Raw genomic sequence first — 71,807 nt, 5'->3', positions numbered from 1 at the left:
CACTCCTGTTCTGTTATCGTGTAGTTCCTTTCCGCAGGTGTCAAAGAGCGACTTGCGCAGGCAATTACTTGCTCTACGTTGGGAGGTCTTCGCTGTAATAACACAGCCCCAATTCCGTGTCCGCTGGCGTCGGTGTGAAGGATGGTCGGTGCTTCCTCGTCGAAGTGTCCGAGAACAGGGTCGGAAGTAAGTGCGTGCTTCAATTTTTTAAAGGCTGTTTCACAGTCCTCGGACCACACAAATGGGGTACCAGATGCCAGGAGTTTGTGTAGGGGCGTAGCAATTGAAGCGAAGTTGCGGATGAAACGACGAAAGTAGGATGCCAATCCTAAGAAGCTGCGGAGTTCTTTTTGGCGGTCTGGGCGCGAGAAATTCAGCACAGCATTCACTTTATCGGGGTCGGGCCGGATTCCTTCCTTGCTAACTAGATGGCCCAATACTTTAATAGATGTACTTGCGAAGCGGCATTTCTTCGTATTGAGTGTCAGTCCGGCATTGGCAAGGCAAGTTAAAACGTCGTTGAGGAGCTGAAGGTGTTCTTCTAAAGTGGTAGAAAATATAACTATGTCATCAAGATAACATAAGCACGTCTTCCATTTCAAACCACGCAGAACCGTGTCGATCATTCTTTCGAATGTCGCCGGGGCATTGCACAACCCTAACGGCATTACGTTAAACTCGTAAAGACCGTCAGGCGTGGCAAATGCTGTTTTTTCTTTGTCTTGTTCGGGCATAGGTATTTGCCAATACCCAGATCTCAGGTCTAGACTTGAAAAGTATTCTGCACCTTGCAAAGTGTCTAGAGCATCATCGATGCGAGGCATCGGGTATACATCCTTGCGGGTGATGTTATTTAGCGCCCGGTAATCGACACAAAACCACACGGAACCATCCTTCTTCTGGACTAAAACAACAGGTGACGACCATGAACTCGTTGAAGGACGGACTATCCTGTTTTTGAGCATATCGTCGACTTGTTCCTGAATGATTTTTCGCTCCTTTGGTGAGACGCGGTATGGGCGGCGGCGAATGATGCAAGAACCATCTGTTTCTATTCGGTGGGTGGCTGCGGATGTTTGCCGCAAAACGGAGGATGAGGGGGAGTCAAATAGTGTTTCGTGCTTGGCTAGAAGATCCAATAGTGTTTTCTTTTGCTCCGGTGTGAGATCAGGACTGATAGTATCATCAATGGCGAGCGATGGTGATTTATGACCGGCCGAGCACTCTGCAGATGAAATAGACTCAAAGGAAATGACGCTCACTGCTTCGTCGCGCGGAACAGAAGCAATGGTCGCGCCTTGAGGTAATAAAATAGCCTCGGTCGAAGTACTCTGTGCGACCAGAAGAGCAGTTCCACGAGAAAACCGTATTAGGCAGGGGGGTACAAGAAGACCTCGAAGAGAGAACTTTCCGGTAGGAATAATAAACACATCGCCATCGAGAATTTCGGCACAGTGAACGGAGAGCATAGCTTCTTTTCCACCAATCGTAGTTCTGGGGAATCAGAAACACTGGCCAGGTCAGTGTCGGTCATACGAAGCAAGGGTTCTTTGCACGAGATCACAGTAGACGCCGATTTGAGAAAGTTCCAACCCAATATCATCTGATGAACACATGAAGGTAGTACTGCGAGCTGAATGTGATGTCGAATGCGGGCAATGGTAACACGGGCTGTACAGAGTCCGGAAGGTTGGATCATGGCGTTGTTAGCACCACGTAGAGAGGGACCAGGGTAGGGGGTTCATACTTTACGCAATTTGGAACACACGTCTTCACGAATTATAGAAATACTAGCACCAGTGTCGACAAGAGCTTCCACATCAATTCCTTCAACGAAAACAGATAATGTGTTTAATGGCCGATCAGGGGGACTTCTAGAAATCCATCGCAACGCAGTTTCGCCCCCAGAAACTGCAATTTCTAGTTTTCCGTGTGGTAGTTGGCGCCCTGGGAGGCCGGACGAAGCGGCGAGACAGAGCGGCGGCGGGAGGCGGACGGCGAACTTCTCGGGAGCCGGGGGCTGCGTTGCTGATCCGGGGTGTCGTTAGGCGAGGGAAAACGTCTGGCGTCGTGGAACCGTTGGGAGTAATATTGGTAGGATGGCTGACGGCTGCCTTGTGGGATGGTGGAGTAGGCGAGTCTTTCGTCTTGTTGGCGCCGTCTACAGAAGCGGGAGACATGCCCCCGGATGCTGCAATAGAAGATGCCGCGGAATAGGTCGCGGAAGATGCCAAGCCGGGTAGCCGTACGCAACTGCGGAGGAACAGCAGGTGGCACTGGGTAAGGATGGACATGGCCTGGATGCGAAGGGACAGGCGGTCGACTGACAGGAGCAGAGACAGTTGCCAGAGGGGAACATGCAGGTTCAGGGAGAGGTGCCGTCAGGACTGGAGCACTGGGAGCAAAAGGCAGTGGAGCCACCAAGGCGGGGTCAGAGACTGGGTGAACGTCCGTTCTAGGTTCTGAGGGAGGCACAAGGGAAGCCAGTTCCTGCTTGATTAGTTCACGCAGACCCGGTATGGAGGCCTCGCGGCGCGGTTCGGACAAACCGTGCGATGTCTGCACTGCCAGTTCCTCGCGGGTGATCGAACGTATCAAATAGCGCAAATCGGCTTCGTCCGTCGAGGCGCGGCTATCCCACTGGATTGGCTGCCGACGTAGTGACTGAAGGTCGTCGAGGCGCTGGCACGTCGTGACAATCTGGTTAATGGTGGGGGGGTTTGTGCGGCCAGCGCGTTAAATGCCAAGGGGGAAATTCCTTTGAGGACATGACGCACTCGGCTTTCCTCTGTCATGTCTGTATCCGCACGGCGGCATAAGGCGATGACGTCGTCAATGTACGACGTGTAGGACTCACCAGGTCGTTGCACGCGCTCGTCCAATTTCTTCTTGGCGGCTTCGGTACGCATAGATGACGCGCCGAAGGCTCGGCGCAGCTCCGATGTGAAGCGCTGCCAGTCAGGCAAGTCGCGCTCATTGTTGTGGTACCATGTCTCTGCTATTAGGTCAAGGTAAAAGCCGACGTGCCTCCGCTTGAGGCAATCGTCCCATCGATTGAAGGAGCTGACTCGCTCGTAATGATCCAGCCAGTCCTCCACGTCTTCATGGGGAAGCCCAGTAAAAGACCGGGGTTCGCGCTGCCGGCAGGTTATTGTCCAGGCTGGCGCCGATAAACTCGCCGAGGGAGCACCCATGGCGGCGTTCACATCGGTAGGGCCACCTTGCGTCATAGTGATTGCTTGCGCCTTGCGCCGACCTGAGCGGAGCTCCAGGGGTAGGCCGGGGGTCGAGGTACACGGGATCGAAGCAGCTTACCTCCACCACTTGTAAGGCGCGCACCAGTAGTCTTGGGGAACGTCTTTATTAGGCGAGCCTTGTCCTACGTGACAGGGAGCGAGTCCCAGAGAACAACCAAGACGGGCGTTGATGATGATAGACAACTGATGACGATGATGAAGCATAACTGCATGTGGAAGACAGGCCTCCGGAGTACGAGTCCACTAGCGCATACCCTTCTGCTAGTACGTCGCACATACCGTTTCTGTACAACTACCGGGGGATTGTCCGGACGCACATTCCTCTGGTGTCGGGGCACTAACCAGCGCTTACAATACATACATACACATACACACATACATACATAGATACACACATACATACTACATTCACACGTACATGCATACAAATCATACATACATTCTTACATACATACATACATACATACATACATACATACATACATACATACACAAATACATACGTACATACATACACACATACATGCATACAAATCATACATACATACATACATACATACATACACACATACATACACACACATACATACATACATACATACATACATACATACATACATACATACATACATACATACATACATACATACATACATACATACATACATACATTCACACATGCATACATACCTACATACATATATACATGCATGCAATACATACATTCACACATACATACATACATACATACATACATACATACATACATACATACATACATACATACATACATACATACATACATACATACATACATACATAGTCTGAGGTGTAAAAGAAATTCGAATGTCGAAGACGTTCAGCCACTCCCCCTCCAACCTCGCGACCACGTACAACAAGCTCAAAAAATTGGCCGCGTATCTGCACCTTTCGTTGCAAATGTCGACAAAAGACGATAGCCTTTGTCTACATTTGCCAAGCAAATGCCCCCCTTCGCTTTCCCGCTCACCCCTCATCTTGTTCCGCATGCGTCGCGCTCCTCCCAAGGTAAACACGCTAAAGGTTTGCTCAAGTCAATTTAAATTTACCGCGTTCCACAGCTCCAGGACGGGTGCCTCGATGCCAGCGCTGCCGTACGGCGGAGAGGCGCGTCAATCGAGGCGCCTTACTTCAGCGTTTATAGTACCGCGGTGCCCTAGTCCACGTGCATGCGTTCCAAGCAGAACGTGGAACCTATCTAGTGGAACCTTTCGTAACTGTTGCCGCTTGATTTCATAATATGCCGCCAGAAGCTATAGTGGTGCGGGCAACAGCAGGCGGCAGTGTGAATTTTTTTTTCTTCCGTGGATGTAGCATTTCATTTCGCAAAAATCAAGCATCCATGATGTTTTTATAAAGGAACCCTAATATTTCTTGTGTATTAATTTTCTCTCTTATATGAGCGTAATGTCATGTTCTTGTACTACAATGTTGACAAGTATGAACATATAAACCGGACTTAGACGTTTATATTTGGCTGTGAGTATATAAAACTATTGCGCAGCTTCGTTTCACCTTAGCCGGGGAGGGGGGGGGGCGATTCGAGTCACAGACAGACAGACAGACAGACAGACAGACAGACAGACAGACAGACAGACCAAGGAAGACTATCCTCTTTAAAAATGAAACTGAGACGCGACCCCAGTTTCTAACGCACTCATTAAATCTTGTCTCTACAGACAGCCCCCGACCAAGCAGCCCCCGAGTTGACGCTGAAATATCAAGTGATACTCAAATGAACGGCCATTCTAAAAGGCGCAGGGCTGTGTCGTGCGCTGCGGAAACTAGCTTTCTCTTCAGTCCAGCTCTCTCCACCTCTGTCGTTTTATCTCTTCGTCTCTCCGGTGTTGAAGTCCTTGCCGTTCGTGCGTGGTTGTTTGGAGAGGCAGCAGCATGTCGTCGACGCCTAATTAGGCCCCGCTCCGAAGTCTACTAATAGGACCCACGTTCCCTCGCACACAGAACCCCGGCTCCCCATGCCGCGGTGGAGCGCCCATGGCTCGAACGAGAGTAGCCGAGTGGCGGCAGCGTGGTTGCTGCCGGGCGACGACGCAAGCTGAAATCCTGATTAGGCGAGGTCTTAATTAGCCCCGGCCGCGACAAGTGTTCTCAGCCAGGAGGGCAGCGCTTTGTCTTGCCTCCCTGCCAATGTGTGATTCTCTTCAGAGAAATGAGCTAGCAACCGAGCTTATTGGCGCCTCGTGTCCCGCCCACTACCCGTCTTTCCTTTTTTTTATTTGGAAGTTGGGATTCCGGCTGAGACTGATTTAGGTGGTCAAAGGAAGAAAACAAGGCGCATTGAAAACGGCAGGGGCGCTGCCTGCCAACTTCCATGCAAGGCATGCTTCGTACTGGCTCTTGAATTTATATCTCAGAGCTTCGGCAATTACATAAACAGAACATCAGCGAAAAACTCACGACCCCACTAGTAAGGACACCTGGAACGTATCAATACAACTCTGTACAATACAATTGTAAAATTCAATACAATACAATCACTACATTTCTTTAGGCATCTGCAAGTTGCGCAGCGGCGCTTATCCGCAAAGCTTAATTCCTGCGAGGTAAGGCCTAGCGATGAATAAGGCCACCAGCCAACTAGGATGGCATCACGGGCAGCACATGCTTCCCGCGATACAGGCGTCCCCAAGAGCGACGCCTTTACGGCGAAGACGAAATTGTACGCAGCTCGTACGACGAAACGCACGGCTAACTGCTAACGTTGTGCTGCTGAGTACGAGGACGCGGGTTCGATTCCCGGCCGCGGCGGCCGCTTTTCTGATGGAGGCGAACAGCAAAAACGCCCGTGTGTTCGAGATTTCGGCGCACGTTAAAGATCCCTAGGCGGTCAAAATTAATCCGAAGCCCTCCACTACGGCACGCCTCATCGCCTGCGTTGCGCGGCGCGTTAAACCCTACAATCAATCGAAACGCACGGCTATACGAGGAGGGCGAGGACGGAGTATAGGTAGAAATTACCAGCCGCGCCAAAGAGACAAGCAGCTGAACGCTGGACAACAGAACACGAGTTAATAATCGTTTGTTCATAACACGTGCGTACTCGCTAGCTGCAGCGATGTGGGTCATGCAGCCTGGGCCATGATAGCAACGCCGCTCATGCACATGTACGACGTAGCAGGAGCAGTGATCGGGCGCTGCTTCAGCTGACTGGGACAAATCCCACATATGATCCAACGCATTACCCGCTCAAATCAGTGCCTAAAGGAATATGAACTCCGCAAAAGTAGTGTAAGTAACAAAATTTACGCGGGTAACGTACGCGTACCCCTACCTCCGTCTCACGAAATCCCGGATATCTAAGATTAGAGCCGCCATCCGTTAGTCCGTTCCTATCGATCTCGTCGTCCCTTAGTATACCCCGAACTGGTAATCGAAAGAGCCGCATTACACAATATTCTTGAGGAGAAAACTGGCGCCCATCCGGCAGGGTCGGCTATTCTGGAGACACAGTCTGGGATACCCCGCCCCACACCTCCCACCCATGCCGGACACCGCTCCGCCCTGGGGCCATCTACCTCGCATGAAAGTTCTCCCGACACCCCACAACATGGAACCCCGGACACATTCAGTGCGGGAGCAAGCCAGCTCGGACCACCTCGAGACAATTGCTCACTACACCTGTTACACTCGCACAGCCATCTTTAACGCTTTCATAAAAATGGCGAGCCAGTCTATAATAATTTGGTCCGCTGGTGGGAACTTTTAAATGTGCTCCTGGTTTCACCACTAAATGCTAACTCTTTGCATTGCACTTTGCACGTTAGGTGAGCGGACTCGCCTCAACAATCCTGGTTTGAATTTCTCCCTTTTCTCAAAACTGGTTTTCAAACAAAACTTTTTTTTTTTTGCAGCGAATGTCGTTGGGATTTTCGTCGCAATTACTCATACTGAGCGAAATTTTGTGGTTGTTCTTTAATGGAATGATAACTGCAGATGAAGTATTTAAAATTTGACAGAAAAAATTACAAAATATTTTACGATTAATCTGAAAACACGCAAACTCCGCTGCGAAGCTTAACGGAGAAGAGTGCGCGAAAACAATTGTCATCGTGGATAATCGTGCTTTTTTCATCATTTATATACCGCGCGTTAACTAAAACCCCCGAAGTTTCATCCTCTGGCTACAGCATTTCGGTCATGATAGGGCTTTCATATTTGTCTTCGCCCAGTAGCATTTCTTGGCTCACAGCTACAATTCCTATCAGCGGAAAATACTCGGGCGTCAACTTCTGACCTTTTTTCCGTTTCTTTCATTCCTCTCATGCCTAATAACTGCAGCCAGTTCGCTTTTTTTTCTCAGACAATGAGGCGAATAAAATTTCATGTTGCTACTAACTCACTTCGTAGTTTGAAAGAAATACTTGGAAATCTGAAGGTAACACATTCATTTCGCTGCAACTCTGAAATGTTGATCTATGCGTATCCCATTTTAGTAATGAACATCAAGAGCATCTGAGAGCAACATCCTACTGGGATGCGTAAGACACCATCGTCGCGCATTCTTCGAAGCCCTCCCTTGTAAGCGGTAGCGCATCGAAGTTACCCTAAGCTAGCTTGCTGCGGCGAGCTTCTTTGGCAACGATGTAAACGAGGCTATATAATCTACGGAGGGGGAGTTTTCGGCAGCCAGCTCGTGATGCGGTGCCAGCATGCGGAGGGTGTCAGGTTACGCCACTATTAACTTGCATGAACGTGTGCACGGTCCCCTACATGTATCGCGACGCTAGCATCTTGTGCATTCTTTGTCGAAGGTTTCTAGGCCTTGCTAAGAGTTTCTTAGCCCCACGAAATTCAAGGCAGAGCCTTATTGTTCAAGTGTGACCGCATATTTTAATTGCAGTGAGCAGGAGGAGGAGGAGGAGGAGGGGTACCTTTATTATCAGAGGAGAAAAAAGGGCTTTCGCAGGTTTCTCATATAAAACATTTCAGTTTCATTGGAGAGGTAATTTTGTATACCGAATTTCTTGTGGCCTCTAAGCTTTTGGCATGGCCAAGAAACTTTTTTCCAAGACTGTACATTTGTTCCCTCACCATGCTGCATTCAATCAAGTGATGCTCTGTGCATAAATTTTTCAAGAGCCCAATTGTTGGGTCGACTACCATAACGGGCGAGTCGTGGGCAGCTCCCAGTTTTAAATGCGTTCTATCGCGTAAAGCAGGGAGAATGACACTGTTCGGTCAACTCGAGTTTTTAAATAGTCTGACAATTTTAAATTTAGTGTCGACTAACGTCAATATGCCATCCCTGCCCAAAATTCTTAGCTTAGAACAACAGCACTGCTTTATCTTTTTTGTTATTATCCATACTTTTGTGTAGGAGGAGAACCATGAAGCAACTTCAGTTTAATAAGTTGAGGGGACAAGGTGATCGACTGCTCAATACTTCTGCATTCAGTGTAGCTTGAAATGAAGTAACAGCCTATGTGGATAAGAGCGATATGCGAAAGGAAACCAAAACGGGGTTACTGTGCAGCGTGGCTTGAGCTAGATTGTTCAATACGACTAGACTGCACGACACGCGATAAATACAGCGCTCAGTGTCTCGTAAATATCTCGGAACCATAATTAGGAGGGAAAAGAGTGCAGACATGGAACACTAAGGAGGAGAACCGAACTTGTAGCGTTAGCGAATGGCGTCCGTCGCTACCTGGAGGAGGATTCTTCGTTTTACTGCAAACAGACACGCAAAGCGAGCTTCGGTGGCCCAAAGTCGTTACGCACTCGCCTTTCCGTCGGCGGCGGCTGCGTCTCGTCATACAGGACGCCCTCCTTAATTCTTTACGCCAAACGAGATTCTGAGCTCGCATTAGTTATTAAATGGCGGGGATCCTGCTTCCAACAAGCTCTCGGCTACCGTGTACAAAGAGACGCTCCCGGCCCGGGTAAGGTCGCCGTTCTGAACGCGCATAACCATGCCGTTATCCTGTCCCACCTAGAATTTTTTTTTATTTTATTTTCCCGGCGTTGCGTTTCGCTTCCACCTGAGTGCCGCGACCATGAGCCGACGAATGCGTACACGAAACTAACACCAGCCCGGTAAGTGCTTTGAAGAAGACAAATGGAAGAAGGGCCGGGGAAAAAAGGAGAGTCCACCGATCGCATTACCTATAGATTCTTCCGAAAGGGCACGCGATGAATAGAGCGAACGGGAACGCCAACAAGGAAGGGAGGGGGTGCCTGGCAGGGGACAAAAAGGGAACCGTTAAATTACGCCCTTACATCGAGACGCTCAGATAACGCGCAGAGGCAAGAAAGTGAAGCAATGCCGGAGATTCAATGACCGCCGCACAGTGTAAACAGGCTCTGGCAGCAGCAGCAGCAGCAGCAGCAGCAGCCACGGTCGCTCGAGGGCTCCTCGACGAGCTGCCCCGAGCGGAAGCAGCGGCCGAGCGACCGCTCCCTTTCAGCAAACGCGAGGGGTCAACGAGGTTCCTGAAATACTGTAGCGCTCAGAGCATAAACGCCGCGCTCCTCCCCCGCTGGCTTCCGCTTTCAGCCATCTCTATCGCGAGCGCGGACGCATTCCATAATTCATGCGAAAAACGCGACGTGTCCGGCATTCCGCAGCAGCTGCGCGCCGCCGCTCCGCGCGGCTGAACGGGGCTTAGGTTCGCTTTCCCCGCTAGACGCACGTGCGTGTGTGCGTGCCAACTTTAGGAGCAAGAAGCCGGTGCTAGCTAGATAGCGCGGCCTGCGCCCTGCATCATATTTACAGGTTCCATAGCCTGGATATGCCTTTCTGGGTAGACAGTATAAAAAGAAACGTCACCGACAGAGCCGGCCACCCGGCTGCCGGCCGTTCGAGGAAAATAAAATAAGCGAGGGGTGAGGGGAATACCAGTAGCCTTTAGTTGTCAAGGTGGCGTCACTGTCCGCGGAACGCAGTTTCTTCGAGCGACGACCAAAGTTGCATGGTTTCAGCGGTTTCCCGGCGATGTGCGGCAGTTACATGCGAGGTATGAGCGCCCGGTGCGAGACTAAGAAAAAAGGGTGGCCGCAGAAACTTTGAATCAGGTTACGATGCCACCTAGTGTTGTACGGGCAGCGCCGGGGGGGAAATGCGGGCATGCGTGGTAATTGCCTTTGCGTAACTTTTTGAGCTCCTTTCGAAAAACATGTTAGGCGCCTGTAATTGTAAAGCAACCAAAAACCGAAACTCGTGGCAGTATCTGGTGTGCACATCTAATTGCTAAGGACGGTCGCGTTTGTGCTCTCTCTCGTCATTTATACCGTGAATGCGTCGCTAAGGGGTCAAAGCAACTTTAGTTGTCACGGTGTGTGGAGAGTTCTTGATGGCGTCTTCGTTATTTTCTCAGACAGGCTTAGCGGAATCATCGTGTCAATCTCTCGTGAGAGCAACGTGGGATACGACTGCAGGACGTTGCATGGTAGATCACCCAGGAATGAACTGTATTCGGATCATACGCCTCATCAGGTGTCACGGAAAACAGTGGACGCGGACAGACTACGCAAACACGAACTATAGCGAATACTTCAGTAAAGTACCGATTGTCAGGCTTCGGACCTCTTGACAGGCATACGTGACGTATTCAGTATACCTCCCGAAACTTCAGTGAGGAAGACAATGTAAAAAATTTCCACATCTTCCCGCGAGGGGAACCATGGAGTAGATGCGACGCATCGGGGGTTTCCGTTGCGTTTCCGTTATGTTAGCGTGTCCATTGTTGTTGTGTGTCCATATTTTACGCAGCATGTTCACCCCCGATGCGTCGCATCTACCCCATGGTTCCCCTCACGGGAAGATGGTGTAAATTCTAATCGGGGTGGCCGGTGCGTGTCACGGTTGCGCCGACCATCGCGATAGCAGGCCTGTTAGTCTCGATTCAAATCATCGGTGGTCATCGGATGTCATCGGAGCGGCAGAACGACTGAGCGGAGCGGCGCAGTTATGCAGCGGAATGAGAAAGAGCAGCGCATAGCAGCGCATGCGCATGTGTTAACCGAGCGGAAGCTGCGCGCTAACCCGCACCCACGCACAGCTGGCACGGCGACGGAGCGAGCGCCGGCGACCGCTAACACGTAGATGGCGCTGCGGTGAGAGCGGCGCTAGCCCGCAGCTGGCGCGGCGAGGAGAATGGGGGAGGGATGCGGACTACGCCGGACGACGCCAGAGGGACAAGGCGACATCTAATAAACTCTATCCGTGCACGAAGTGGGGGCTGCGGCGCTGGGGAGCTGACGCACATTTAGTAGAAGTTAAAGGCCCAACCACATACAGCGTACTTTCGGCGTTTTCTCGCGTGGCATCGCGAGCTGACGCGCGAGCAACGCCGAATGTCTACGCTCGCCAGATATCGGCGTCGACGCAGCGCGAGAAAGCAGCGGAAAGCGGGACATCTGGCGCCATCTGGCGTACACGAATGCAACCGGTGCAACTTCTCGATGGCGATTGAAACGTGCTGTGTAGCAGCGGGAGCATACTCTATGAGCGGGAGCTCGTCGAGCGCGTTCGAAAACTCGATCGCGATTCACTTCAATCGCGATTGCAAGGGCCCGTGTCTGCGTGTTGCCGCCGAACGACGCTCACGCGACGCGTGATTTCGCGTCCATGTGGTTAGGACTTTAACCTTTTCGTACCTATACGTTCCGGAAAGCACTCTCATTAAAATGTGTTTTGGTCTTTTGTGGTCGCGCTGCTTCGCGGCGGTCAATGGTTTCGCTCCGTGCGCGAGCATGACGTGCGCGCTGCGAAGCTTCAAGCACGAAGTATACCTTTGCATACCTGTTCTCGCTTCTCACTCTCCGCACTCTCTTGCGAGCCTGCAGACGCTCGTCTTCCATCCTGTTCCTAGTTAAGCTAGCGCTGGGCGCGTTGCTCTAAGTGCGCGCGCAGGCAGACGCTTTTTCCCGTACATGTGGTCATTGTTTACGTTCCTGAAAGCGAACACTCTCGATCATTACAGTGAAGAGGAAAATGTTTTTTTGATCTTGGGCGGTCTTTTGGATTCCGTACCGAAGCGCAGAACGTTTGCTCCCAATCGGTCGAAAGCACACGCGTACGTCGGTCGCTCATCTGCTGTTAACATCAGCGAACGTGTTGATCCGTTTTTATAATTGTGTCATTACCGTCAAATCTGAACAAAGTAAGATAGGATGATGAACGCAGACGCACTTAGCACAACTTTACTTGCTACTTGATTTAACCTTGATGTTATGTACCGACTGCAGCTTCATGGGTATTCAAAGTGTGAGCAAAGCAAATTTAGTGGCTGCCGTGATACTGATGGTACCGTCGAACGTCGCTTGTAGGTTAAACGGCAAGGCACTCTGGCCCCCTTTGTTTAGCTTGAAAAAGAAAAGAAAAGCCGGTGAAACCCTTATTGCAAAAAAAAAAAAACGAGGTTTCGCCAAGATTCGAACCACGGACTTTCAAAACAAAATGCTAGCACACAAGCGCGCGCAACCGCTCGACCATGCCAGGACAACACGCAGGCCTCAAGAATTTGGTACCCTAACAGAGGCTGCCAACGAATACTGTCGAGTGATTTGCTTTGGTCATGTTTGAGAGATTTGAGCCGTGATAACGCTTGTTTCTTACGCCCCCGTCTTGGATCCGAGGGCAGTTATGGTATTACTACAAGCGATGCAACCACAGCCCCCTTATTTGAGTCAAGATAAGCTATCGCAAAACCTCGGTCTTCCCTACGCAAGCCACGGTTGCAACGAATGGAATGGCATGCGCCGCTAGCATTCTGGCGGTGATAAGGCTTGGTCGTCACGCACCAATCTTGCAGCCAAGCCCCATCATGCTAATACTACAAGCGACGTAGCCAGAGCTCCGTTATTTAACTCAAAAAAAGCTATCGCAAATACCCGATCTCCCCGACGAAAACCCTAACAAGGCTCAAATGAATGAGCGCTTTCGAACAGAAATAGCTTGCAATTTGTCTCAATGCAGCCGATAACCGCAAGTTTGAAAAAATTGGTTCTCTTCTGCTGAAAGGAATGCCCCTAAAGCACTAGAAGGACGTGAAACCCGACCGCCGCTGCCAGCTTTCCGCTGCTTTCTCGCGCTGCGTCGACTGATATCTGGCGAGCATACACATCAGCGTTGCTCGCGCGTCAGCTCGCGTCGCCACGCGAGAAAACGCCGAAAGTACGCTGCATATGGTTGGGCCTTTAACTTCTACTAAATGTGCGTCAGCTCCCCAGCTCCTCAGCCCCAGCCTCGCGCACGGAGCGAAACCATCGGCCGCCGCCCAAAACGAGAGAAAAAAAAATCCACGTCGCATGAAGTAGCGCACGAAGAGAAAGTGACGTCATGCTGTGACGTTGCCGTTTGAAGGGGGTGTGGTCGGCCTGGGCCCCTACGGGATATGATTTGGGAATACGCACCCGGGTGAGGACAGCCCGTATCCCGTACTGGATTAAAGCCCGACAGGAGCCTTTGCGAGATACTAAGTGTTTTCGTCAGTCTATTTGGTTGCATCAGTAAGCGGCGACCACTTAAATTTCTGCAGGAATTTGCTTGAAAATGCTGTTCTGGTAGCAGGCAGGTCTTGGCTCAGAGTTAGTATACGTAGGATCTACTAGCATTCCTTCGTTGTACGTTAGATGACCAGTCGCCCGGTCGTCATTTTGGCTCCCGGACGAGGGAACCCTTCATGCTCATTAAAGTTCCGTACTACTACTATTTAGTTGTGTCCTATAAAAAGTCAGACAGTTTCATCTTCTACTAAGAGCTCCGAGTAGAGGCTTTTGTAGTATGATTTGTGTTTTGTTAGCGTTACTTAAGGAGGAGGAGGAAGAGGACTTTTACTGGAGGGGAAGGCTCTATGCCCTTTTCGAAAGGGAGGTGGTGTGGCGGGAGTGGGATGCTGGGGGGGTTTGAGGACAACTAGCTGGATATGTGTCCCCGAAGATGTAGGCATGAGCACCCACGTCGCATGCTTTAATGTTTTAGCCGACTTCAGTCTAAGCTGTACGCTGTTCTGTGCGCTGTACGTTGCTCTGGACTGTAGGCTGTGTCAGTAGCGTCGCGCGCCTATGTTGTTTGTTAAGCGCCAGATTCTGCTTTTCGGGGTGCACCAGGGTCGATGCTAGTATAAAGTGTGTTGGAATGATCTGCCTCTGCTTTGATTGCATGCCCACCCTGTGGACGAACAGTAAAGGATTTGTTTGTTTAATTGAGCCTGACTCCGCCCGTAATCTTTCTTTTTCTCACAGCCTCGACAAAGGCCCGCCGACCTAACAAACACATAACACTTGCTGCGCATCACGACTGCATAAGTGAGTGCGGGGTGTGACAGCGGCCCACAGTCTAACCCGCAACCTCCTGCCCTATGAAAACAAAATATCTGCCTTGAAACACATACGGTTTAACTTCAATTTGGGATGCTAGTCTTCCCGGCACTATTGCCATTAGCATCAGAAACAACTGCTGGGTGAAGAAAAAATGAATTTGTTGACTGCAGCTCGCGCCGCTCCTTACTGCTACTGCAGATTTGAATCGGCCGTTGTGCGAACCAGCAAGGGAACGCGCGTTCCCCCCGCACTGCACTCCGCACAGCGACGGCCGCGCTCCCCTGACCCTCCTTCGTGAGCTCTGACGTCGTGTCACCCGTGAACTTCTCGGCCGCCCCAGGATGACACCCGCCGGAGACGGCATTAAATACCGGAATGCCTACGAGGACAACAACACGGCAACGATTTCTGCCGGGCAGCTTTTTGGTGATCACGGCCGCCAACACAACTTCAAACCTGAGTTCATGGCCCGTTCCATGCCCGCGCTCAGAGTGCTGAGGAGAGACCGCGAATACTGCTATGTCGTTTTCCGGACCACCGATGAGGCCGAGTTCTCGGCGCATCGCATCGTGCTCGCCCCCAGATACGCGGGCTGTGGGTCGTTTTTCTCCGGCTCTAAAGAGAGAACGGGCTTTCTCTTCCAATGGGTGCAAGAGCCTGAAGGCATTGTGTGGACACCCTTCAGCAAAGCAGTCGTCAGTGACCTGAGCTCAGAAATGCTAGAGCCCCTCATCGACCTCGCCTACCAGGTTCCGGTTCGCGAGGGCGTAGGCCTTCACAACGTACGCGAGGTGCTCGACTCAGCCGAAACGCTGGACATCGCAACGTTACGGGACCACTGTCTTCAGCTGCTGGGGAAGAATTTGGAGCCAGAAAACTGCGTCGTCACCTACCAACTGGCTTTGAACAAAGGGTACGGGATGCTCTCCAGCGATGCCTTCGCTACATAGTGCGAAACTTTGACAAGGTCTGGACCACAAACTCCGAGTTTCAATCCCTGTCGCCCGACGAACTTATGAGCGTGCTGCACGATGACGAGCTTCACGCTCCGAATGAGGTTGAGTGCGCCTGTGGGGCCATTCTCAAGTGGATCGCCGGGAAGGTCGAGGACAGGCGAGGCCACTTCCCTCGACTCCTGCCGCTGATAAGGTTCGCCTTCTGCAGCCGCGCAGACATGGAGAAAGTCGAGAGCGATCCCCTGGTGCGCGCAAGCGAGCAGTCCCTTGAAGTGCTCTTGGTTGTCAAGCGGACGCTGAGCCAGGAGCCAGTGAGCCACGTTTATTGGAGGGCCAGACCGGACCTTTCCGAGCAGCGCTGGCTCAAGCCGCGCGTTCCCAAGGACGTACTCTTCGTTTTCGGGGGCTGGACCGACAGCGCGACCAACCACCTCCTCACGTACAACTGCCGTTCCAGTCGCTGGCTCCTCCAGCCTCCTCAGAACACGCGTCCGAGGGCGTACCACGGCGTGGTGATGCATAATGGCCTCATCTACTTCGTGGGCGGCTTCAACGGCCGTGAGTGTTACCACACAGTCGTAACCCTAAACGTGTCGCAGTTAAAGTGGGCCCCGCCCCCCCCCCCCCCCCCCCCAAGGTCGAACATGCAAGTAGCCCGTTGCTGCGTCGGCGTAGCAGTCCTCCAGGGCTACATGTACGCCATGGGCGGCTTCGATAGCGCGAACCGCACATAATCCTGCGAACGGTATGACGCCAAGCGCAGCCAATGGCAGCTTGTCGCGTCCATGTACTCAGTCCGGAGCAGCGCCTGCGCCGCGGCAGCCGCCGGACGTATCTACACCATGGGCGGCTACACGGGCCGCGAAGTACTCGTCAGCGTCAAGTGCTTCGACGCTGTCGGTTGATGCGTGTTCATACGTGAGGAACATGTCGAGGCCCCGCTACGGCCTGAAAGGGTTGTGCAAGAGGACATGATCTGGAGGCTGGAGATGGCCGAGAGGCTGGACGCGCGCAGGGGCCATTGATCCGAGCTGCCCAACATGACCTTTCCACGAAGCAACTTCGTGGCCGTGCTACTGGAAGAAAACATCTACGTGGCCGGTGGGTTTAACGGCGGTACGACGGTGTCGCTCGTCGAGCGATACGATATCAAAACCCGTCAATGGCACAATGCCCCGGACTTGAGCATTGAATGCAGCGCTGCAGCTGGTTGCGTTTACCAGGATCCCTAACGCGATGCGCTGGCTGTGGCTCTAAGGCGCGTCTTCTGAACTCAGCAGAGAAAACGGATAAAACTGTCGTAAACCGCTTTGTACTGCCTTCCGCGCCTTGACTTTTCTCCATCTCACCTTTTTATCATCGCTCACGGGTGCCAGGTACCACTGCTACAATAAGGACAGTAAATTCGCCCAGAGATATTCATCTGACTTTCATTTCCACCCCTTTGTGTATCGTCAATTCTCGCAGACAAACTTTCGTTAATAACGCTCCCTCTCAAAAACGCTAAAGGGGAAATTGTAGGGGTTAATTTCTTTATTGTTAGCGCGAATAAATCCCTAAAAGGAAAAAAAATGACGTTTCGGTTCGTGAACGCAGGTCACGCGCAAGCGCATCGAATAACTCACTAGTGCTTTGATTAACTGTGCATATAGCTGCGCTAGCTGCAGGATGTCATGTGAAAGCAGCACGCATTCGTGTCTACTGCATCTGTGCATCACTTTGATAGGGTTCAGAGTACTTATACAGGATTCATAGCAAAAAGAGCAATTCCTTGCGGTCGACTCTCCTGGAGTGCTTGCGCTGCAAGAGATTGATTAGTCGGTCGTTTTGTGCATGCAATAACAGCGTCTGTATAACCCGTGCCGCCGCAGCGTGCGGTCCTGCTTTTAAAGCGTTCTCTAACACACGCTGCAGGTACGTGCAACTGTGAGTACGTAAAGGAGCAGACAGAATACTGCCAAGGTCACAGTCAAACATGTACTCCAAGTCCCGAAAGGTTGCAGGCAATATTCCCAAATACCTATAAGCCTCAATGCGTACACTGCGGCATAGATTCTGACTTCCGCCATATGGTATAAGCCTGCAAAACAATGCGGAAATACCTACCCAGGCAGCACAGGACCGTTCGGCCTAACGCAAGCCGATGTACTTTGGCCACGAATTTTCCATCCGGCCTTTTTCCGGCAGACGTGTACTGCCCGTGTCCAAATGTGGGCCCTTTGGCCGTACACGGCCGTATTCCCAAGGCTATCCAATGGCCAGTCTCCATGGGCTGGTCGACCGGCCTACGTTAATACGGCCAGATTCCCGCCGTACAGCTCCGGCCAGTCGAAAGCCACCCGTGTGCGGCAGAAGTACGGCCAGCAGAGGTCAGCCGAGATGCGGTCGTCGGACTCCAGCCGGACTAAATCTGCCGGAAGGTCGGCCATGCTACGGGCATTGGAGTTCAGCCACAGCACGTTAACTGTACTGAGGCCGGTAGACGACCACTGCATGCAGCGCAAGCAGATGACTCAGTAGTACTGTTAACAGCACAAACCCGCCATTTTGGAAGAGCTTGTTTTTGGGCGAGTTGGCTCATCTTGGTGAATACACATGGACTTAGCGCGAAAAAACAACTCATGCAGAAAGGACGGGACAAGCGCGAACTCTCAACTAACTTTTATTGGACAGAGCACACACATATAAGTACACTTGTCTTCTGGTCGCTCATGTTCACTTTCTACAACCATAGCAATCTGTATCCAAAGTGTAGCTGAGCTCAGCATCACACACGGCAACTAATTTAAAATCCACGTTTCGTCATTGACAAGGCTATGTTGTTATCGCGAATGCAAGATAACTCTTGTTGTTAAATAGACAGTCATAAAATCAGATAAAAAACAGCTCAGGGCACGAAGTTGAGTCTACAAATGCACAAGCTTAGCCTCTGATATATTTAGTGCAAAAAACGTAACGCAACATTGTTTTTTGCCGCATTATTACCAGAAGAATTGGCGGTAACGTGCGCTTTTGCGCCTCTTGCATTTCTTTGGTAGCGAGTGCCTGATATGGCGCCGGTTGAGCTCCTGCGTGGTGGCCGCTTGCTCGACGCTCTCATAGGCCAGTTAATTTCGGCGAACCAGGGCCATCTCGAGTCGGACAACTATGCCACGTCGATGTCTCCAATGCTCTCCATTTCTCAAGGGAGTGAATACCGTCGAGCTGATGCGTCGACGGGGCCGCGGACGAGGCGTGGTAGCGCTGCGACTGGCGAGGCTTAGCTGACCCGTCAGTGCGGCAGAGTCTTCTTTTGGCAATAAATGGTATTCCGATGGCCTAAAAATTTTACTGGTAGTCCCCAGTGACTCCATGCAACTTGCCGGTTCACCTAGTACCACATATTACTGCTTGACAAACGAAGTTCGTTCATTCAACGCCGCCTGTATAAACATTGCCTAACGCGTCGCGCGCTTTTCAATGGGAAGGGTAGGGACGCTTAGTTACCCGCCGCGGTGGCTTCGTGGCTAAGGCGTTGCGCTGCTGAGCACGAGGTCGCGGGTTCGATTCCCGGCTGCGGCGGCCGCTTTTCTGATGGAGGCGAAAAGCAAAAACGCCCGTGTGTACGAGATTTCGGCGCACGTTAAAGATCCCCAGGTGGTCAAAATTAATCCGGAGCCCTCCACTACGGCGCGCCTCATCGCCTGCGTTGCGTCGGCGCGTTAAACCCTACAATCAATCAATCAGGGACGCTTAGTTCAGGCACTCATCCGCTATGTGGCGCACGCCGGCGGACATCTCGCCTTACGTCACTGCTCGCGAGTCGCGAACGCTGCACCCACTTCTACGACGTGTGTCTGTCAGCTTGCCTGTAGGGTTTCAAGAGCCGTTTCGCTCACATCTTAGCCGCGACGGGGCGATAGTTCTGGGGCGCACCGGAGATCTCGTTCAATGCGTCGCTCGCTTCATACTTGTCGCTCGCTCAAGATAACTGACGGAGGGGAAACTGAAATAGTGGAAGAACATTAATTGTCGTGTTGACAAATTCGAACAGAAAAGAGATATTTTCGGATGGTGCAGCCATTATTTTACTGGTGTTTTTCGCTCTGGACGATTTAGGGAAGAAATAATTGCGTGCACATTTTTTGTTCAGGCTCTCACTTCTAGCATTATTTTACAAATATATCACGTGCTTGTAAATTTCAGAAGGTTATAGAAAACAAAAGGATAAGCTGCTGGGATCCCGCCACGCGGTCCGGGCGCTTCTACAGTATAGTTCTCAATTTTAAAAGTGCGTACCGATGCGGAGTGCGAACAGCGGGGACAAAACAAGACCGAAATGCGGAAGGGACAGAGGGGGGATGCCCCACCCAGAAAATTTCGGGGCCCGTGATCCAAGTAGATAAGCGCGCAAAGCCGGCATTAGCCTGCGGCAGCACACCTGATTTTGCTCCGAGGCGAAAGCGGTTTTATCAGCGAAAGACAAAGACAGACAGGCATGGTGAAGAAGAAGAAGGCGTAGGAGCGCCGCCTTGGTAACGCTAAACAAACTTTCAACTATTTTGCATAGCTTCCCAGAAGCGGCGCTGCCCGGCGGACATGAAAGCACGCAGGAAGGCTATGGAGCGGGGATGGGTAGGAGAGAGCAACAGGAGAGTGGCTGTTTGGCCATTTTTCGCTCACGCGTTAGGCAATGATTATACAGGCGGCATTGGTTCATTTAAAGCGTAGAAACACCGGGCCGATGAAAAACGCGTCTGCATCGCTCGGCTCCCTAACGGCTTTTTCAAAATGCCAGTTTCCAGAAGTGCATCGGTTGTCGGCGCGCAGACGCGTGCCGTTGTTCGGCTGAACGCCGCTTACCGAATTAACGACGGATAACCTGAGACTTTACGTCGGCTGATCTCCAGCTGAGCACTGGTCGCCAATTATTCTGCGGCCGTTCGGTTCCCGTAATCCGGCTGAAGACCACTAACCGAATGAAAAACGTACATTCTGGGGTCGTACGTAGGCCGGGCTCTTTTATTACACCGGTTGCCGGAAGAAAACGAATATTCTGCCGCCGGACGCTCGGTTCGCCGTAAGAGCGAATGCACGGCAACCGCACTCAGGCCGGTTTTCTTCCGAACACCAACTGCCACACGAATACGAATATTCTGTGGCGGGTCGCTGCGCTTGGCTGACCACGGTTTCCCGAAGGAAAAACGGATGCCCTACGGCCGTCCTTCGGCCGTTCTTCTTCTGAACGTCGGCCACCGAAAGTAAACTGGATATCTGGCAGCCAAGTACCTGCTGCTGTGTGTCTGAAGACGGGCGACCGGAGAAATACCGAAGTGCTGGTAGCTAAAAGTTGGCTGTTTAACGGTTGAACAGTGGCTGCCAGAATCTGGATGCTGGCCGGACATACCAGAAAGTGGCCATAGACGGGCCGGTCGTGGGACAGGCTTTCTGTGCTGCCTGGGTGTCGGGCGCTTCGACGCACGAACTGGCGCGGGCCCTGGGGTGAGCAGCGCCGAAATGGAAAGCACGTGTTGCGCGGCGCTTTCGAACGCCGCGCATTCCGACAAAGGCCGCGCCTGCTTGCACCGGATGTCCTAACCGCCACCACATGGGATGGCCACCGACGAAGACGACGGGCTTTTCCTTCTTCCCCGGCCTTCAGCGGCAGGAGGAAAGGAAGATGAGACAGAAGAGACGCGGTCCGGGCGCAGGAGAGCTCGGGCCGCCGTCTTTGGGCTCCGCCCGAGCACTGTTTTTTAGCCGCCCGCTGGGCTGTAAATAAATGTGCAGTTTTGCATAGGAAGCTGAGTTTGTCGGTTGAGGATACCCGGGGGGAGATCCTCAGCCCCACAGCGGTCAGTGGAGGAGAAGCCCCGGGGAAAAGAACATCGCGAAGATAACTGGCGCAGTCGACAGGATCTTCAACAGCGACGACTCAGCCAGCCGGCGGGCGAGACGGGCCCTCGACGGACGTAGCAGGCGGAGAAATCGCTGTCTGCTGAACGAGATCGGCGGGAGAAGCGAGCTCGCCAGCCAGGTGGAGAAGCGGCTCGACCGGCGCTCAGCGGACTCAACGCTCAACGGAGAGCGGGCAATCTCTGCGGCCTGCTGAGCGGCAGAAACGAAGATTGACCAGTGGTCAGCGGATGCAGCAGCAGCCTGCTGAACGGGAACGGCTGGAGCAGTGAGCGAGCTGGCCACGCCAGAAGGCGGTGACTTCTACTGCCACGTGTGGACGCCTCTGCGGAAGGAGCCGGATCACCCCTCTAGCCCCGAGAACGAGAACGCGGCTGGCGCCGCGTGGATACGGATCGCCACCTTGACGAATCCAGCCCATCACCACAAGCACCGAACTATGCAGGTCAGTGCCTCTCTTGATCCTGGGTGCGTGGCTCACCATGACATTAGGGGGTGCTTCATGAGCAGCCCTGAGATAATGGGGGCCAGTTAGCTAGGCATGGTGAGTTGGAGCTGAGTGTGAGTGAGGGCTGACGAGGCAGCAAGCGTCAGGATTAGGTCTGCAATGTCGTTCGCTGAGCAGAAGGCGCTATTGCAGGCCAAATTGAGAATCGCTGAGGCAGAGTTAGCAGCGGAACGTTCCAAGAGTGAACGCTTTAAAGGAGCCATTAAGAGAAAACAAAAGTTTGTTTTATTCGACAGATTAGGTGTTTCATAGTACCCCAAGCGCTTTCCCGGAAGCAAATGATGCTTTATTCAGGGAGAAATAAGGCAATTTAAGCCAAAATTTTAAATCTCCCGCTAAATTGCACATTTCGTGACGTGAACAATCGCGTCATACGAGCCGGTCCATGAATCAGATACTTAGTATGTCGACTCCATATAGCACCCACACGCGGGAATCAAACCGAGACGGCGGCCATTTTAAAAATACTAGTTAAACCTAGTGCACCCGCAGCCCTAGTCATGGAATCGCCTGATGCGGAGAACAAAACTCTCGCCGAGAAGCTCGGGCTTGCATTTAACAACCTCACATCACATGAACGCTCAGTGCTTCTAAGTGCACGAGCGGCAGGAGTTGTGGGATACGCGCATGGACCGGAAAGCGACCATTCCGCGATAGCCACAACAGACGAACGCCCAGCCGTCGGCACCGCTGCCTCGTCAGCCCCGTCGCGACGGACGAATACAGACTGGTACGTATGTGCCTTATTGCCTTATTTTTATTACTGTTAATAATAGTTCAATTTCAGTAGCAGTATCGCTTATGCCAGTTTGCCGGTGTTGTGTATGGAAAGCCGTTCGCGCGAGCTCTCTGCTTCGACCAGAAAGATACGAGCGTCAATGCACGGTGTGTACGGCATTTTTCCCCCAAGGTCAGAGCGCTTTGACGGCGATTTGACGAAGTCGGCGACGAGCGCCAGCATGTTCCAGGAGTGAGCTAACGTAAGGGTCCCTGCCGTAATCACTTCCTCGGAAATGAAGCGAGCACACTCGTACTTCCTTTAGCTCTCTTTCTCCTCCGTTTGCAAAGTTCACAAAACGTAGCCACTTGCTTCGCCGAGGTTCGTCGTTGGGCTGCACATGAAAGGAGATCTCCTCACCGGCGGGGATGTCGCACTCCCTCGACGATTTGCCCGTACTACATGGCCATTTCAAAACGTAGCAACGAAATTTCATTGTAAAGTACTCGAACAAACTGAAGTTTTCAGTGGTTCTAAACTGGAAACGAGCTCCTAACAATAGCAGCAAGCCAACACCATTCCGAAACTGCGACGACTGTCACTATCTCGTCGCTGCTTGCTGTTCCTTACTCCCCTCGTTTCTATTTTTACCTTTGCTGGTTGGCGATATGACGGCCAACCTCCTGTGAAGGGATTACGATACCAAGCAAGGTCGCGGCTGTGCGTGCTGGGACGGTTCGTTGGCCCCGAAGAGCCTCGACCCCGAAAATTCGTCTGCGTGACGGTGGCGACGGCGAGATGTCGAGTTCGGCTGGCGGTAGTTTCGTACGCATTGGCGTACCGCTTGCGTGTTTATTCGGAACTTCAACCGTTTACTCCACCGTTCTTAGTGTCATAAAAGGAATGTGCAGTATGTTTAACGGGCATATAGCTCACTATGCAAACTGGTAAGCCCTGCCTAACTTGCGTTTGCTTTTGCCGGCCTCCGCCAATCGCAGAGCATTCTCGTGTGACATCATAGGTTCTGTTGCGGGAAATGAGCTGGTGGGTCGCATGGTGATTCCCTTTTTTCCTAATTATGTAGCGTATTTGAGCGAAGTTTGTGTTAAAAGTGGTGTCAGTATGGTTCTAACGAGGCAATCTTTCGAATGAACCAAACTTGTGTTTTCTCTTCATGGCGCCTTTAACGCTGTCCACCGGAACCCGCAGCTCGACTTACGTTGAGTGTAATGTTGCTTGGCATGTCGCAACACTACACTTGAGTGTTACCAAACGTTAAGCCTAAACTTGGGACCTCAAGCTTCGTGACGTTTTGAAATGTATGGTTAGGTTTTTTTCAGGGTGTCGAACCGGAACCGAACCGAACCGAAAACCGGAACTGCACCGGTATTTTTGCCGGAGCTGAACCCGAACCCGAACCGTTATTTTTTGGGCACGCTGAACCCGAACCGGAACTGAACCGAGAATAGAAATAACGGTTACCGGGCCGTACCGAAACGGTTCGACCCTCCGTTGTTGATATTGCACAGTCAATGCAATTCAGGCCTTTTTTTCTTTCACGTACCATCAACTTCGTACCTGCTCGCGCAATTTCCCCTCCAGACAATTGAACATTATCACGCTGTATGTAACAACAGGGGAAATGAACGAGCACCAATGTAGCAATGGTCTGTTGCTGCTGGAAGCGCGAGCGTAGTGCAAGCTGACCAAACGAAATGTCATTCTCGGCAGCTTGCAGGGAATATAAAACGACTTTGCCCTTCCCTAGCTGCCCTTCCCTATCTGTAACTTTATTGGAGCAATCAGGCTGCAGGAGTGTTCCACTGCGCAACAGCGAAAGCCCACACCCGATGTGTACAAACTTTTTTCATTTCATAATTTGTTTGAAAGGTCCGAAACAGGCAAATTGTTAATACTTGACAAGTGTGACCGCAGGAGCTGCTCAGTGGCTAAGCCGTTTGCTGCTGACCACAAGTGGCCTCGATCTTCTTTCCCCACGACCGTTTTTCTGTAGTAGATGGAAATCTAGAACGTCCGTGTATCGAGATTTTGATCCACGTTTAATATCACCAGCAGGTTAAAATAGTCTGCCGGCCTGCAACGTTAGCTGCGCCTCGGAGCAGAGGTCAAATGCGCCATTTTCTAAAAAAACATGTGTTTACACGGAAAACAACAAAAAAGAAAGGCGAATCATGTTGTTTTTAAATATTGCGAAAAAGTAAATATGATGATGGTTTAGGTTTAATTACGCAAGGCCGACATGGGTAAAGAGCGCCAAAGACAAAGTTATTTGATGAGGAGGGAAACCGAATAAAATCAGTTAATGACTATGAGCACGGCTGGTGTAAAGGGCCAGGGTGAAGAACATTAGCGGTTAAAAGATAAATAAGGTGGCTGGTGTATAGGATCAGGGGTAAAACTATGGGTGGTATGAGATGAGTTGTAAGAAATGAACTTCTGATAGGAACTTAAAGGTGCGCTGAACAGAAAACATAGCATCGTCTCCTAAGAAGTATGACGGGTGAGGTGGAATATGTCGTGTGTGTAGTTGTGGGAAGTGTTTGCGTCGTGTAATGTCGAGTGCCTTACATGAATAAGTAAGTAAAACCGCATAAGTAAAGAAAAGCACCAAAACGTGGATATTGCTCTATGCTTTTCTTTTGTCCAGCCTTTCACAACCAAAAGTGTCATCAATGCGAAGGAAGTGAGTTCCGGGGCCAGTTTTTGAGGACAGTACAGTGGACAAGTTCCGTTTTTTACAGATCAACAGATATGTCAGGGAAAACTGTTAAGGTGTGCATTTAATCCCTTGGCAAGAAACTGCAGCCCTCGACGTTGTCTTGGAAGCAGAAACAGTAGTAAAGCAGATGACACGTGCAGAAAGGCAGGCTGGTACCTCACACTGCCCCATTCGCCAAGCGATCATCTTTTCGGCTTGTTCTGCAGTTTTGTCTCTTTCAGATCTGCTTTTTTTCGAAGGTGCACTTGTACTAACTGCCCAACTCGCTACATTACTTCTACTGCTACTCGTTCCGGCCGGAGGAGAGTACTGCTGTGGATGAATTAAAGAGCGTCTACCCAAAAAAATCCATTTTCATGCTCCGCGCGTCAAATTTCCCTTTCATTTTCTAACAGCATAATCTGTTATAAGATTCCGCAATGTAGCACACGGAACGATGGCCGGGGGTCAGGCGGTACGATGACAAACTGGTTGTAATGCGCACATCCGGCATAGCTATCGCAAAAGGAATTGCAGTGGTCAGGGCAATAATGCAGTGACTGAGCGTTAATTAACTAAAGCTTACTTTTAACAAAAGTGTGGCTAACACGTTCGATAATGTGACAGCTAACAACTTATTCAGGGTGACCAAATAATCTAATTCATTAGTAGTATTTATGAGCCTGTTGCCGAATTTTTCTGTTTTGTTACAAATATAAAAAATATGCGCCATTCGTATTAAGCGCTGGTATTGGAACAAGCCAGTACGCATGGCCCAATTTTAAGGCTTCAAGGTTAGCGTGATGGCCGATTCCATAGCGACGATTGCGATTGCAACAGGAAAGGAAAGGGCAGAGAATATATCCCACCGTCATATCTCTTGGCGGTGGCTTTATGAATAGTCGCTAGGACAACATAAAGTCTGGGCGAGAAAGTAGGTGGTAGATCGTCGCCACTTCATCTGTTTTTCTAATATCTCGTAATTGTTTAAAGTTTGCTTTGCAATTGCGCTACTGCCCTTGGGGAACAGCAGCATTTTGAATTTTTGTTTGTATTTTGCTTTGACTGTCGTTTTAAACTACTAAATTTTTTTTTCTAATTTCAGTGATGATTCAACTCATCGAACCGGTTCGCGAACCGGTTCAAGCTCCGAACCGGTTCGCGAACGGGTTTGGTACTTGATTTTGTCGAACCGGAACTGAACCGGAACTAAATGATTTCGCCTGAACCATAACCGTAACGGAACCGCTATTTTTTTTTCGGTTCGACACACTGTTTTTTTTATTATTTCACATTTTATTTGCCCATTTTATTCCTGCGGCGAAAGCAGTTTTGGACTGCCCAGGAAGTGCTCAGAACTGTTCAGCAGGTCCCGCCTGCGGTTTCCAACCTTGGCACCTCCTCTTGTATACCTGCACTGTAGAACACATCCCATTGTCATTTCGGAAATAAACTCTGAAACAAATAAAAAAAGACCGCTTGTTCACACCGGCACCCATTGGCAAAAGTAGTCATACGCACATTGCACTTCGACCTGCCGGTACGTCAAACCTGAAAGCGAAACGTTAATCCTAACGTCCGGCACATCACCGACAGTTGCTACTTTCTAGCAAAGTGCTACATACCCACACAGTTGCACAGTTGCATTAGACAACGGTCTATGAACAGCAATGTACAGACGCTGGGGCATGCACCAAGCAATAAATAGATCAGTCAATAAATTACTAGAGCGCAAGCACTAGGAGGGTAGACCACAAGAAATATTTCCCGTGCTCTGAATCCTGTATGGGTACTTTGCAGCCCAGCAAAGTGTTGCATACCCTCAATGAGGTAGCGGACAACGTTTTGTGAGCAGGAATGTATTATCTCGTTGGCGCGACCAAACGGTCTGTCTTCTTTTGTTGCTTTATATCGGTATAATAAAGGCGGAAATATGCAGTAAATTTTACCCCTAAGGATACCCGACGTAACACTTCATTTAAAAAATGACCCAAGCTGTGATGTTGCTCAACGCACAAAAAAAAATTCCCCCGCACCTCCCCGAAGGGAATCGTGCAGAAATGCGAATGCATTGGGTGCACCGATGAGTGTGTTGCGAGTAATGGTGTAATTAATGACGAGAGTGTGAACGTAATCATTTATTCATCAGCACCTGTTTGTGTTATCGTTGTACCTGACGGCCACAATCACTGCCTTGTGATCGCTGAAGTGCACGGTCAAAGGGTCTTTGACAAGCATACGCGCGTCACAGTTTCGCGTAAAGACCAGATCAATGCAACTCCCGTGAATGGTAGTGGGGCACGTGTCGAAGCCGGCAGAGAGACAATGCATAGAGTGCCTGGTCTGCATGTACTCGACCAGCCACTCGCCACTCTTCTTGCGCACGTCAACGTTGAAGTCGCCAACCAAGACTATGGGGTCAGAGGGTTTGGAGCGCACGCGCACACTTTCCATAGCCGCGTCCAGCTGCGCGGCAACGGCGTCTCGAGCGAGGTTGGGCGCGAGGTACACGGTCACCACAAAGACTCCGTCTCCGGTGTAGGCAAGGGTGTACAAGTCCTTGTACGGAGACGTGTCTCGAACGGGAGACGTGGCAACGGCGTCCGATATCAAGTTCCCATACACGTTAGACACGAGACTAACACCGCAGTACTCGCCGTCCTTGCCGCTTCGAGCAAACTAGTACAGCTCGCTTCAAGCGCATGCGTTCGACATTGAGCGCGGAGAGATAACACCTGCGGGCGCACGCCGACGGAGCACGACAACCCCCGACTAAGAAATGCATTCGCATTTACGACGACGACGAAGACGAAGGCAGAACTACGAGGCGCGCGCTCACGTGCGCTCGCGCTGGAGGAATGCAGGCGCACGCCGCTCGATGGACGCAAGACAACCCCCGACTAATAAATGCATTCGCATTTAAAATGGCCGGGTACGTGCTCCCTTCCTTGCAAATGTCTACGAAAGGCGATAGTCGACTGGCGCCCCTGGCAAGTCAATGTCTCCCTTCTCTTTCCCGCTCACCTCTCATGCTGTTCCTCTCCCGTTTCGTTACTTCCAAGATAACAGGCTATAGGCTTGCTCAAGTCAAGTTAAATTTACCACGTTCCACGGCTCCAAGTCGGGTGCCTCGATGCCAGCGCTGCCGTATGGTGGAGACGCGCGTGAATCGAGGCACCTACAGTGTTTATAGAACCACGTTGCCCTACTCCACGGGCGTTCCAAGCGGAACGTGGAGCCTATCTAGTGGAGCCTTTCGTTGCTGTTGCCGTTTGATTTTTTCAATGCCGCCAGGTAGCGCGGTCAACAGCACGCGACGGTTTTCTGCAGTTGATGTAGTATTACATTTGCTATCGCAAAAACCAAGCATCTGTGAATTTTTAATGAAGGAGCATTGCAAGTATCACTCATGTATTGATTTACTGCCCTATACAGTCAAACCCGGTTATAGCAAACTGTAATATGCGCCGCGATTAGTTCGATATATCCAATAATTCGATGTAGCCGAACCCGTCTATAACAAATTTTTGGTACGAGTTCGCAATACGAGGGACCCCCCCCCCCCCCCCTTTGCCATTCCCACATAACGAAACGAACACATAAAGTATGTTATTACCTTACACGAAACAGTCTATTTTTGCATGCAATAAAGCTACTTTCCCCCCAACTGCCTACTTCTCAAAATAGGGGTAATTTTTGTTTTCACTTTCGTTTTAGCGGAACCAAGGAGCACCGCATTCTCTACACGAGACATCGCTTGCACCAGTTCAAGTCCGTATCCTTCAATATCAAAGCAACATTGGCGGAGCACATCGACTGGTAAAAGCGCTTCATAAAGCGTCGGACGGCTTTACGTTGTGACATCCTCAGTCTCTTCAGTGCTTTCCGCAGCATCAGCTGCCATGACATCGGCGACGGTGTGTGCGCGCGAGGGGCTGACGGCAACATCGGCGTCAACACTCAGGAAATCTTCGTAGGACACTCCGTCCGGCACAGCATCTGGAACGTTGGCGAGCTCTTCCCGCAGTTCACCAATGATGCCGTCTTGGTCACGACTCGCCGACTGGATGGGCTCCGTCGTGAATCTCGTGCGCCGGAAACAGTTACGGAAGGTGTCGGGCGTCACGCCGGTCCATGCGAGGCTCAACATCTCAATCATGGCCAATCAGCATCATAATCGCCGCTCCGAGACCATGAATTTCGGTGGCAATTGTAGGCGCGCCGAGTTAGATATATCCGATGTGAACTTTGTTATAAGGAATATACTTCGCGTGCATTTTCTACATGGATTTGCTTTTGTTCGATATATAGCGTAATTCTCCCTATCCGGGTTCGTTATAATCGGGTTTGACTGTATGCACCGCTATTAGGTCGATATATCCAATAGTTCGATATAGCCATACCGGTCTATAACCATTTTTTGTAACGAGTTCGCAATACGCAAGACATGCCTGCCATTTCCATGTAGAGAAAGAAAGGCATCAATTATGTCATTACCTTACACAAAACAGTGTATTTATTGCTTGCAATAAAGCTACTTTCCGCCTTAACTGCCTATTTCACAAAAGAGCGGGATTTTTGTTTTCAATTTCGTTTTGGCGGAGTCGTCGTTTGCGCCAGTTCAAGTCCGTGTCCTTCAATATCGAAGTAATATTGGCAGAGCACATCGACTGGCGAAAGCGCTTTATTAACCTTCATTAAAGCATCGAACAGACGGAGAATGTCCCCTGTGACATTTTCGGTCTCTTCGGTGCTTTCAGCAGCACCAGCTGCCATGACATCAGTGAAGTTGTCTGTGCCTGAGGGGCTCACACTGACGGCAAAGTCATCTTTGACACTCAAGAAATCCTCAAAGGACACTCCTTCCGGCACAGCATCTGAAACGTTGACGAGCTTTTCGCACAGTTCGCCGATGATGCCGTCTTGGTCCGGGCTCGCTGACTGGATGTGCTCCGTCGTGAATCCCGTCCGTCGGAAACAGTTACGGAAGGTGTCAGGCTTCACGTTGCTCCATGCGAGGCTCAACATCCCAATCGGGGCCAATCAGCATCATAATCGCCGCTCCTAGACCATGCATTTCAGTGGCAATTGTAGGCGCGCCACGTTCGATATATCCGATGTGAACTTCGTTGTAAGGAATATTCTTCGCATGCATTTCCGTAACAGATTCGCTTTTGTTTGATATATAGCACAATTCGCTCTATCCGGGTTCGTTATCAATGGGTTTGACTGTATATTTGCTTAAATGTCTTGTTCTTGTTCAACAATGTTGACCAGTATGAACATTAATACCGGACTTAGACGGTTAGATATGGCTGTGGGTATATAAGACTATTGCGCAGTTTCTGTTTCACTTTGGCCGGGTGGCTGAATCGACTCACAGACAGATAGACCGACATACAGACAGACGAAAATTTCTGCGTTTAAGCAGCCCAAGAAAGACTATCGTCTTTAAAAATCATGTTTTCATTGTGCAACGTCTTATCGCAGTCGATATTTTTAGAGTGAAATCAAGTTATATGTGTCACCATCGGCCACTTTTGCCCCCTTGCGGATGTATTGCGGTGAAGTAGAGCTGCCTTTTTTGAGAGAGTACATGGCAGGCAGGTCACCGAAGATTCTTGATAGTGATCACGGCGGCGCGTGCCATTTCATGATCGCTGCACCCTCCCGATGTCGCACAAAAGCTCTGCCTGTGCGACGAAATGGTATCTGCTATTGTACCCAAGCAAGTTGTCCCACTGGCCGACATTGCATTCACCAAAGTTCTTCCCGCCGCCGATAGTCTGCTCCAATAGTATGCAGATACCATGCATTCCCAAAATCCCGTTGATACACAAGAAAGCTGGAACGACGCGCCAGCTTTTACCCCGGCGACCGGATAAACGAAAACATGGCGTCCCGGTGGCCCCTCCAGCGACAGGACTGCGGAGTGTATTTTCGTGATAGACCCCGCGCGATCGCACTTAGCGGCGCATAAAACATGAAGACAAGAAAGCTTGGCTTCACCGGTACCCGAACAACTTCAAAAGCTCTAGACTGTCTAATATTGCACTTGCATAGTATACCATGCGGAGGACTGTACATTAGCAGTGGGTGACGGGGGGAAATATTTTGAAGGTTAAACTAGTTGTCGCCCACCACCATTGTTTTTGGTTTTGGTTTTTCCTGTTTTTTCCTGAATATTCCTGAAGCTGTAACAACATTACAGAAGTAACCTACGTGCTCTTCTAGTTTCCAGTTCTTGTTTAAAGCACGGGCTCGCCCACTTCACCCAGAAATTGGGCTTCACGAACATAGGCGAGGGTAACGCTGTCTTAACCACGCTTAACAGGAACTCGGCGTCGCGTAGCTTTTCGTGCTCTCAGTGTAGTCGCTAGCCTCCACGTGGAAGTGCGGCGACATTTTCTTCAATTACGTGCACACCGTGGTAAAGACTATTCGTGGCTGCATTTAGTGATGAGCACGCACATTTGTTTTGCGCCGCATTATTAGGCTGTTAGCATGCACGAGCCACGCGTCACGGTGTCCCCGCTAACGGGGATTAAGATACTACGCCCTTATATATACTTCCCACTAACAGCGACTTCTAGCCTGTCGGCTGAAGCTCTCCCGGCACCCATGATACGGAGCGTAGCACTGACCTCGTTAGCGAGAGCTTGCTTCGAGAAACCTTCAAGTCCCACGAGCATATGCATACATTTGTACACACGTTGCAAGAATCCTAAATGGTTCCATTAGTCGCGAAATGGAAAGCAGCCGTTATTTGTTCGCGTGTGTTCCCCCTGCAATTATTCCCATATCCACCGCGTACTGTTTCCAAGCGAAGAAGACCTTATGAAGATTTTATAGATACCCGCTGCCTCTTTATTACCTGGATTCGCTTAAGGTTGTGACCCAGCCAGAAAAATCTGTGAGGGATCTTTCATTGCGAAAGTAATATGTGGCACAGAAGCCGGCGTCCGGCATCCGTAACAGCCAAACGGCTCCTTTGAAGAGTTCCACAACACGAGGGATTCCGTAGCGCGGGCTTAAATTCAGCAGTAGCGATAGGTGCCCATTCCACGCCAGTTAACCGGATAAAAGGGGAGCGCAAGAACGCGAACAGACGCGCAGAAGAATTAACCACCGTCGCCAACTCTCCCATTACACGACAGTACGAATGAGCAGCGGAGCAAAGTGCAAGAGACAAATCGAAGCCATTCGAACGTCTTGCGGCGGATGTCAAAACAGACTGTCTCAAGCGACAAGATTACAAAGACCTTCGCCAATGCGAGGCGGAAGCAAGGCGTCTCGGGCGTTCAACTCGATATTCATGCGTTCTCACTCACAACCAATGAGAAGTGAACAGGTGTCGGGGGACTTCATTTTTTAGATGCGACGCTCAGAGCATCTCTTGTCGGCGGCCCTGTCCTTCCTGCGTGCGTCCGTTGTTGTCCGCGTGCGTCCGTTGTCCGCAGCCACTCTCCCGCTCTCCTCTCCGATAGCGAACACTCTCTCGCGAGGGGCATTGGATTGGATTCGATTGGATTGGCTTGGCTTGGCTTGGCTTCGATTGGATTTGGATTGGATTGGATTAAAGTGGATTGTGTTGCGTCATAGCCGCGGTAGACGCACTGGCGCCGGCGCGTGCCCAGGTGAGAGCGTGTGCGGCCCAGCGCGCTCTCACTCCGCCGGTGGGCGGCGCTGCGCGCGGTGCTGCGCATGTGCAGTACTCTCTCTCTCTCCGCGGTTTCCTCTCCTTCGGGCGCGCTGCGCATATATAGTGCCTAGAATATAACCGGTGTGCCGCTCTCCGGCGGCCTTTCGGTCAACGGTTGCTCTCCGCTTGCGCTTGAACCCCCTCAGCGTCGCATCACACCAGGGTTCCCGCGAGGGGAGGTGGGCGTAATTTTTTTTTGTCCGCCTTTTACCTTGCAATCCCAAGCTTGACCCAGTGCTTGCACGCAAAGCCGAACAAGTCTGCGGTTTAGAATACTACACGTGCTTGAAGTCTGCGCATAGTTGGGGATGGCGGACATTGAATCCAGAACGATTCTCGTGCGGCTGCATGCAATATTATTTTGCTTTCACGTCATGTGCGTTCATCGCTCCCGACAACGGAAATAGAGCGGGCTGTTAGCAGCGTGACAGGCCAAACCGGGCCCACCTTTCGCCGCAACGCTGACCTCGCCTCCACCGATGCGTTGCCTACGTGCTCTTCTAGTTTCCATCTCTTGTTTAATGCATGGGCACGCTCGGTGCCGAGGAAAGCTTTGCATCTCCTCGCAATTTTATTTTTCCCCTACGTCGTGGTTCATTTTACACCAGCATACCCAAGTTACTTTTTTACGCAATCATGGCCCTTTCATGACTTTCTCTGGTTCATACGGCTTCAATTTTTACTGTCTTCTTCTTAACCTCTATCAACTATCTTGTCTCTTTTGGGGGAATCTTGCTCAATACAAAATGATAGCTCGGGAAATGCACGCTTTTCTGAAACTCCAAGGCAGTCTCGTCCCATTTTGATGATAGACCTGTTTTAGCTTTCGTGTCATCATTACCTTTCTCTTTATGTTCCCGCCAACCCTGGCGTACGCAGGAGGCAGGAAAGGAATCCGCGAACCCTCCGTGAAATTTTCAGGCTGAATGGAAAAGGCGCTAATTATGCTGTCATCAAATAATGACTGCCGATTATTAGATTACTGCTGGAAGCTAACCATCATACTTACTGTCCGATGTCTGCGTTTCACTATACAATCATTTTGCAAAATGCCCTCGAAGAAATATACGAATGAACAAAGCATTCTGCAGGCCATGTATAGTACGCCCTTCGCTTCCCTAGGTATTGTTGGTGTGATTCCTCGCGTAGTTTTTGTTTTTCTTGATGTTAGTTCGTGGCATTCTTTGCGAGAACCCCCCCCCCTCCTCCGCTCCAATCGTGTAACCTCCTGCATTAGCACAAAAATGCATAATTACCCGAGTCAAGACATTTAATCGTTGTGACAGTGTAAATGGAGACCATTGGTCGGACAGAATTTTATTAAACAAGTAAGTATAAGAATATAAAATTTTAAAAAATTGTTAACGTAACCTTACGAAATCAAAAATATGGATCTTGTACACCTTCCCCTAAAAACGAAGACGAAGATAAAAAGGTCCGGAAAAGAGCGATGAGAGAAGAGGAAAAACTGAAATTTGGATTAAAAGAAGTAAAGTGAATTCCTGGCCAATCCCCCTGAGTGGGTACGAGCCATTTTTTTGGTACCAACCAACCAACCAACCAACCAACCAAAAGAGCGATGAAAACGCGACTAAAAAAATCGCGAGAAGGGATGAACCGTGGGGCGCCCTGGATTTGCAGAAAATAGTCTAATTGGCGGAGTCAACTACTTTAATCGTTATAGTAAGTTAAATGGGGATAATTAGTCGAAGGGAGTGTTAAAAACCTAAAAATAAAAAATACAAAGATTGAGTTACAAAATCGAAAATATGCACCTCATACTATGCCCCTAAAGAGCTGACAAAAAATAATACGCCCGGAAAAGAACAAAAAAACACGAATAAAAAATCACGAGAACGGACCAACCATGTTCTACGACTTGCATCTGCGTGCGGAAAAATAGGGTATTTGCGAAGTTAAGGCACTTGTATAATCGCTATAATGGTGTAAATGTACATCATTGGTGAAGGGTCGGTGCACCGAAAGTGCACCGACCCTTCACCAATGATGTACATTTACACCATTATAGCGATTATACAAGTGCCTTAACTTCGCAAATACCCTATTTTTCCGCACGCAGATGCAAGTCGTAGAACATGGTTGGTCCGTTCTCGTGATTTTTCGTGACAATGGAAGACAGCCAAAACAATCCTCATCCCTAAGCCCGGTAAACCGCCCAGCATCGAGAACCTGCGCCCGATATCCCTCACGTCGTGTGTAGGCAAAGTCCTCGAACACGTGCTCAACAACAGATGGCAGCGTTACCTCGAAGGCGAAGGCCTCTACCCCGACACCATGTTGGGGTTCCGGGAACGGCTCAGCACCCAGGACGCCATGATCTTGTTACAACAAGATATACTCGACACATCCATCCTCCCCCACGACAACAAAGCGGTGCTGGGCCTTGACCTGCAGAGCGCCTTCGACAAGGTGCGCCACTCCGCCATACTGGCGCAGGTCTCGCGACTGGGCATGGGGGAGAGAACGTACAACTATATACGAGACTTCCTTTCGCAGAGAACAGTGGAAATCCAAGCAGGGGATCAACAGCTGCCGGTGAAAGAACTGGGCAGCGTGGGAACCCCCCAAGGTTCGGTGATATCGCCGCTGCTTTTCAACCTTGTGATGATCGGTGTAGCCGAGCGGCTCTCGGAGATCCCGGAGGTCCGATACACCATCTACGCAGACGACATTACCCTGTGGGTTCCCGGGGGCAGCGATGGCCACATTGAAACAACACTACAGACTGCAGTATATGTCATCGAAAACCACCTGGCGAACACCGGCCTGAGATGCTCCCCGCAGAAATCTGAACTGCTCATCATCCCACCACCAGGCAGGTACCGCAAGAAGGCGGAGGAAGAGTCTACGAAAATCACGATACGCACGAGAGACGGAACTGTCATCCCCAAAGTGCAAACCCTTCGCGTCCTCGGCATGACCCTCGAAGCGAGCCGGAGCAACGGAACCACGGTCGACCGCATCACCACGAAATTGGGAATTGCCACCCGCCTTATCAAACGAATAACAACAAGGCATCACGGGATGAAGGAGGCCAGCCTCTTGCGACTGATACAATCATTCGCCATGAGTCACGTGGCCTACGTAGGGGCCTTCCACCAGTGGAAGAAGCACGAGAGCGACAGAATCAACGCAGCAATACGAAAGACATACAAGGCCGCTCTGGGACTACTGAACAGCACCAGCACCGACCGGCTACTGGAGCTGGGCCTCCACAACACCCTGGAGGAGATTAGCGAGGCCCAAAGAATGGCCCAGCTTGAACGCCTTTCGACCATACGTACAGGCAGAAGAATACTCGAGCGGCTGGGCCTCGGACCAAAGAAGACGGAAACACACAAGGCAAGGGGTCTCCCTCTGGAAACGCTACAACGCCTCAAGATACTCCCATTGCCCCGCAACGTCCATCCCGACTACAACCCAGGACGCCGAGCGGCCAGGGCCCGAGCCCTCACCGAGACGCACGCAAACGACACGGGCGCCATCTACGTGGATGTAGCCAAATACCCCGACAGACCAGACACCTACGCAACAGTGGCGGTGAGAGCCACCACCGGAGAAGTGTACAGTGCGTGTAGTGTTCGCGTACCGTCTGCTCAGCAGGCGGAAGAAGTGGCGATCGCACTCGCGCTAACGAACCCGCAATGTACAACAATACTGAGCGACTCGCGCTCGGCCATCGCGAACTTCGCCAAGGACAAAGTGTGTACAAGTGCAGTGCGCGTAGTGCAGTGTTGTGCAGTGAACAGTGAATCGGTGCCGGCTACCCACATCCGTTGGTTTCCGGCGCACATGAACGGTAGCACCGACGGCAGCGGCCACCCTAACCGCAACGAGACAGCGGACGCCGCCGCGCGCGCACTTACCAACCGCGCGGCGCCCCCCCGCATCTCTCAGGCGGAAAGGCAGCAGGACTCAGACCAGGAACCCCTCGTGACTTACGCCGAAATACTACAGTGGTACCGCCTCGGCAGACAGCTTCGGCCGCCCCCACACCCCAAGCTCACCAGGGCTGAAGCAGTGCTGTATAGACAATTACAGACAAACTCTGTGATAACTCCGGTGCTGGCGCAATATGTGTGTCCAGAAGTGTACGAAAGTGTGCTGTGCAGTGTGTGCGCGAAAACGAACGCGACCTTGGCCCACCTACTGTGGGACTGTGAACTAAATCCAGTGGAGGCAACCGCCTCAACGCGTTGGCCGGACGATATCACAAGTGCTATGGACTCGTCTGACCACTATGTTCAACTCCGGGCAGTCCAGCGGCTCGAGGCTGCTCTTGCAGGGCAGAAGCGTAGGGAGGCGCCGACGGGAGGTCTGAGGGATCACACCCGACGACCCTCCGCGCGTCGACCTCGTAGACGCCCGCAAGGCGTTGTCTCGGGGACGACTTAGGAAACGTCAAGGAGGGGGCAGGCCCTGAGTGGCTCCCGCCCACCTCCCCCCGCAGGACAATTCAATAAAGTCTTTCTCTCTCTCTCTCTCTCATTGGTGAAAAAGAAAACAATAGGAAACTCTAAATCAATAGAATAAGGCCAACGTATTTGGCTACTCATAGCCACATCTGGCTCTAAAGAGCCCACACTGAATACAAGCGGCATAAGAATCTTGTTCATTAGTCGACAATTCTCCGAATATTTGCAGATTTTTCGATTCGATTTGCAGATTCTCCGAATATTTGCAGACTGCCAACCAGCCTTCAGAAAAACGTGAGTTCTCGTGCCTGCGCAACCGAGTTCGCATCAGCCCCCTGAAACGTGAGGATGCCAAACGTTCTTGCCCAGGTTTGCCTTCGCTCACACTAAATGTACTTCGAGTCGGCTTTCTCCATTCATTCACCCAAAACTTGGCCGCATGAAGTGGGCTGTTTAGCTTGGGAGCACACTCCAAATTTTAAAAAAAATCGAATTTTGGGGTTTTAACGCGCAAAGCTGCGCCTGGGCTGTGAAGCGCACTGTAGTGGAGGGCTCCTGATTAATTTTCACCACCATGGAGATCTTTAACGTGCACCAAAATACCGGCACACGGGCGTTTTCGCTTATCGCCTCCATCAGAAAAGCGGCCACCGCGGCTGGGGTTGAACGAGTCCTCGGGCTCAGCAGCACAAAGCCTTAGCCACTGAGCCACGCACCGCGACGAGCATTACAACTTCGTTAGGGTTTTTTAAGGGACAGAGCCCACAACCACAACGTCGATGCGGACCGGGCCGCCCGCGATCTAACCAGTCAGGCATCCCCTCGGGCGAAGTCCCCCAGGCCACTAATAGGCCCTGGGTCGGAACTGCTGGACCCTTGGGAGACACGGCTAGAATCACCCACCCCGCTCGAAGACTACGGTTCTATACTGCGCTGGTACAGGGACTGCAGGCGTCGCCTCCCAGCCCCCCACCCAAGACTCACCCGCAGTGAAGGAGTGTTATTGCGCCAGATACAAACGGACTCAGTGCTCACCCCTGTGTTGGGCCAACATGTGGCTCCGGAAGTGTATCCCAGTGCAGTGTGTGCTGTGTGTTGTGCCGCGCGTGGAACGCTAGCCCATATCCTTCAGTGCTTTCCCAAGACCCCGCACCCTCTAGCCTCCGGCAGCTACCAGCCTTCGTGTGTATAGAGCCATCACCTCGTCCGACTACAAAACCCAGAAGTTAGTCGTCCAGTGCGTCCGGGAGGCCCTGGAGCGGCAGCGGGCAGGCGCCGCGGGTCCCTCGGGGCCGCGCGCCGGCCGCCCGAACTGTGGCTCTTAGTGCCGGCCCGGGCGTCGCCATTAGGTGCCACCGGACCGTTTTCTGTTTTCAATAAAGTTTTCTCTCTCTCTCTTAAAGACGATAGCCTTTCTTGGGCTACTTAAACCCAGAAATTTTGGTCTGTCTGTCTGTCTGTCGGTCTGTCTGTCTGTCTGTGACTCGATTCAGCCACCCGGCCAAAGTAAAACAATGCCTGCGCAATAGTCTTATATAGTCACAGCTACATCTACCCGTCTAAGTCCAGTGTAATGTTCATACTTGTCAACATTGTTGAAGAAGAAGAAGACATACGCAAATATAAGACCACAAATTAATACAGAAGTGATATTTGCAGTGTTCCTTTACAAAAAATCATACATGCTTGACTTTTGCGAAATTAAATACTTCATCAACTGCAGAAAAAAAATTCACTCCGCCGTCGCCTGCTGTCGCCCGCGCCACTATAGCTTCTGGCGCCATTTTAAGAAATCAACCGGCAACAGTTACGCAAGGTTCCACTAGATAGGTTCCACGTTCTGCTTGCAACGCACGTGGAGTAAGGAAACGCGGTTCTATAAACGTCTATAAACGTTGAAGAAGGGCGCCTCGATTCACGCGCGTCTTCGCCGTACGGCAGCGTTGGCATCGAGACACCCGGTTTGGAGCAGTGGAACGCGGGAAATTTAAAATGATTTAAGCAAACCTTTGGCATCTTTACCTTGGGAGGAGCGCGACGCAAGAGGAACAACATGAGAGGTGAGCGGGAAAGCGAAGGGAGGCATTTACTTGGCAAAAGTCGATAAAGACTATCGTCTTTTAACGACATTTGCAACGAAAGGAGCAGATACGCGGCCAATTTTTTGTTTGTATGTTTGTTTGTTTGTTTGTTTGTTTGTTTTTGCTATCAAACACGCGACAGCAGTACTGTCCTAATAAAAATGAAGCAGGGAAAGCAAAATACAACGATGTATTAAAAGGCGCTACTTCAAGCAACGTTTCGCAAAGTAGCACAATTCCGCTACTGATGACGAGGCCACGTGGCGGATTCCCAGCTACGAATAGTTTTTTGATGGAAATGAAGAAGGGAATTAGTAATGTGTACGACATTTCGCCGTGCGTTAAAGGTGCTTAGGTGATTTAAATCAATCTGAAGCTTTCCGGTACTCATAGATCAGCTGTTCCTTCGGCAGTTAAACGCCGGAGTTTAATTCAGTGAGATTGGAGTGAGTGAGTGAGTGAGTGAGTGAGTGAGTGAGTGAGTGAGTGAGTGAGTGAGTGAGTGAGTGAGTGAGTGAGTGAGTGAGTGAGTGAGTGAGTGAGTGAGTGAGTGAGTGAGTGAGTGAGTGAGGGAGGGAGGGAGGGAGGGAGGGAGGGAGGAAGGAAGGAAGGAAGGAAGGAAGGAAGGAAGGAAGGAAGGAAGGAAGGAAGGAAGGAGGGAAGGAGTTTCAGGGAGCAAATACAGCAAAAATGCATTAGCGAACAGAAGTCAGCCTGCGAGACAGGTTGGCTTCCAACACACCTCCCGGCAGCCACCAAAGTGGGATCGGTGGCGTCGCCAGGCAAACACCGGCCAAGACCGTGGGGAGAACCCGAGCGTAAGCATGGACTGCCAATGAATTTTGTCACGTCGTAGAAGCTGAGCGTAAGCGATGTGCGAGGCAAGAGGACGACGCGCGCCCCCAAGCGCATAACGCGGCAAAGAGGCACGGTTATCAAGCTGCGAAGACTCGCAACTTCAAGTGGGCAAACTCCGAGTTCAGTTAATTTCTGAACAACGAATTCACGCGTGCAGCATATGGGATCGCATGCGGTGCTTTGTCCGAGATATGGATTGTGACAGACACGCAAAAAAAAAAAAAGAAGAAAAAGATAGACGGCGTTGCGAGTACATCAGGACACGTTCCCAGACGACCCTGCTGAAAGCGTTTGAGGGTTCAGTGCGTGCAGAAACTCTTCCGCGGGGACACAGTCCCACCTCTTTCTCGGGCACGTGTACCCCAAACGGCTGGCTCACCTGCCGAAACTCAACGCCGTCGAAGAGCAGCTAGTTGCACCGCGGCTTTCTTACACGAACATTCACCTTCTTGCGTACCGTGGGGGTCAACTGGACTAAGAAGGCAAGTCATTAACGTGCTCGTGAGGGCGCAGGTATTGATCCCAAGGACATCCTTGTTACAGTTCGGATGAAATAAAGCTCCTCTAACGTTATTTTCCTAGTGTCAATTGATTTCATCGTGTGTTTAGCTTGGTACACCCACCAGCTTCGCCGGCCACTCACTTCTCTAGTACAGGATGGCTCCTCTTTTTTTTTTCTTGCTGTCCGAGATCACGTGAGCGGTGGTGTAGCGTTCATTGTCTTCGCTTCGTCCTTAACTCCTTTCGAGTTCCACCTCCTTTATGTACACGGGGACCCCTCGAAAACACCGACCTACGAGAGGCTATAGGGCTTCGCTGTAAAATCAGCACGCGTCGTGAGCGCCTGGTGGATATTTCATCCAGGTTCAAGCTTAAAAAGCTGGCCCTACGCATATTGGCTCAGTGATGAGTAACGACGAAATAGATTCCCGTGAAGCGCTTCTGAATTTTTTTCAGAAGAAGAGATGACGAAGAGCCCAAGCAATATCTACATCGCACAGGCGTATTTGAGCTTAGGTAAAATTGGGACGTCGTAAATTGTACGAACGAAACATGATTTGCTCTGTAAATTCCCTGGTCACCCGGGAAATCACACCAAACGTGTGGAGACGACAGTTGGTCAGGTAGTTCATACGGGAGTGCAATATTCGTCTTCTAACAATCACTACACCTAAACTATGCACAACAGCGCACTCTACGGCGTCTTCGAGCAGAGAGTATATGTAAACAGAACCGGTTAGTCTTGCGAGTATGCGCTACAGCGATAGTTTTTGAGAGATTCAGGTTCGAATAGTTGTCGCCCCAGGCCGACATGGCGTTGATGTAGTTTTGCCGCGTGGGGCGATCCCCTGTCGATGAAACCTTGCGATTGAGCTTCATATCATCAGCGTGCTGATTGATCGAAGAGTGCTCAGTACAAGCAGAAAGTTATTAACAAAATACTGAAAAGAAGAGTGCCAAGCGTCAAGTCTTGAGAATCCCTTGCAAGCAATGTGACAGGACTGGAGGTAACGCCTTCATAACAAACGCAGTTACACCTTTCTTTGGAGAAGCTCCAAAATTACTGGCAAAACGTGCATTATAGACTGTATGCGGGCAACTTGCGAAGAACTATGATGATAAACAGCGTCAAATTGGCCTTGCTACCAAATGTACTGTGTCAACTTGATGGCGTGAGAGCACAAAAGGACCGGTATCGTTTAGAAAACTGGCAGTTTGTCTCTATACTGACCGTGTTGGTTAGAGAGAATTAATGGGCGTAATGTTTCCAGAAGGTATTGACGAATTACTCTCTGAAAGACTGTAAAATCTGGACAGAAGGAAAATCGGCTATAGTTTTCGGAAACTTTGGCCCTGCTCTACTTATTCGGAGAGAAGATAGCGTCCTTCTTTAAGTCTGTTGGAAAATGCAACTCATTAAGTAGCATTTTCCTCGAGAGCTCGCAGTTGGCGGGGAGAGGGGGAGGGGGGAGGAGGTAAGGGGGAGGTGTATCAGGTAATAGATGATTCAGTGTAGTCGGTAACTATCTTTGTGCCGAGCAAGAAGATTTTTCGCAAAGGCCCGACGTTCCTTGAAGCCTGCGAGTAAAGACAGGTGATTGCGAGCCTTGAACAATCTACGAAAATTATTCTATGTAGGAGGCGCTCCACGGGTCTGTAACAGAATGGGAATTTAGCATAGCGACTTAGCTGCTTAGGAGTGTGCTAGACCGTAATGTTTTGTGCGATCTTCGTTAGCCCTTAGACGGCGACGTCCAGTCAACATAGCGCACTTTGTACGCAGTGTTACCGTCCGCGTTGGAAAGAGACAGGTATTGGGCTCTATAATCCCCGCGACGAAAATCGAGGCGCGCGCCTCGTGTATACATGAGCCGGGACGCAGAAAGGTGGCTACCATGCTTCAACGGCCACGCCAGAATCAGGAAATTGTTCGACAACGACTCATCTCAAGTTTGTGAAGAGGGTATATCTAGAACGTTTCCAGGGGGGTTCCGATGCAAAACAGTGAGCTGTATGCCGTTAAAGAAACAAATCAAGCATCTGCACCACGCTGGGGTCTCCGCTGCTGGGTCCACTAACAGCCGTGACTTTAAAGTCACCGAACAAAAGTATCTTATAATTGACTGAATTTAGTCTCTCAGTTAAACTCCGTACAGTTGAAACAGACACGGCACTGTCGAAAGCCGACAAGAACATTAGAGAGTTTTAGCTGACCGTTTTTGACGCTCCGCTAAGCTCCCGACGTCCCGCTCAGCACAACCGGAGCGTCAGCAGCCGAAAGGCTTTTAGCTAAGCGATAACCGCGTCTCCCTCGACGGGGAATGATTCGCGTGACTGGTCGTTTCGCGTGCGCGTGCAAACCAAAACTTCATCCTGAAGGCAACATAAGAATTTGTATTTGGCCGCCCAAAGAAAGCAAAATACCGCGTTTCTTGGCCTCACTTAACCTTTTTTTTGTATAATGTAGTCGCTGACATGGTATAATTTTTCTAAATAACAATAAAGAAGCCGATAAAATTTGAAATAGCCAAGCCAAGGCTGCCTTTCTCGGCACTGCATAGAAGCAGCCCCGCGCTTCGGTAGACGTTTTTCGCTTCCGTTCTAAAGATCTTTGATGTGTGTGGCACCATTGCCTATTCGGAAGCGTTTTCGCGGCTTCGTCGCTCGTGTTTCAACTGAAGAAACGAAGTTCGCCGTAGCGCGCTCGCATCGCGGGGACAGCCATGTTAAAATTCCGTACGCTAGGGTAAGCTGCCGCGACGGTCCGCTAAGAGGCCCCGGTTAGCGGAGCGGGGCCCCGCTCCGGTATCTTCGGTAGCGCGCTAGCGCGCCACGCATGCGCAATGGCGCTCCCGCTTGCTATCGGAGCGGAGCGGACCGTCAGAAACGGTCAGCTAAAACTCTCTATTGTTCGCACCCGTCACTTTCATCTCGACACAAAGGCGCTATTCAGCTCACGACCGCGCAGAAGAGGGCCGCAAACGATAAGGACCCTGCCACCGGGCTTTGGCCTGTCGCTTCGTGGCATATCTGCGTATCAGGCATTGGATATTTGGCATTCCGACAAACAGCGAGTTCATCGTTAAGTCCAACACTGGAAAAAAAACAACGTGCTCAGGTACCATGTCTCTGGGATGATGTGCGGCCTGTAATTAGTCAGGACGACGTCGTCATAGAAGTGCTTCGCTTTTGAGCGCAACCCAGGCCCATTCTGATAGTAGGCTGTTGGGCACCTTCTGGATTGATGTTGAGCACTCAGCCCTCCTTTAGAAACTCTTTAAAAGGGCGGAACAAACAGGCGCTCGGTCACATACAAGCGCCATTCAATGCAGCGAAAGAATCGAGCCTGACGCCAATGTGGAAGCTAATGTGTATTCGCTTTCGCATTGACGTCAGGCTCGAAAGAAGTGTCCGGGTGCAACCGCGACACAAACAGGGGCTTTTTGGCGGGTCACCGGGGGCTTTGAGAATGTTCGAGTTGTGTGCTTCAACGGCTACATCACCTGGAACTCTTTATTCGAAGAGGAGCAGATTATCGCAGCATGAAGCAGAGGGGCGGGATATGAGGCATTGTTATTGAGCGGAGAAGGGGTCCTTGGTCTCTACAGCAGCGGTGACATTGTCACTCCTCGCGGTTGCATTACACGGGGATGGTGCCCTCCTCCTCTATACTCCGCCTGCAATGCCAGAACCTCGATTCGAAGAGACGAGGCTCCAGCATTGAGGTTCGGGATTCGGGCCACCGGCAGGCTGTTGCCACCGCAGCAGTCTGCAGGTGGCAATTCTTGGCGGTCTCCCCGCGCAAACGAGCTTTCTCCTTTTCATTTTCATTTCTTTTTTCGTTTTCATGTCATCTTCATTTCATTTCTTTTTGTTCTTTGATATCTTGTCTTGCAATTTCTGTGCTGTCGCGAATGAGCTGATTGCTTGCATTGGATAGATCACTGAACACAGAAATATATCTTCGTAGCATTGAGCAGCTGTGACTGTTCATGCTTCGTGCGGGATTTCGCGATGCAGGCGATGCTTTCCCTAAATCGGTAATAACAAAACAACCGTACTGTTGAGCATGTTTATGGATTTGAAGCCTTTTCTATTATAATAAAAGAAAACTTGCGCAGACAATATCGGGTGCGGCAAGCATCACACTCAACTCGAATGCAAAGAAACAGCAGTGAGAGAGAACCTGGGCGAATGAGACGACAAATGCGGAAGTCCCTTAGCTGACGTCACGCGAGCGCTTTTCGCAGCGCCGCCAGTGGTCGCCCTCGTCGCCAATGCCACCGGGGGGTTTTTAATGTGTGCCTAAATCTCAGCACACCTGCGTTTTCATTTTTCGCCTACATCACACAAACGGCCGACGCAAATCGAACCCTCTTCCTCGAGTTCCGCACCGCAATTCCATAGCCACAGGGCCGCTGAAGTAGATACCAGTATTATTGGAACTGACAACAATAACTACTGCTACTCTTATACTAGTCTACTACGAGCATCAGCCCTGCTATCACCATTTACTACTATTGGAAAGAGCTACCGCTGTGCAGTAGCACATCTCGCCCGAGCCCTCGAAGGCGCCAATGGAATTTAAAATTTCCGCAATGTATTGTCCGTTTATGCTTCCTTTCCGTAGCATGTATATCACGGTGAACCAATAATTCGGGCTTCGGTTCTTTTTTTGTTGGCTTGAGAATCCCTTCTGCTGAAAGCGCAGGAAAAGCAACGAACTTGCCTTGTATTCCCGCCGGGCGTTGATGAAACAGCGAAGTTCATTTGGCGCTGAGCTCCGTTCGGTTAGATGATTATAGCATAGCGATGTGCTGCACGGGCTGAAATGGTTCATGGACGCGAACCCTATGGGCCTATTCACGTCGGGAGCAGTCCGGTAAGTTGCAAGAAATTTGACGTGATGAAAATGCCTTGTACTGTAAAAATGTCCGCGGATCTATCTGCTTTGCCGCAATTCACATGAATCGCCAATTGTGGCGTCCGCCGGAACAAAGATAGCAAATAAAGAGGCCCGACAAATGATTTGACACTACATTGTGACTGATCTGGAACATCTCGCAATGCAAATCGTCATGCTCGCATTGCACGATGTCTCAGCTCAGCCCACGTTATCGAAGGGGCCATGAAGACAAAATACAACTTTGTTCTACAGTAGCCGACCGTTTTTTCGGACTCCAAAGAATTCGGACTTGCTCGATATTCCGGACTTTCCCGAGGAACTGCCAGTTGTCCCATATATGAGTAATGACTCGCGAATGTTTCAGACTGATATTTTATTCAGACTATTTTTCGTTCTCCTCCAGGTCTGAAAAATCAGTCGGCAACTGTATTTGAAAGAACTAGACTTGATAGCTCACCTAGTGTCCTTCCAGCCACAAAAAAACGTTTCTTAACTGAAAAAAACACACAAGAAATTTTGAAGACCTTTAAAATTTTGCACCATAGAGACGTAATATGGGCAGGAGTGACGTGTTGTATACCGGCACCGAAAGCATTTTTATCAGTGCGTTAATTATGCATTAGCATTCGAGTCATACGATCAAACGGAACTAGAGGCCCCACTACAACCTCCCAGTCATGTTTTTGGCGGCAGCTTAGGTCGGCGGCAACCAATCACACAAACAAGATTCTGTGACGTCGCAAAGACATTGCTGGAAAGTGGCGACGGAGTCGCCACTGTTGGATATGTTTTCTCTAATATCTCGATTATCTGTTTGAAGTGGGCGATAAAATTGGTATTGTTCTAATCGGGACAAAGCAGTCTTTTTAATGAACCCAATTTGTATTTTTGTGTTCATGGCCCCTTTAATGCTAAAGCCTTAGTGCCCTATTCTGTGAAAAAGCGCAGTTTTCCGGTAAAAAAAAAAAGGCCGCCACTGCAAAAAGTAAATATACAAAATGTGTGAGCTGGTTCGATCTGAACCCAGGTATCCAGAGCGGGTTTCGAGTGGTGAAACAAAATTTGTCGTTGTTGTTGCTCCTTTCTTCGTATCGCATGCCCACTTGGCCCGAAACTCCGTATTGGCCCGGAACCGAGAGCTTTAAAGGGATAATGCGCCCGCTTCACAAAGTTCACAAAACCGTAAATTGAAGAATTTGACAAATTTGAGGATGTTGAAAGATGCCGCGTGACACTCGAACGTGACGATACGTGTGTGAACCCGGTGCACAGCAACTATACAAAACCTTGATTGTAGGGAGACTGTGGCATGCGCCAGTCTGCTTGCTGACGTAATTCGCGCAGTAAGGCCGAGAAATTAAAGCGAAGAAAGAGACGCAAACATAGCTTAGCAGAGAAGAAGCCGGTCAAAGTAATTTGTGCTAAAAGACCAAAAACGAAAGCGAAGAAAGAAAAGGAAATACTGTGCAGTAGTGAGGAAGTTTTTAATAAGTATCACCAGGATTTCGCCAGGATGAAGTTCGTTTGAGTCAGATCTTATGCTGGGTGTCGTCATCGGCCTATATTACCACTTTCGCCACAGTGATGAAATTCTGTGAGCATTATGAAGGTGCAGACTCTCCGACGTTTCTTTGGTGTAGTATAAAACAAATATTCAGAATCAAAATCTTACGATGTAAATGGCACACAACCATTAAAAATACAGTTCTTTGTCTAGAAAATATAAATATATAATTTGCGGCTGTTTCTTTTCCGTCTTCCTGGTCGGTTTTTACTGCGCCACGTTTTATTACGCCAGCGTATCCTGTGATACCAGTAAAATTTTACGCATATAGGACAAGCGTATAGGGGGAAAAGAATTGTGTAAGGTTCTGTATAAATTGACAGATTTTTCTTTGAACATTTTCTGCAAAAAAAGCTCTTGAATAGTAACCCTAGTTATCGCTTGGTTATGGGCATGTGTCATTGGCGCGCCGCCGACACCGCTTCCTGCTGAAAGAAGCATCGTAAGAACATCATAAGGTGGGTCTGTGTACTGCGTGCGCGGGTGAAGAAATGCACCAAAGCCGCCGAAACGCAATGTGAGCGCGTTGACGCCCCTTATGGATCGTCGGGGCCTACGGATACATCGGCGTAAGAAAGGTGAACTCCGCGTCAAAAAAATAAATAAATAAACGAACCAAACCGATAGCGACCCGTCGGTGCGAAAGGAACCAGAGGGGCGCTAAAGCCACCTCGTAAAAGACTGCGGGCGTCGGACGCGGCAAGGCGTCATGGGGTGGGCTAGGCATGCAGAGCAGTGCGCCTTTCCCTCTATTTACCCTCAAGCAGTCTCCTCCAGCAACAGGCCAAGAGGTAGGGCGGCGAACCGCATACAATGAACCCGTTCATCATGCAGCGGCCCATAACTTCTGCGAATGCGGCTCCATGACAGTCCACTCGGAGGGGAGTGCTCGCTGTGTGATTGATTTGTGGTCGGGATACAAGGGCGGTCAGACACAGCGTTATGAGCTCTACTACTGGCTGTCGCGTTTCCCCCAGGCAGGTTCAGTTCATTTTCTGCGCTACCTTCAGCGCGTAATTCGGGAAGAGTGGAGTGCCGTGTCTCTCGTGATGAAACGGCATTATTTCGTACGCAGGCAAGATTTCCGGCCTGTCTCTGTCTGTCTGTCTGTCTGTCTGTCTGTCTGTCTGTCTGTCTGTCTGTCTGTCTGTCTGTCTGTCTGTCTGTCTGTCTGTCTGTCTGTCACCCAAATCAGTGATAAATACTGCTGGTAGGTCGTCCAAATTGAGAAAAAAATGTACTTGGGATGGCCTTGTAGCGAGACTAAACGACAACCGTTGAACCACCAGGATAACTTAGTGGAAATCGAGAGATGAGTCTAGAAGTATGGGAAGACCGCAAACTCGGTGGAGGGGTGAATTATTAAAATTATAGGGAAAAGAATGAACTCTGGCAGTGCAGAACCGGAGCAGTAATAGTCGAATTGGTGAGGCCTTCGTGGGCCGCCCGTGGCCCGCCCGTGGGTCCTGTGTCGCGTAGGTCAGTAGTAACCCGTGACCCACAAATTCCAAGTGACCCACCGGTGTCCCATTACTGACCTACCCGCGGGCACCGTGGGCCGTGGGTGATGGAGCCATTGCGGGGAGGGCGATTAGGGTCATGGGTATGGGTGTGGGTTGAAGGGGAAAGAGTGTCGCGGGAGGAAGAGGACTGCTATGGGTGGAGGGTTATGGATATAAGAGGAGAATGAGGAGGATAATGGTGAGATGTCAGTAAGGAAGAGTAGATAGAAGGGATAGGGAAGGATATTACGTGGGAGGAGGAGATGAAGGGGGAGAGTGGGGCAGGAAATTGAAGGAGGTGAAAAGGGTAGTAGGTGGAAAATAAGCGGTGAAGGATTGAGACCTGGTGCATGGGAAGGGAAAGGGAAACAGAAAAACAGAAGGTGGAGGATATTGGAGGAGAGGGAGAAGGTAAAGGAGAATGAAGTGAGAGGAACAGTGGCGAAAGGAGCAGGAAGAAGGGGTGACAGGCTATCGCCTTCCCACGTACCTTGCAGTGAAGCAAGCGTGTACGTGTTCAACTTTATTTCTTTCTTTCATAAAAACAAGAAGCGTGCCAGGGTTCTTCAAAATGTCCTTCGCGTGTAAAATTCTGGCATAGTGTTAATGAAGCTTAAGTTAAGCTTTAAGCCCAGTGTTGTACGGAACGGCGTTCCTGGAACTAGTTCCTTTTTGGAGGAACGGAGGAACGCCACCGTTCTATTAAGGGTCGGTGTAACTGTAACGGTAACTCGTTAGGTTTATGAAGGAACGGCAGGAACGGCGTTCCTTCGTTACATCGCTAGGATTTGGCTGTTTTGAATGCTAAGGCTCGAGTACAAACATCCGCAAGTCGCTACGGTGTTTCTCTTCCTATAAGCTGGCCAATTTGCCCGCCCTTCAGCGGAACGTTCCTCAAAGGTCAAAGGCAGAAGAGTAATCACACAGCGGGCCGCAGCTTGTGCTTCCTTTCATGCCGGTTGAGCTTACGCGGCATTCGAAAGGGTGAATAGCACAGCCGCAAGGATGCTTTTCATTGATTGATTGATTGACTGTGGGGTTTAACGCACCGACGCAACGCAGGCGATGAGGCGCGACGTAGTGGAGGGCTCCGGATTAATTTTGACCACCTGGGGATCTTTAACGCGCGCCGAAATCTCGTACACACGGGCGTTTTTGCTTTTCGCCTCCATCAGAAAACCGGCCGCCGCGGCCGGGAATCGAACTCGCGACCTTGTGCTCAGCAGCGCAATGCCTTAGCCACTGAGCCACCACGGCGGGTAAGGAAGCTTTTCACCTCTCATCGTTTCTCGGGAGGGGGGGGGGGGGGGGGGGGGTGGGCGGGGCAAGGATGCGCGTCTGGCCGATAGAATTGTTCCCTGCCGGGTAAAGGTTGTCGAAGTCCGAGCGGCGCTGCGCTATTCCTTGTGAAACCGCCGTATCTGTATATTGTCACGGGGGATTACCACATTAGTGCACGCGAGGCGCAGGTGCCTTGTTGTCGGGTGTCGGGGGAGTTGCGCTCGCTTGAGGTCATTCGGAGCTCACCGGCTATCAATAGAACTGGGCGCACCGCAGTGTCTCGGGATGTTGTCCTGCTCGAAGTTCGTCATGGCGCGGTCAGTCGCCTATCTGGAGGGAATGGGTCGACGGGTGCGCCAGGTCCCTTTGTATTGCAAGCGTCGTGTTGACAAAGGACAGGAATTTCGTCATTGATGGGAGAGAGAGAGGTCGCCCGAAGGTCGGCGGCCTGCGTTCAGAGTTGCTTTACTTGGTCGGTTTCAACCTGTGATATACTTTTACTTTGAAGAGTACCTGGGAGTTTGAGTGAGAGTGAGAAGGTGGATCACGTGATTGTTGGTGTACAAATCTTCGGGTTTTGTAATGTAATGTCACGTTAATGTAACGACACGTTCCATTGTTGGAAGTGGAACTGGAACGCGTTCCTTTCGCAATAAAGGAACTTGTAACGGGAACTCGTTTCAAATTTTGGGAGGAACGAGGAACGAGCTGTCGTTCCTGTTTTAGAGAAACGTGTACAACACTGTTTAAACCTACTTTCTTTGCCAAATCGTGTCACTTTTTATGACACTGTAGACGACGAGGAAGGGCAAATCTTATGGCGGCGAAACGCGGTCCTTTTTTTCCTCCAGTACCAGGAAATACTACGGTCGGGAGCTGCTGGCGAACAGTCCCATCTGTGACGAACGTTTTTCTCCTCCTTCTGTCTGGAGTGCCGTGGAGCAGTTTGCGTTTGTGTGGTCGGGAAAGGAAGTCCCGTTCCATCCTTAATTAAATGTCCGCTTCGATTAGCGAACAATGTGTTTCCACAGCAAGCGAATAAGTACATAAATTTCATGACAACGGAGAGAAATAAAACTGAATTGATCACTTCAGCCCACTCCAGCTTCCGAATCCTTGAGAATGCCATCGCGACATGTAAGCTTTCGGGCGGTTTTCCGAGCGGAAATATCTCGAATTTTTCTTCAGGATATATATATACGATTGCTAAAATCCAGTGGAAATACTGATTCGCAGAGTACGCGGAAGTTGTTGTTGTTAAAGTCTTCGTTTTTCTGCGCTTGCTCTCTCCAGGAAGCAGGAAGGCTGCGATTGCACCCTCACTGATTAATTAATTTTGTACTTTTTACGTGCCGCAACGGGGCGATATAAGAAAGCGTTTGCAAAATGTCACCCTTTATTCGTAAAAAAAAATTGTGGTTGATTTCTCTTTCACAGGAATCGGTAAAACACGAAAGGGAAATGTGCCTTCATAGGAGCAGTTGAATGTTAAAGGAAACTTCTTCATGTGGGACGGGTTCGTGAGCCTGACCCGGCCCGCCAGACGAAGTGACGCCGACACGCAAGAATAAAAAAAAAATAACCGGTTTATTCCGGGGCAACAAAACCAAAAATGACATGCACAGAGCAGCTTGAAACACAACGGTCAGGGGAGCAACGCCACAGCGAAGGGTGCCTAAATTCACGCGTGTCGTCCGTACACGAAGGCGCTGGCATCACGACGCCAACTGTCGGCGCTTATTAGCGTCATGATGCGCTACTTCGCTTCGCCTCTCCCAGACGGCAGCACCATCTGAATGAGTCATAGGGAAGGACATAAGGCGCGTTTGTAGAGCTGCTCACGTCTCTGCTCATAGCGCAGTCGGTAGAGCGCCACGTACCTCCCGTTGCGGCGAGAGGGCTCGAGAGGGCATGGGCTCGAATCCGGGCGCCGCCGCTTCAATGGCACTTTTTCTGACGACGTCACTTCCGTGACAAATATGACGTGACTGAGATCTTGGTGTACCCTGGCGTAAAACACTTTCGGGTTAAAAAAGTGCAATCCTCTTTAAGGTTTAGTTGAAGTGTAGGTGACTTAGTTTGCGGAAGTTAATATGTGACCCCTCCTCCCCTGAACAAACACCAACACGCTGCCTGCGCATAATTCTCCAAAAAATAAAGAACTTGCTACGATAAAAATTTGAGGAGATATTAGGCGGACATCTTTTCTTGACTTCTGCTGCTGATCCATGAATATGTTGGGATCGTGAGCGCTTATTCTCTTTCTTGCGGTGTAAGTATCATGACGCTTTCACGACCTTTTGTAAACTCTTGAAAAACACTCTCTACTACTAAGATCGTTTTACTGCTGCAGACGAACAGCAACTAATTGCAGTTACTTTTGAGTGGGCACGGTGGAAAGATATCCCGAATTCTCAGTTTACTTCCATTGAGAAAACGAGCGGAAATGGACAGTAGCCATACATACAACCCGCAAGGTTTCGGCGTTAAGCAGATTATGAAAATGCTTTCAATTCTTCATCTCTTTTTTTTCGTCCCCTAGCCGCAAGAACGCACGTTTTAGGCCATGAGGCATACGGAACAAAGGCCAATTCTCTATGAGGATGGTGTGACCGCAGCTCGGTGCCACCACAACATGGTTTCCGCGTTTATTAGTACTTGTGATCACCCCTAGGGAAGAGAGAAAGAGAGAAAAAATGAACTGTCGTTAATAAAACTAGTGGCGCAAGACAAATCACTACATTTCCACTCCATAGGTCCGCATAAATTGGCAAGAAAACAAAAACTGAGGAATATGATCACAATGACAACGATGATGCCGACGACGTTCGCGACGACGACGACGACGACGATGATGATGATGATGGTGGTGGTGGTGGTGGTGGTGGTGGCGGGGATTATTATGATGTGTGCGCAAGTTCAGAGTTCCAAAGAAACTGCTCAAGTCTTGTGCATCGTAGGTAAGTCAATAGAGCTTTCGTCGCCTGTGATGCGTATTTAGGACAGGACAAGGACCTAACACGCCTTTCAGCTGCAATCTCCAGAGAGCGGCTGGCTCAAAGGCGCCAGGAGGGGCATTCTGAGCAAGGGGTGTATTGTGGCTTGTATATTTACCCAGTAGTACGACAGGGAGAATCTTGAACGAGAAAACCATAATTGTCCGCGAAGTCTAAAAGAAGAATCATCTCGTCATCTTTCAGGCTACTTTTCATGTCTGCCAAATACGTTGCTTGGTGTTTGCTTATAAAATGGTGGAGCGTGAGCTCTTCTATTGCGTCTTTAAACTTCTCCGAAAATTCACCAGAACTTAAAATTACTATTTCTTGTCTGCAGCCAACCTCCGCGATATAGCGAGTAAACCTGTTCCCTCTCTACCACACTGCACCATGCCATATCCTCACTAATTGACAGGAGGCGTCATCCTTTGTCTTTCTCGCTTCCGGTTTTATTTACAGACAAACTTCATCTGCGGCTTCGCGGAAGGCCGGAAGATGCATGTGGAATTACTTTTACCAAGCGAATAACATCGTTAGAACCAAACGAAACATGCGGTCTCTCTAATTGCGTGGCCACCGCACCTCTCGCTGCCTCTGAGGGTCGATCTTGCAGTGAAGCGAACTTATGGCCCGCCGACTAAGGCCATGGCGGCTGTTCAATATAAAAATTATTTTCTCGCTTTAAACAAAAGGTACTTCGATTAAACTTCCATAAATGCATGTCCTTTCCACACCCTTTCAATTGAGCCCAAGTCTGTATCTTTACATAAACCGCCACACACTGCGATAAGCCCCTGAACATGACCAATATTCAAAGTTAATGTGTTTAGCGCTCCGAAACTACTGGCTTCCCGACAGCGATATTTTTTTCCCGCACTTACCGCCAACAATATAAACGAACTATGCAGCTGCGTTGTCTCTGAAAAAAGTTGTAATAGCCGTCAAAAATGCCTCTGCATTGCTTCCCGGCAATGCACATTTGAGGTTCACCTGCAGCTGTGAATCTTTGTAGAAGGGAAGCGCGGTTTTTTTTTTTTCTAATAACTCTAATTGTTTTATCACGCTCGGTATGATATTTTATTTTTGAGAACATTTTTTATACCTAGGTTTCGGTCACAGTCACGATATTCAAATTGCTGTTAGACAAATCTTTTTCCTCCAAAAATTGGTTTAAAGACAACGAATAGTGTAGTGACGTGATCGACCATAATTGTTAAAGTGTAATCGAAGATGGTCGAGCCCACTGTCTGGGACATTTGGCGTGGCATGACCCAGCTCAATCCCCCCCCCCCCTACCTTCCCGTATATTTTCCCTCGCAATACATAATCCACAAGGCTTGAAAACTTGTGTGGCGCTATTTCCCACTAAAAACTTGAAATTTTAGACGAAATGGTTCCACCCCAGAAATTCAGGCCCATCATCTTTTAACGCAATATTTCCACACGTTTGAAAACATTAACCGGAGAATTCACGCAAAAAGAAAAGAAGATTTCAATCAATATCCGTGGCCATAAAGGAACACACATTTCGCTGCAGCTGAGTTCCTTCGCCACTCAAGTTCGAACAGGGCAGGCATGTTTACTTGTTACGCTCTCTTTCAACTGCTATGGCGCCATCTGTAGGGTGAATTTAGAAGTGGCCATGTGCGCGCCAAAATCGAAAATCGAAATCGGACGCGTCGGCTATATATACACGTCGGACAACGGAAGCCCCGGACTAGGGAGGCCCGACCATCGTGACTCAAGAAGCACTGAGCTAATAAAGTTTTTTCGCTCTCTCTCTCTCCCTACATATTCTAAACGTATACAGCAGCCCAAGGAATCGCAACCAAAATTTGTACTATCTAATCAAATCGTTCCTTATTTCGGCCAGCCGTGGTGCCTGTGTGATGGCGGCAGGGGACTTAAGTGCCCACAATGTGGCGTAGGGCTACAAGTGAACGGGCGCAAAAGGCACGAAGTGGGGAGAACTGGCCGCCAGGGAATATCTCACGTTACTCGCCAGCCCATCCCAAACTACTGGTGCAGGAAACAGCGTCAGAAGGGACCCATGCCCGGGCGCCTATTTCCAAACGCTTCCCTGCACAGCGCTCCACGTGAAATGTGTCTTCGCGCGATACAGAACATTAATTAAACGTGGTCATAGGCTACGCCCCGAACCTCAAGCGATCGAAACCATACCAAATCACTATTTACAACAAAAACGACACGAAGAATTGAGTTCTGGCGCAATATAAACAAAGAATTGAGTTTAGAATAAAAATTCCAGTAAAAAAAATTAAAGTAGAACTGCTAAGGCTCGAACCCAGGCCGTCAGTGCTAGCACCCAGAACTTTACTTCGAGGCCACAGAGCCCGAACGGTGGGACCGTTTCAGCAGCTTCTTAGTAGAATAGCACTCGCAGTGGCACCCCACAGGTCACGTGGGGCGCTGTACAGCGAAGCGTTTGGAAACACGTTGCCCGGACCTGACCTTCGTACGAAATGTTAGGGACGAGAAATGGGAAAACCTAGGGCAAAGTATCAGAAGGGACCTTTTTATTTTACCGACGGGCATGGGCGACGCATGTGGCAGACGGGAAAGAAGACGTCGACCTTCCACACTAACTGACTGGCACAACTGGAGAGAAGCCACACTAAGATTCAGGAAAAGTTGCGCGAGTTGAAAAGGATTCATGCTTAAATTCTAACTGCGCAACAGGACGAGGACAAGAGAGGGCACAAACGAGTGCAGTCGTTTATACCCTCTCTTGTCCTCGTCCTGTTGCGAAGTTAGAATTTAAACAAAGACTGCTTGAGAAACAGGTGGAACCAAACATAGTGGACATCGAGCGGTGGATGCGAGAGCTGTTATCAGATGTGGAACACCATTCGAGTAAACTGAAAGCTCCAGAAGGCATGCCAGCTATTGACTCGCACATGCTCCACATATGGAATGTCAGACAATCGCTGCCCAAGAGATCGCGGAGACAGCCCTTCAACCGCAAGCTACGACATCGAGTGGCCCAAATCAGTAAGGAGGCAGAGGATTACGCCATAAAGCTCGTTATTCACAACTGGCGGGAGTTTTGCTGTGGCATGTCGGGACAATTAGGCGTGGCGAAGACGATGGATATTCTTAAGTCAACGATGGAACCAATCGCCACTGAGCCTGAGCATGCCGATCGACTTGCTAAGCTGGTGCACGAATACCACGTGACGGACCAGAACTTGTTGACGACCTCAAGGCCAAGTATCTCCGAAAAGACCGCCAGGGAGATTACCCACATTACCAAGGAGAACCCAATGAAGTGTTGAACGAACCCGTCACTATACACGAAACAAGTCTGAACTCGCCAACACGAAGAACACAGCTCCGGGACCAGACTTAATTACAGCAAGAGCTCTCTACAACTATAGGCGAAGCAGACATTCAAGCTTTAGTCGACCATTTGAATCAGAACTACTGGATCCCTGGTTCGTTAGTGCAACAGTGAAAAACAGTGGAAATTCGGTTTATCCCGTAACCGGGAAAGGACTTGTAGGTAAAAATGCCAGGTTGATCTCGCTCACGTCCTGCCTGGGAAACTTTACGAGCGAGTAATCAACACTTGATTGCAATGGTTTCTCTTCCGCACAAACCAACTTCCACATACGCAATTTGGTTTCAGACCGCACCTATGCACTGCCGATGTGGTTATGTAGATCTACAGGCACGTATATCTTCACCCAGACCGCACCCAGTTATGCGCTATGCTGGCCCTTGATTTGAAAGAGGCTTTCGATAGCGTCCTGCACTCGGCTGTACTGCGCACCTTAGCGGAGACTAATTGCGGCTCCAGAACCTACAACTATATCAAGTCGTCCTTACGAGGTCGGAAGTCCAAGCTCAACATAAGGGGACCCGGTCAGACTTAATTGAACTGGGATCTTGAGGCACACCGCAGGGTTCACTCCTCTCCCCATTGCTCCTCAACTTAGTGATAAAGGATCGGCCGCCCAGACCAAACCAGGTGCGAGGCATTCGTCCCGCACTGTACGCGGACGACATCCCCACATGGTCGAATCAAGGAACTAGGGCAGCCATGGAGGGCAGCTTCCAACGAGCGACAAAAATCATGCAGACGTACGCTTGATTCCGCGTCTTGCAGTGTGCTCCGGATAAGTCGGCACTACTTGTGGTCCAGCCCGACAAGCCCAAATACCCCAAACAAGATTCGATCAAACTGCACGTGGATTTAGACCTATCCCCAACAGACAGGAGATCTGTGTCCTCGGCGTACACATTTCCGAGATGGTACACAACACCATAGCGGGGAGTCTCCTTATAGCAGCGGCCAACCAGGTAGCCCGGATTATCAGGCGAGTGACCTGCAAAAACCATGTATTGAAGGAAGCCGAAGCCACTACACTGGTACAAGCCCTTGTGGTCTCTAGATGCACGTACGTTGTTTCTGAACCTCAAACCCAAAGAGGAGGATAGACTAGGTCGGGCTCTCCGTAGGTGCATAAAACTATCTTTGGGGCTACCAGCGTCTACGTCCAAGAAGTGCCAAGTGGCTCTGGGAGTCCACAATATCACGAAAGAGCTCGTAGATGCACAGGGAATCGCGCAAAAAGTGTGCCTCACGAGAACGGAAACAGGCAGAGTCATCTTAAAAAGACTGGACCCCCGACCACGGTGCAAGATCGGTTCGACATCCCCTGAGAAATAAGAGAACCGCAGCAGCAGCATGCTAGTCCAGCGGTAACCCCATAGCAATGATATCCATAAAAACCACTGCTCCGACCCGCGCGGAAAAGGTGGCCATCACCCTGGCTATCTCTGCCCATCCTCGCACAATAATAATGACCGATTCCCAAGAGGATTGCTAAACTTTTATCAGAGGCAGGGCATGGCGCCAGTCCCTTCACGTAATTTCGAATCATCCACCTGTAGGGGAAGAGATGGTTTCCGGGTCATCATGTACAGACCGGGGGAATGGGGAGGGGGGACGTCGCCGCGCACGCGTTAGCCCTCCAGGGTTTATTCCGCGCGTTCACCTCCGCTGGCTGCCCCTCAAGAACGGGAGCCAGCCGATCGCCTTCACCCCCTTCGTTGCGCCCAGGGAAATACTGGTAGAACAGTGGCTTGGAAGGAGGAGATTTCTGGACCCTCACCTCCTGCTTTCAAGCATAGAGGAGGTGTTACTCCGACAGCTCCACACGAACACACTTCCAGTTCCCGCAACCCTACAGTATTACTCGGACATCTACCCAACGCAACAATGCCCGCACTGCGATCACACGGGAGATTTACTCCACACGATGCGCTACTGAACAAAAATTTCACCATCTTCCCGTAGGGGAACCCTGAGTAGTATGCAAAGACCCAATGGGGTCGACTCAAGTTCCCATTAGTTTTCAGTTCGATCGCGGCGTTGCAGGAGGAGAATGAGGGGAGTGGAGCGCGCGCGCGCGCGCGTCATTTATACCGCGGAGCTACAGTGGCGCCCCAGCGGAGTATGCAGCGGCTACCGTCGCGTCTCTAACCCTAAGCTGCTTCGCATTATCGCGCGAGGAGCCGCAGGTGTTGCCGTTCGTTGCGCAGTCCCAGATAGGAGAGGAGCTTCGGAGAGGAGAGGAGGAATGCCGGAGAGGAGAGGAGTGTCAGAGAGGAGAGGAGGAATGCCTGCATACTACTCAGGGTTCCCCTACGGGAAGATGACGACGGTGGTTGAACGCGAAGCTATCTCGTGGTGGATTCTTTGGTTGGCCAATACCTAGGGGCATCCTGCCACAATCATCATCAGCGGTGCCTGGCCAGGCATGTGCAGTGGGGGTGTGGTACTCAGGGTTCCCCTACGGGAAGATGATGACGGTGGTTGAACGCGAAGCTATCTCGTGATGGATTCTTTGTCTTTGGTTGGCCAATCCCTAGGGGCATCCTGCCACAATCATCATCAGCGGTGCCTCGCCAGGCATGCGCAGTGGGGGTAGGGTACTCAGGGTTCCCCTACGGGAAGATGACGATGGTGGTTGAACGCGAAACTATCTCGTGAGGGATTCTTTGGTTGGCCAATCCCTAGGGGCATCCTGCCATAATCATCTTCAGCGGGGCCTGGCCAGGCATGCGCAGTGGATGTGCGGACGGCGGACAACAACGACAAGGGAGGGAGGGACACAGCCCCGAGCATGAGGTGCTTCGCATCTAAAAACTACTCAGCCTTTGAGACAGAGGGCGGCGCTATTATATGCGCCATTTCAAACTTTAGCCCGTACGTGTATGGCAGACCATTCTAGGTTGTGACAGACCACCATGCGCTGTATTGGCTCGCCAATTTGAAGGACCGCTCTGGCGGTCTCGGTAGGTGGAGCTTTACAATAGTCTATAAAACCGGCAAGACACACTCCGACGCCGACTAGCGTCCCCGTCCCCGTCTAGCGTCCCCGTCGGTCCACCACCACATGACTCCGATGAAGACAGCGAATTCTTCGGAGTAGTCAGTAAGAGCGACCTAGCCGCCCAGAAGCGTGCCGGGCCCGAGTTACGTGTCATGATCGCCTACCTCGCAGGACGCAACGTCAGCGTGCCAAAGCCATTCAACGCAACTTACATTTAGTATCAAAAACTCTCTCCTCGTGAAGAAAAATTTCAACCCAGGAACGAGAACAAATTAGCTTCTTGTCATCCCGCAGACCTTTGTGACGAAATTCTGGAAGCGTGTCACGACGACCCGTTTTCCGGACATCTCGGCACAGCACACACTATCGGAAAAATCAAGGCGAAATGCTATTGGTCCCGCCTTACAACCGATGTGTTCCACTATGTACGGAGCTGCCGGGACTGCCAGCGACGAAAAACGCCGCCGACGAGACCCGCCGAACTTCTGCAGCAGATCGCCGGCCAATCGACATCCTTTCAACACACCGGAATGGACCTTCTGGTCCCGTTCCCTACGTCACAAGTGGATTGTCGTAGCGACAGACTACAGGACTCGCTACGCAGATACCGCTGCTGTTCCGAGGAGGACCGCACAAGAAGTCGCAAAGCTCTTTATCCATCAAGTTGTGCTGCGAAATGGAGACCCTGAAGTACTAATCACGAACCACGGAACGGCATTCACTGCGGAGCTCATGAAGGGCGTCCTACGTTACAGCAACACGGATCCCCCGAGAACCACGGCGTGTCATCTCCAGACGAACGGACAAACCGAATGCCTAAACAAGACTATGGTCGTTATGCTGTCTACGTGCTGAGCATAAGATATCGGACGAAATAATCCTTATATGTCACGTTCGCATACAATACAGTTGTCCAGGAAACTACGCAGACGACTCCATTCGAGCTCGTCTACGGTCAACAGCCGAAGACGAGGCTCGACGCCATGCTGCCACACGTAGAACACGACGACTATCTCATTGCGGACGTCTACAGTGTGCAGAGGAGGCACGCCAGCTTGCTCGCGTACGTTCTATCAGCTGGCGGATGCCGGACGCAACTACCTCCGACGCCGAGACGCCAGGTATCACCCAAGTGATCTTGTGTGGGTTTGGACTCCCATTAGACGACGCGGACTGAGTGAGAAGCTCCTGCGACGGTATTTCGGGCCCTACAGAATCCAACGACGTGTTAGCCACCTTAACTACGAGGATGTCCCCGACAGTGATTCCGGCACATCACAACGATGCACGCGGCCAGAAGTTGTCCACGTGGTTCGCCTCAAGCCTTACTACGCAAGATGACGGACTTTTTCTTGTTTGTTTTTTACTGTCATTTTAGTTTACCCTCGAGTCGATGCACTCTTAGAGGGGGTAATTTATTTATTTATTAAAATACTCTCAAAGCCCGAAGGCGTTACAGAGAGGAGTGGTTAACATTTCATACAATATTAGTTACAGCCGTTTTGAATGATGTAGGATCCGGAATTCTGGCGATGGAGGCGGGCAGGTGGCTCCAGTCGTCGCAGGTCTTGGGAATAAAGAGTGAAAGTAGGGGTTTGCGCGACAGGTAGGAACCCCTACCTTGAATGCCACGAACCATGCATTATGTTTGTTTACTCGTGTTTTGTTTTTACCATCCGGCGTCACCCGGCTGTGTTATCAGTGTTTCAAGCAAAGTGCATGCTTCAGTAATATATGCTGTTGGGCTAGTTCTTCATTTTTTCTGTCCTGGTTTGTAGCGCTCGTTTTCCTTAAGCAAAGTGCATGCACTTTGCTTCCTTTTGAATGCCGCACAGGATATCTTATTTTAATATGGAGAGTGTACGGCCCGCATGTTCCCTAGCCTAGAATAATCTTCTTTGATCTCCAGTGTTCTCGTTGTCATTCGAAGTTTCGGGAAACAATCACGCAGGAAAGATAAATACTCCCATGGCCAGCCGCCGCGGTATTCGATTCACCGACACTAGTCTGCGCACGTCACTTTGTTGGCTGTTTCCTCGCCGCTTGTGTTTTCTTTGAGTTCTTCGAGGAGCACAAGTTCGCTCCAATAAAATTTGATTACTTGAAGAAACCTGCGTCGTCTTAGGCTACGTGACATTATATTGTAAATTTGATTTTCATAAGAAATTTACTCTCCAAGCCCAACCACGAAATATTTCGTTACCTATATCTTAAAAAAGTGATTTTATAGTGTACAGAAACGGGACATAAAATCTTCGCGGGAAAAGAAACGATGCAATCCAGCTCACCCCAGTAGCGAGATTTTCTCGTGCGACACTATTCACGTGCTTTTTTCAGAGATCTGTATTCCCGCCTGCTCTTCATAGCCATTGTTTTCGAAGCAGTGCACCTCGGAGAGCACTCAAATATAATAAATATCACGTCACCAGCCCATTCATGTACGCAACCTCCCGCGGTTATTACAATTTGTGATGCGACAAGCTATTTTATTCACTACATGAACATTAACACATAACTTTGGGTCGAATTTTCGCAGCGAAGCTGTGTACTGCAACCCCGCAAATATTCTGCGTTTGTAGGTGTACACCGCCCTGTCCACAAAGAAAAAGTGAAAGCGCCTTTTCGCTTGTCCATTCCAGAGGGGAGAGTGTGCGGAGATGGGGATGGGGTTAAAGTGTAAGGGCGCATACTATCGGAAAATGCGCGCGTTCACTGCGCGCTCTCAGGGCGAATAACAAGCCTTCGCTCGACATACTTCGGCTTCACTCCGCAATTTGGGGCGCCGAACAGCGTCTGTGTGGCGCCTGTGGCGCAATTGTGCGTACGGTACTTGCAGCTAAAAAATCCACTGCATGGAAGTGTTACGATTCAGCGCGCCGCTACCCTGTTTGCGTGTGCTACCACTTGGTGTAGTGTGGCGAAACCTGAGCTTTGCGGAAAGCCCGCCTTCCTCGAACGTGCTGAGACAGGAACCCACCACTTAAGCCACGGCAGTTGCAAAATACAAAACAAACTGTTCCGCATGTGCAGACTTCAACCTGCCAGCTGACACCGCTCGCCGAGATCTCCTATCCCCCCTATCACAGACTCAACGTGCGCCGCTACTGCCGGCCCTCGCGAGCTTGGGAAAGAGTGTGTGTCTGTACGGTGTTCGGGCCGCGTGCAAAAAAAAAAAACTAGGACAGCAGCTCGACCGTTAGCGCTTCGGGGGATAAATACGCGGGTCTCCGGCCGAGCGCATTTTTCATTCGATTGACAGCATCGGATCCCGCTGTCGCCCAGTTCGAGTCTTGCTGTAAGCTCGCCATGAAGGGTGACGTTCCTGTATCGTCCGTGTTCATCTCTCGCTATGCAGTAAACCAACTAAGTCTTGCCTTCGGCTTTTTGTCGTCAACACGAACGCAGCAACTTTTGCTGGCCGCTCGTCCACCACGCTACCATTACATGACCGAGGCGATGGAGCCCGGTTCGGGGACGCCTTTCCGAATGTAACAGAAGCCCCTTCCAATTCCGAGCTATCGCTCGACAAACTTGGTTTAACCGGACTCAATAATGGCCAAAATTTACGATAACGGTTCCATGTATCGCTTCCGATACACGAAACTCTTTCGTAGGGATGACCTCCATGAGCGCTAGAGAGAAAAAAACAAACGTGAGCGTAGGTGGCGTTAACGTAACACTGGCGAGACGTGGGCAAGCGGACGCAACTCGTTAACGGCAAGCCTTTGACGACCCCGACTACCGCGAGGCTGAAAACTCAAAACGTCGACGGTGCTACAATCCTTCAGAAATTTCCCCCGGTGCTACGGCGTGCTTGGAGCACGAGTTTGTCAACAAATCCGCCCGAAAGCTTCGCTGGTCGTGCTTCTTCAGAAAGTGGAAGGGCCGATGAATTTTTATTTGATCGATAATATGGCCAGAGCGAAGCAGGTGGGCATTTCATAATGGTAAAACTAAAGAACACCTGTTGTTACCGACTATTATCCTTGTTATTGAATATAAATGACCTATTAGCATGTATGCTTTCAAGGCAAGGACAATTTTCCCGTCGCAACTCCCAGTTTGTGTGATGTAGGTTTTCGTGATCGGTACAGACCAACTAAAAAGACCAGAACTTCAGTGCAAAGGGCGTGGCTTCATAAATTCCAATTCATTCAACAATTATTACGTTAGCTGATTCATTTCCGCTCGCTGCTAGAGTGCGAAATCCTGCCAGAAATATTTTTACAAAATTAATTCTCAAAACGAAAAGTCCGCTGAGCATCACGTCATGCCAAAGTGTCACTTGGTGACGTCTTGTTTTATTTAGCATGCGAAGCACATTTGGGTAACAACGCTGGCACGTTTGCTGGCGTCTATATATATATATATATATATATATATATATATATATATATATATATATATATATATATATATATATATATATATATATATATATATATATATATATATATATATATATATATATATCAGGGTGTCGAACCGAAAAAAATACCGGTTCGGTTACGGTTCGGGTTCGGGTGAAATAATTTCGTTCCGGTTCAGTTCCGGTTCGACAAAATCACGTACCGAACCGGTTCGCGAACCGGTTCGGGAGCTTGAACCGGTTCGCGAACCGGTTCGATGAGTTGAATTGTCACTGAAATTAGATAAAAAATATTTAGTAGTTTAAAGCGACAGTAAAATCAAAACACAAACAAAAACTCAAAATGCTGCTGTTCCCCAAGGGCAGAGGCGCAATTGCAAAGCAAACTTTAAACATTCACGAGATATTAGAAAAACAGATGAAGTGGTGACGATTTACCCCCTACTTTCTCGTCCAGACTTTATGTTGTCCTAGCGACTATTCATATAGCAACCGCCAAGAGATATGACGGTGGGATATATTTTCTGCCTTTTCATTTTTCGCAATCGTCGCTATGGAATCGCCCATCACGCTAACCTTGAAGCCTTAAATTTAGGTCTGCGTACTGGCGCGTACAAATATCAGCGCTTATTAGTGTGCATTACAATCAGGATGTCATCTTACCGCCTGACCCGCGGCCATCGTTCCGCGTGCTACATTGCGGAATCTTGTAACAGATTATGCTGTTACAAAATGAAAGGGAACTTTGACGCGCGGAGCATGAATGAACATTTTTGGGTAGACGCTCTTCAATTCCTCCACAGCAGTACTCCCCTCCGACCCGCCGCGGTGGCTGAGTGGCTAGGCGCTGCTGAGCGCGAGGTCACGGGTTCGATTCCCGGCCTCGGCGGCCGCTTTTCTGATGGAGGCGAAAAGCAAAAACGCCCGTGTGTACGAAATTTCTGCGCACGTTAAAGATCCCCAGGTGGTCAAAATTAATCCGAAGCCCTCCACTACGGCGCGCCTCATCGCCTGCGCTGCGTCGGCGCGTTAAACCCCACAATCAAATCAAATCAGTACTCCCCTCCGGAACGAGTAGCAGTAGAAGTAATGTAGCGAATTGGGCAGTCAGTACAAGTGCACCTTCGAAAAAAAAAGCAGATCTGAAAGAGACAAAACTGCAGAACAAACAAACAAACAGAAAAGATCACCGCTGTGCGAATGGGACAGTGTGGGGTACCGGCCTGCCTTTCTGCACGTGTCATCTGCTTTATTACTGTTTCTGCTTCCAAGACAAGGTCAAAGGCTGCAGTTTCTTGCCAAGGGATCAAGTGCGCACCTTAACAGTTTTCCCTGACATATCTGTTGTTATTTGTACTTGTAAGAAACGGAGCTTGTCCACTGTACTGTCCTCAAAAACGGTCGTGGGTAAGGGACATCGAAGCCACTTGTGGTCAGCAGCAGGCGGTTTAGCCACTGAGCAGCTCCTGCGGTCACACTTGTCAAGTATTAACAATTTGCAGGTGTCGGACCTTTTAAACAAATTATGAGGAGGAGGAGGAGGAATAAACTTTATTTATGCGAGCCTTAGGTGCTGCTGTCTGGGCACCCGCCTGGTGGGGGGAGCAAAATATGAAATGCAAAAAGTTTGCACACATCGGGAATGGGCTTTCGCTGCTGCGCACTGGAGCACTCCTGCAGCCTGATTGCTCCACTAAAGTCGCAGCTAGGGAAGGGCAAAGTCGTTTTATATCCCCTGCAAGCTGCGGAGAATGACATTTCGTTTGGTCAGCTTGCGCTACGCTCGCGCTTCCAGCAGCAACAGACCATTGCTACATTGGTGCTCATTCATTTCTCTTAATTGTGGCGTGAGTGTTCAATTGTCTGGAGGGGAAAGTGCGCGAGCGGCTCCGAAGTTGATGGTACCTACGTGGAAGAAAAAAAGGCCTGAATTGCATTGACTGTGCAGTGTCAACAACGGAGGGTCAAACCGTTTCGGCATGAACCGGTAACCGTTATTTCTTTTTTCGGTTCAGTTCCGGTTCGGGTTCAGCGCGCTCAAAAAATAACGGTTCGGGTTCGGGTTCAGTTCCGGCAAAAATACCGGTTCAGTTCCGGTTTTCGGTTCGGTTCGGTTCGGTTCCGGTTCGACACCCTGATATATATATATATATATATATATATATATATATATATATATATATATATATATATATATATATATATATATATATATATATATATTGCAGAGCAGAGACGTACGGGACGAGGGATTCCGTAAAGACACTTATCAAGGTTGCAGTCCTTCTTGCTAGTGCTATTCGGCGCTTTTGACAATGTTTTTATAGTGCTAAATTGGGTATGCTTGCCCCTTTTTTTGACGCAGGCATAAGTAATTGAAAGTACAAGTCGAGAAAAATATATTTGCGTCGCTTGCGCTTCATTCAGACCATGGGATAGTAGCGTTGAAAAGAAGCCTGAAGAGTATGTATCGAAACTAGAAAACTAGAAAATATTTAGCCAACAACCTTCCCAACTACAAGCGGCAGCGGTACTGTTCATCCGTGCCAACATTTTTTCTTCACCGAAAAAGAATTCAGTGATGCTTTCTGATGAGATTCAGCGCCGCAGCTCTTCTATACCGACGGAATCCACGCCCACTTCTAGGTCCTTGTTGATTTCATGGGCATAGAAGTGTAACCGCGATTGTGTGTTAGGTTGTAGTTTCCATGAGATCACTGCAGCAGCATTTCGAGGCAAATATTGTATATGGAGTGCTCGTGCTTATTCGCTCTGCAGATAGTTACTTTTGCTACAGAATAGGTGACTTCAATTTAATCTAGCCGAACATGAACCCCCACTCATGCATCTTGCTTTTTTCAACAGTAGCTGTCCGCCCAAAACCTTCTCTTCATGACCATCATCATGAAGCTTAGTTCAAAATTCGCGTTGCGAAGGGCGATTTAACTCCTCTGCTGTACTTTGAGCGGCCTGTAATCAATACTTCCGTTATTTTCGTTACATGCACGTGACGGCCAGGCCTCCAGCCTGGCTGTTTTACGTCCCATCTGACGCTGTCCACTCCTACGTTATTCAGACACGGTAGTCGTCTCACTAGTTCCCTTGAGTTTTCATGTCCGAGCACCAGTTCACAAGATCTCCCGAAGCCTGCACATCTCAGGTACAAATGATCCGTCCAATATGTTTCAGTCGCTCGGTGCTGTGGTCGTTTTTTAACCGCGGCAACAGGACACTGGAGATAATCAGTCACCGCTATCTCTGCCTATTCTTGTGCACAACTCTTTATCTTCTCCATTTGAAAAGGATTTTAACAGTGTATTTATACTGGGCTACTGGTCCGAAAGTTCGGGTTGTACCTGGATCCGCACAACCCACACCCCTGATGAGGTGGTGGTTGCGGGAGGAAGGCATACCTGATAAGAGATTAGAAGGTTAGAAAGCAGTGGGATTCGCAACTGATTGGCTAACACGTGAAAACATCTTCTCGTGAGCAACGGAATGGTACCGCGAGCTCTTTGCCATGAAGGGTCGTGAGGAGAAGCCATCAGAATGCGAGGAGCTCTCAACAGAGGCGTGTAGCGCCGTTGACCGCCGCGTGTATGGCAAACTGCGAGGCGACTGTCTTGCGTACTTGAGTCAGAGAGCTCGCCCCCGTGTTTTTTTTTTTTTTTCTAGAACATAGTAGCGAGGGGTCTGGCTCCCTTGTATTTTGGGAATCAGAGATCGCCCGTCGGTTATACGAGCGGTTACCACACAATAGTTACCGTGGGAAACTCGGGACTGATATGGCGTGTCACATAGTAATAGTATCCGCGGGTTACACTGCGCGACTCACTTATGGGCCACTGCATGTGATGAACTGGTTACGCACCGATTTACACTGAGCCAGAGATCTTTACACTTTTTTCTGGAAGATAATGGGGGAAAAGACACCTAACCGACGCGGCGGTTCGCGAGGGTAACCTTTTACGTACGCCACGTGGGTGCTGGTAATTTGCCCCACATTTTTGAGGGGCGGCAGCCGCAGCTAAATTCAGCGCCAAAGCCTTTCCCTCACTGCGTTAGCGAACACCAAAGAAAGATACACATGTCCTAAGGAGTCCATTACACAGGAAGCCTACCAGCTCATACACTTAATTTTTTTTTTTTTTTTTTTTTTTGCCGCTGCATCCACACCGAACCCGCTGACACTAATTCCAGAAGCCGCCTTCTCAACTTGGCACTGTTTCTGCAAACCATTCGGGGTTCCTCATTATTAAATGCCGGCAAAACTTTGTCGCAATGCGTGCGCCTTCGTGTGTCTAGCGTATGCACACAGGCTCCTTTATGGCCGTATCACATTTTAATTAAATATAACACGGAATAAATGCCACCGTGTGCGGACTAAGGCCCGATCTACTTCACTGTTTTCTGGCGTTCCAGTGGTGGTATCTTAAAATGAACTTTACTGCGCGTTGCCGCTGCAAGAGCTGGGCTATAATGCTAAGGTCTAACAAAGTTTTGAAACTCTCTTAACTTTAAGCTGAGTTTCCGAGTACTCCCCTTCACTTCCCGTTTTTTTTTTTTTTTGTTTGTAACTAATCTTTAAAGCTGTATTCTAGTTACTGCTGCGAACTGCGTTCACACAACTCGTTATCCGGCGTGGTGGCTCAATGGCTAAGGCCTTGTGCTGCTGAATTGTTGAATTGGTTTATGCCAGTTTATTTCTGAACCGAATAACTAGCCAGAGAAATTCGCTCGAAAAGATTTAGTTTTTTTTATATTTTTTTAAGGTATACACGTAAAATCAGCAAAACCTTCGTCTGCCTTTCACTCATTTTCAATTTGCGTGCGGTATCTAAAGTTGCGAGATCAGCTTTGAAGAAAAAACATTTCTTATTGACATTCCCAAAAGAAGTTTGGGAATGTTTATTAGCAGCAGAAACATGCGTTTAAAAATTTCTGTATATGTTTAGACTACCAAAGTACCGAACTGACATTTGTCTTTGAAGAGTAACAAGCTAATACAACTGTAATGTTGAAAAAGTCAGCCGTGAAGACGGTAAACAATAACCTAATAACCGTCTTATCCAACGCGGATCAGCATGCTATTTGGTCATGGATGATAACTTCTTGCCTTTTAACGTTACGCACTAAGCTGTCGAAAATCATACATTATTTTAATAAATATCTGTGTTACAAGATCAGATAACCAACCACTGTGTGCTGCTATTTTCCATAACTCGGAAGGAGTGGTAGGTCGTTGCATCTCTCTAATGAGCGAATCCAAATGCTCAATGAGAAATTTCTAGTTGTTTAAAAATTTCTCATAATTCTGTAAAATTCAAATACCAGCCAGCCAAAATAACTTCGCGCAGGAGATCAGAACGCGCAGAGTACAATCCCCTCGTAACATAAAAGCTCACGAGGCAATATAGTATCTTGAAATTTACAGTCCAAGGAAGTAAAAAAATTCGGTCACCTTCGCAACTGAGATGCGAAGGCTGATGAAACAGCGGAGCGGGGGGTCTTCACTAACTTTAACTTGGCTTTTCTTAGGTCTGACCCTTTCTTAACAGAGAGGGATAAAAAGCGAAGCTTTCTCCGTGCAAACTGAGTCAAATGAAAGTCCACATTCCACCTTCCTGAAATCAAAGTCCACTTCAACTCAGCCAAAGTCCATAGCCAACGCCCGCGCTACGAGCCCCAGGGAACGGCTGAGGTCCCCGAGTCCTGGAGTCCTCAATAACGCGGCTTACGTCGATCGCGTAGAGGCGAAATTGAAGCAATCAACGCTGCAGCCATCGACGGAGTTGCGCGGGAGCGCTTCAAACAACGTGTCAAAGATGGAGCAATCACAATCGGGCGACAGGAGGCGAGAGACGGAAAGGCGGAGTGCCGTATTTACTCGCAAAATGATCGCACTCGCATAATGATCGCACCCCTGAAGTTCGCGGTCAAATTTTGATTTTTTTTATTTCCCCCGCAATGAACGCACCCAGAACTAGCCGCAGCAATATGTCGTATGTGTGTCAAGTCTAGCTGATGATGCTCGTGCGTACCTCGGTTTCCTTCTTTTCGCAGAGCTTCGTTATAGCGGCAGACTTGCCGATATTCAATATGCGTTCAGTACTGATGAGGAAGAAACTCCCACTAAGTGCACGTAATGTACTCACAAGACAAAGAAAAAAACGCGCTCAGGTTGCGGCGTCGACAGCCATGTCTGTTTTACTGTCCCGCACTGCGACTGCGGCAGCCACGTATTGGTCGAACTGCTGTCACCTCGCAGCAAACTTCTTCCGACGCGTTCCGCAATTCATGAAAACACTGCATTTTGCGTCACTTTGCAAAGCGGCTGGCCGTGGTGTGCGGAGTTTCGTTATGTTTTTATTTATATGTTTATTATGTTCATTAGACCTATCGCAAACATTTTGACGAACAACTCGCTTGCGTTTTCTGTGCTCAAAAATTTTTAGCGAAAAATTTACCCCGCTAATGGACGCACCCCTAAATTTGCATCCATTTTTTTTAATGTGCGATCATTACGCGAGTAAATACGGTAAGGACTGGTGGAGTGCCTGCGCTCCTTTGTAGAAGCGGATGAGGAGAGGTCGGGAGATTTATCTGAGGACATTCGCAGCGTGAAAGAGGAGATCCACTCTGAGCTCGAAAAACGGTGTTGGGCCGCTCTTGTGCGGAGCAGGGAGCAACGAGTGGTGTCCGAGGTACAACCATCGAAGCTTTTTCGTGCCTTTGAACAAGCAAGGACCGCGACTACAGCGATTTCTGAGCTGTGCAACTCTGGGAGTCTTGCTAGTGGAAGCGGGGAGGTCGCGGCTGCCTTCGGCGAGTACTATGAACAGCTCTTTTCCTCGCACGCTCATCTTGAGGCTCCTCTAATGGAAGTCACAGGCGAGTTTCCAACGGTTCCAGAGGACGTAAAGGCCACAATAAACCAACCGAAATGGGTCCAAGAGGTCAAGCGCGCGATTAAGAAACTCTCAAAGAATAAGTCACCGGGGCCTGATGACATAGGGTCGGCATTCTGTCAGGTACTCCGTGAAGCGATTAGCCCTGTTTTGGCTGCGGTCTTCGAAAACACCAAAAACACAAACCTGCTACCACCCTCAATACGGAGCAGTAATTTGGTCCTTATACTCCGACCCCCCCCACCCCCCCCCCCTTGATACGGCACCCAATGTGGAAGACTTCAGGCCGGTCATGCTGCCATCGACTGACTACAAAATCTTAGCCCGTATCCTGTCCCGACGTCTCGAGACAGCCCTCAGTAGTGTGGTGGGCCCACACCAGACGTGGATTTAGGGGACGCTCCATCAATACCAACCTGCATCGCATGCGGACCGTCCGTGAGGCGGAAGAGTCAGCCCCTTAGCTTTCTTACGGCTCGACCTTAAAAAGGCCTTCGACCAGCTAGACCACGCATTTTGTTCATGTTCCTCCGTCAATGTGGGATAGGTGAGTAAATGGTGGAGTCGATAAAGATGTGCTACAACGAAATCACTACCACCATCATCATGGACGGGAAGGTGGGGACCTCCATCGACGTCGGAAGGTCGGTCAGCCAAGGCTTCCCCATGTCCCACATCCTCTTCGCATTGTATGCAGAACCACTTTGCAGGATGGCAATGGCGTCGAAATCAAACAAAGGCTTGGTTCTCCGGGACGAATACCTGTAAGTCTTGTCCTAAGCGAACGATGTTTTGTGGGCTCATGAAGAGGGCAGGCATAAAAGGTCGTTGCACTAGCTGAATCATTTTGTCGATTCTCGGGGGCTCAGCTCAATGTTTCGAAGTCAGAAGGAGCATGGCTAGGTGAATTGCTCATCAAACCCCAACAGCTCTACGGAGTTCGATCGCCATCGCCCGCTGCCT

General features: G+C 49.9%; 2 protein-coding genes across 2 annotated transcripts; both read left to right on the top strand.

Moving 5' to 3' along the window:
* Positions 1-15,597: 15,597 nt before the first annotated feature.
* LOC144155653 (kelch-like protein 10) lies at positions 15,598-16,443 on the top strand. The gene is made up of 2 exons (XM_077687236.1): positions 15,598-16,096; positions 16,334-16,443. The coding sequence occupies exons 1-2, from the start codon at positions 15,598-15,600 to the stop codon at positions 16,441-16,443; spliced, it is 609 nt and encodes a 202-aa protein (XP_077543362.1).
* Positions 16,444-16,578: 135 nt separating this feature from the next.
* LOC144155642 (uncharacterized) lies at positions 16,579-37,579 on the top strand. The gene is made up of 4 exons (XM_077687225.1): positions 16,579-16,639; positions 21,703-21,878; positions 35,217-35,510; positions 35,598-37,579. Exons 1-4 carry the CDS (start codon positions 16,579-16,581, stop codon positions 37,494-37,496), a joined length of 2,430 nt encoding a protein of 809 aa, XP_077543351.1. The 3' UTR covers positions 37,497-37,579.
* Positions 37,580-71,807: the final 34,228 nt, after the last annotated feature.

This window comes from Haemaphysalis longicornis, unplaced genomic scaffold (assembly GCF_048455015.1).
Source record: "Haemaphysalis longicornis isolate Haplotype H1 unplaced genomic scaffold, Haemaphysalis longicornis Haplotype H1 scaffold_1, whole genome shotgun sequence".
Taxonomy (NCBI): Eukaryota; Metazoa; Arthropoda; class Arachnida; order Ixodida; family Ixodidae; genus Haemaphysalis; species Haemaphysalis longicornis.
Note: the sequence above shows the minus strand (reverse complement) of the source record. Positions and strands in the feature narration are given on the sequence as shown.

Coding starts and splice junctions, on each gene's coding strand:
- LOC144155653 (XM_077687236.1), top strand. CDS start 15,598: ATGAGCGTGCTGCACGATGACGAGCTTCACGCTCCGAATGAGGTTGAG. Junction 16,097..16,333: donor CGTGGGCGGCTTCAACGGCC/GTGAGTGTTACC, acceptor CCATGTACTCAG/TCCGGAGCAGCGCCTGCGCC.
- LOC144155642 (XM_077687225.1), top strand. CDS start 16,579: ATGACCTTTCCACGAAGCAACTTCGTGGCCGTGCTACTGGAAGAAAAC. Junction 21,879..35,216: donor ACAAGCACCGAACTATGCAG/GTCAGTGCCTCT, acceptor TGACAATGGAAG/ACAGCCAAAACAATCCTCAT. Junction 35,511..35,597: donor TGCAGAGCGCCTTCGACAAG/GTGCGCCACTCC, acceptor TTCCTTTCGCAG/AGAACAGTGGAAATCCAAGC.